Source organism: Patiria miniata, unplaced genomic scaffold (genome assembly GCF_015706575.1).
Source record: "Patiria miniata isolate m_02_andy unplaced genomic scaffold, ASM1570657v1 HiC_scaffold_1, whole genome shotgun sequence".
Classification (NCBI taxonomy): Eukaryota; Metazoa; Echinodermata; class Asteroidea; order Valvatida; family Asterinidae; genus Patiria; species Patiria miniata.
The window spans coordinates 27432196-27504284 of record NW_024037047.1 but is presented as its reverse complement, the minus strand read 5'-3'; the positions used below and the strand labels follow the sequence as shown (position 1 = coordinate 27504284).

Here is a 72089-nt window from a genome sequence, read left to right as displayed (position 1 = left end):
GCATATAAAAATAGTGGCCGCGTGAGGTCGCTGTTCGTGCTGTAATTTTACATGCATGTGCATAGCGCGTGAGGATATATGCCGACGATTGACCGCGTACGGGACGAATAACGACGAGAGCATTGACCAAGGCTATAGCCAGCACAATGCCTTCGCCATCGAATGGGGCCTTTGTGCTAGTGAAAGGGCTAATAAGGATTCAAAGTATCTCAAACTTACCCGTCATTGCTGACAGCATCAGAACCAAAGCTGCAGCTCCGTCCATTCTGCCAGAGTCAGTTAGGTTCTTCTTTGTATTTATCTCCGACTCACACACCACACCAAACCGCGCAGGCAGAAACGCACGAAGCCTGTACGCCAAAAGCCTGAACTTGGAATCAAGCTCCAAACGTTAACTGATGCAATGACTGAGAATATTTACGTGGATCACACACTACCGTGTAATCAAACATCGGCTTACCTAAGACATCACGCAGACACCATCCAAAAGGCTGACGTCATTGGCAGCCAATTAGGAATGAACCTCAACTTGAGTTGAGGGTCGAAACTTTTCAGATTGGTTCAAACTCCAGTATGGGCGGAGGCGCGGAGCTAATACAGGAAGCGGGTGAAACGATCCGACACCCTTTGAGAACTCCCGAGTAATGACGGTTTCTGGGTTAACGAATTTGAAATTGGAATCGCGTGATGATTACCACGGCAGTCGCAAACAGTCAGAAATCGATACGAAACGGCGAGGCATCGCGTGCGATAGAAATCTACATCCGGTAATAAGCATAGAATTCCTCGTGGCAATCAAGGTTTGGTCCCGATTTCGAAACGCCGATAACAACTAGAATCAAAAGGCTCTTTAGAAAACGATCCACAGCGAGTTACTATACGGAGAATTCTTGAAGATATTGCAATTACGGTACTTTGCCCTTGACATTCATAGTGTGCGTACCACACAGCCGCAGGCAATTATATACCTCTTCATGGATTCCATTTGCCGAAGATGACCAAAAAACAAGACCTTCATTCAAAATCTCCCACACCGCTGGCCCGTTTTCTTGGCTGTGTAACTTTGAATCCTCATACATAACTGGTTGCCATGCGTATATACATAATTTTTTTCAGCCGTTATACATATTTTTTGGCCATTGTATTCTTTATGGTCGTGCATGACAAGATAATACGAAAGAACGTGAATAATGAAGTTGAAAGTAATAGTGTGTATTCGGTTCATATATTAAAAACGGCCTTTTCACACGATCTTAAAATCCCCGTTTTGGACCCAGGTCGTATTTTGTATTTTTAACGCTTTTTTTTTTTTTTTATTGTATTGGGACTGAATGCCTGTGGGCAATAGTAGGTTCACTTTTTAAATTCCAGTCATCATGTTCATTGTGTTTTTCTGTTGTGATGGCAAATAAATAATAATAAAAATACTAATAACACGGAGATTTCAGAAACCCCTTTCACACTAGCAAGAATTCAACACGGTTGGGTAAAATCCAACAATGGTCGGAACCAGGGTTGAGAGCCTCTATCCAGACAGAACATCCATAATCTACAGTTGATCCGTGTACACTCTGGTGTAGGCCTAAGTGGTGTGAACAGCCAGCCCTGCCTACCTGTATTCGATGGAACCCGCATCCGATATCAGTACGGGTACGCGAGACAATAGTGTGAAAAAGGCCTGGAGCCCAATACGTTGATGACGGTTGGGCTTACTACTACAAGGGCGGATGCAGAACCAAATTTTCCGGCAAGAGGGCTCGTGTAGTTTGCTTTCAAAACGGGGAGTGGGATTAATATTCGTCAACGGCTCCAGGAATTGACACTCGTATTTTACAGGGGCGTATTTTACACACCTGCGTTATTTTCTTTTTTCAAAAACTGACACTGATCTTAATTTCAACAGTAAAACATGTCAACAGTAATTTTGTGTAAGTCCACAAGTGCACGGTTGGATTAACTTCGTGTCAAACCTTTCAAGGCATTTTTCTCCAAATTGTATCGATGCAAAATGCCTGCGTGTCAGTTCGTGAAAACCAAATTCATTCCATTTCGCGTCAGTGTCCTATGTGCGCGCGCACACCCGGGTGACACTCGTGATTACGCGCTTTTAAACAAACTGACACCCACTTACACGTGAGTGTCAGTTCGTGAAAACGGTGACGAATTATATAGTGTCATGTGCTATTTCCTCATTGTGATATTAAAATTTAAAGGTTAGTGTAGATGATGTCTTGCGACTGAGATACGCAACGATTAAATTCATTTCCTGAAAATGAAGACAAAAAAGGTGTTTTTTGCCTCCAATAAAAAATAAATAAAACGTATCCTGTTCTGTTTGGTTAGACTGCATATACATGTATTTTCAGTGACTTCCAAAGAGGGAAACGGAAACAATTATAGTGGAAAAGGTATGAGAAGCATCAAGCTTATCTGCCCGGTAACAGGAGGTGATGTCAGCAGCGTATCCAGCTTTTGATGTGGGGGGGGGGGGGGGGACCGCACATCCGCGCCGAAAGGTAGACTTGTTTTTTTCTCCAGACACTTGCCCTCCGTAAAATCAAAAAGAGGGGACCCATCTTCCAAATGGGGGCGCTCTTCAAAACTGACCATTATTATGCATACTACATATCATGTGGACATTTTCAAGGAGCATTGTAATGGTTGTTCAGCTGGTTTCAGTTGGTGGGATTGATGTCAGAAGAAGTCTATAAACATTTATTTAAATTTTTGCTGACAAAAAAATCGTCAAAAAAATCCTCCGGGGGGCAAAGTGCCCCCTGCCCCCCCCCCCCCGCATGATACGCCACTGGGTGATGAAATGAAACAGCAGACAGGCAATACTTAAAAGTATCGACAGAAGTTCACTGTTGTGTCGTTTTCAAATAACCAAAAATTCCAGCATCAAGTTTTCTCAGTCTAACAACTGCCACTAATTGCCCGTGCCTCAGTTCAAATTACACATTTTCATAACCGTAGAGGTTCATGCACGAATTGCCGCGTTACAAAAGCTGTTTCTTCAACGCTGGTGGTGTATGCATGGATATTAGAGAATGGAGCAGGCTTTTAATTTCCTTAGTGCGGTGTGTAGCACCGCTGGGCTGATAACCTATTGATTTTTTTTGCAGTTCTAAGACTGCGCTTTAAGTCATTGTTCAATTTTAATATCCGCCGTTTGAGACAAAATATTACTCGCTGGACCAAGAGGCATTGTCGTCCTTATATATTTGTCAAGTCTTTGGTATCTAGGCCAGTAGATTGCAAGTAGAGGTGCTTTGAATATTACAGAAATAGGTGGGGAGAGTTAGTTGTTACGTGCTGCACCGTACCATTATTGATTTTTGAGTTTTATTATATAGATATACGGTCAAGGATATCGTTTATATTTGATGAGGGATTCGTTCACTGGTCTCCATGTAAAAAGCAAAAATATTGTAAAATCATTTGAAGCTGCGCGCTGGTTCCCAATCTTTCCATCGATAAGCTGTACGGAAACCAGTATATAACCTTTCCAATCGTATAATAAACAAGAGATGTCTTGAAGTATAATCAAACACATTTTATTTCAAAGAAACTTAGAATAAAAATATTCTAATGATTTTTTTAATTGAAAAATGTTAATCAATAAATTCAGTCACGGAGCTAAAAAATAGCAAGTTATATTTACAGTATGCCCATAATTATTTTTTAAGAGTGCCAAAGTGTGCTGCGTGTTCTGGTTCACGCGCATAGGTCAAGTGTGTGAAGACATCAGGGCCCAATTTCTTGGCTCTGCTTACCGTTAGCGAAAAAGCTCTGCTTACTGTAGCGGAAAATTATGTGCTTACGGTAAGCGTTTTTCATGGTTTAGCGAGGAATTTTGGCTTCTGCGCACGCGTACATCCCGCAACCAAGGATTCTGTGCTTACAGGGTTAGCACGCATTTTTTTCTGCTAGCGCGGTAAGCACAAAATGCTGAGCGTAAGCGCGGAATTATGTGGTTAGCAGAGCCATGAAATTAGGCCCTGCACGCGAACCATCGCGTAAACCAGAACGAAAGCAACTGACGTCAGACTTCAGTGCTCTTTTCTTAAGAGAGTGGTGATAGGCCTATATGGCAATGTGGTGGATGATGACTTCACTTTGAACAGCCAATGAGGCGATCCAGATTATTTTTACACGGATATCAATGGATTCGTCAGTTAAAAAATGTATTAATGAGTAGTGCAAACCAGGATCACTAAATATCTATACGCAGCACATACAGCATTGAAGTGGACCACGGTTGCCGATAACGTTAGCCTATTTGGTAATCCGCGTAGCTCTGCGGAGGCGAGTTGATATTTGTTTTTGTGTAGGCCTACTCGGTGATACACGATCACTTCACCAACGGATCTTGGATCATTGCATCTGTGACAATGGACGGAGCAGCAGCTTGGATACTGGTGTTATCAGCAGTGACAGGTAGGATCAATTTTATAACAGCTTGCCAAATTGCGTTCAGTGACACAGTAAATAATGATTTCCCCCCCCTCAGCGAGTAAACGCCAACAACAAAATCCCTTGTGTCTGTGGACCGTGAGCCTAAAAAATCTTATTATTTTCAATTTCCTGATATTTGTGTCACTATTTCATTTTTGAAAGCAAAGTTTTATTTTTTAGCATATGTTCTTTTACGAAATGTGCGTGTGTGTGTTGTAAAATCTCATTTGCATTTTAATGCCGATGTTGTTTTCTGTTTACATTGGTGTATTCAAAAAAGTCACAAATATTGATTACTATTAATCAAAAAGGACAAAATCTTTTCTAAGTTAACCTGATGGTAGTGAATTGAGCCGTCCAAACAAATTGTGCCGTCGTAATGGATTATGTGTTAAATGGAAAAGTAGACACAATGAAAGTGTTGGTGCGTAAACTTAGAAGATCGGGTTTCATGATTAAATTAATCATTTTGAATGATTAATTTTATCGCAAGCTCCGTGGTTTGATAACATTTTTACATGGAATAACTTATTTGAAATGACCAAACATCCTTTGCAATTATGATTAATTTACTAATCGGAAAACATTTTGATGTTTCATCTCCTCCACTTTCGACGCAAAGTTCACAGCATCAGCATATTTCTATGTGTGTCATTCAACTTGGAAAAACGGCTTTTGGTCTTTGTTTGAAATAAATGGTTCTCAGCCAATAGTAGTCCGCAGAAAGTAGGGTCTGAAAGCTGACGAACCATCCTTTCAGATTTCACTACCTTGACAGAATTCAAGTGCACATACTAACACATTATATTTGGATTACCATTTGTGATACATTTTGTGTATTCCAAATTGTCTTTTTTTGTCTAGTAAAACAGGCTTAGTCTGAAGTTTATTTAAGGGAAATTATTCTATTGCGAAATAAATATCCTGCAAATCTGGCTTCAAATTGTTTAGCATGCTATCTTTTTTTTGTCGAAGTATATCTTTATAAAAAAACACATGAAAAAGAATAAAACTGCTACAAACTGCTCACTGACTGGATTGACCTGAAACATACAAATAAAAAACTAAAGTGGCCTGATGTATTTTGTCCTCAGCAAAGACTTCTTTGCCTCTGAAGAAGTCTTTGCTGAGGACGAAATATATCAGGCCACTCAAATTGTTTGCTTTATAAAAAAAAACCCAAATGTTCGATCTTTCCCCCCCTGAATGACAGCTTCTCTGAGTGCAAGTTTTGTTTACGAAGCCTTTCAGTCCAGTGAAGTCTGGTTTAACCAACGTGTGTTTTTAAAAAAAAAATTTGTATTCAGGTTTTTTTTTTTTTTTTCCTCCCTGCTTTTGTAAAAAAGTCACAATGTATACATATTGCAACTTCCTAACTTTAAATTTACTCCAATAACACAATTCATCAGTCTGTGCGGTTAGATAATTTCAATATTTTGTAACAGGTACTTCATATTGCAAAATTTACTCACTCACTTCTTCCAAGAAGAGATTTCTTTCCACATTGTGTAACCCGCAAATATTACTTGTTTTATGTTATCCGCCATGTAAAGCTTCAAGAGCTATATAAATATAAGGATCTTGATCAATAACGTACAGTGTATTGATTTTTGTGTTGAGTCAGTTGGGAGTGTTAGTAAGGTGTTGTGTATGCTGATCCAGCATTTTTCAAGGCGAATTACCCTAGGTGGTGGAATCGATACAGAGACAAAACGCTTCAAAGTTGGTATATACGTGCTTTTTCAAAATTTCGATTTTCTCCTCCGAACGAATTTTAAAGGAATATAATGTCATGTAACAAATAAAATTGCTGTTTTTTGCATTTGCAGGCCGTTTTACGGTTTTAATAGTGTTTTTTTAATAGCGCACAATTTTGGAATCACGCGTTTTGTATTTGCCTGGACCGGTTACGCGATAATCATGGCCGTTTCGCGTCGGGAGGTAGTAAAAGCTGACCTACACCTCGGAACCAGTATTCAAATTACTACACCATATATATAGTCATGATGAAATTGGAGCACGTCATTGGCCGATTCCGCCGCGCGTCCGGGAAGTAAAAATGATTCGCCAGGTGACGTTATCCTGGTGAGTATCCAGCTCGCTGCCGTGCGGTAGTTTTTTTCTAGTAGTAGCACCAAAAATTCCCTCTGGAACCAACCTCGTATAGAACATGTTGTATGTGGCATGAAATAATTACGGAACCAGTCTGTTGTTTTAGTCCTTGTAACTACTTCAGGAAAGACACATTAAAGAGTGTTGGCACCAGACTATTTCATTGACTGACGAAGAACTTGAATATCTTGTACTGAATAAAGATGCAACATCTACGAAGGCCGTTATCGACAAGGCAGTGAGGCCACTAAAAAGGCAGTGAGACTACTGGTGTAGTAAAACAAATACACCTTGGTGTAGGTCAGCTTGACTACCTCCCTCCGCTTCGCGTCACGAGGTAGGCAAGCTGACCTACACCTTCCCTCAAACCATGCTGTATTTTGTATATTCCGAATCCACATTATCACGGCCAAGCTGTGTTTTGTCTTTAAAAATTAATCAGGGTGTGTGGGGGGAGGGGGGGGGGGGATACCACCCTGGTATGTAGCGTGTAGCTGCTTCGCGTGATGTATTATTTACGCACGGAATGGCTGTATTATGTGCGAGCCCGCGGGAGCGTGCAGACAAAAAAATGAACGCCCTACTGCGACATTTTCTCTCAATTAAGCGATGTATTCTTCCTGTAAAATGAATTTAAGTACAAATAATGGACAATATTTCCTTAGTCAAAATGACGTCGTTACAGCGCCCACATTTTTTCAACATTTTACCTATTTATCCTTTACAAGGTGTCAAAAATGTGCATCATTTTGGACAGCGCATTCGCTGCTCGGAATTGTGGGTGGCGCAGTGCGAAAAGAGCATGCTTGTCACTCGCTGTGTCCCAGGTTGATCAATTCCGCTCGGGTCATATGTGAGTGGAGTTGTCCGTTGATTATCTCCTCTGCCACTAGGGGTTTTCTCCGCGTTCTCCGGTTTTCCTCCCTCTGCCAAAAAACCCTCATTCGATCTAGCTGTGCTCCGGCTCTTAGGCCTTAGGCTCTGCCACGTTGTAGCTGTGTTTTTCGCAATTCAGCTTCTGCTGCGAGTAAGGACGATTGCCCCCCCCCCAAATGTATTGGTAACAAAGGGGTGGCGTGGCGTTACCCCCAGAGGCAAGATGCTAAATCGAACTTACAGTGATCAAATTAAGAAGTGTAAACTGCTAATCTGTCCTTTTTGGATTATTGGCTTTGATACACCATGTACAGCCCTATCTCGTTTTTTTCTTAATGTATTTACTTGTAGTGTTAGCATCATGTCACAAGGTCTGTTTCATCGGAACGGATTACAACCCACAGTCTGGTATCCCAAATCGCTGGTCCCTACCGTACAAAGATCCGTGCGAATGCACAGCCATACGTCTCGGTGGGATGCACATCCCTGGCTCGTTACACCGCCAGGTGGCGCCCCACTACCTGGACGAGCTTTTCACGAGTGAAGACTTCAACGAAACACAGGCTTACTTCAACTGTAGTCGAGGTAGGAATGTCTGCAGTTCTACCGAATAACAGATTTTTTTTTGGAAATTTGTTAAAGAGACAGATACACTATTAATCAGTTTTGGGCAGAACCTAATTTGATTTACAGTTTCGTTTTGTTATTACATGTCTGCAGTGTCATTTCATTAATTGGGAAGGCATAATTATTTGAAAGAGGCGTATATGTCGACTATAGGCAGAATATGTCAGTCGGAAAATCTTATTTTCCGGATCGCGAAGTCTCATAATTTGAAAATCTAGGGGAGGAAGCGTTAACACCATTTGCTTATATGCTTGGTACAAAATGTTGGCTTGTGTGTGGTGCTCTTCGCTATTGACAGCTATTTTTTTGTATTCTTTCGCTGTTATGTTGTTACCCCAATATCACGATCGGAATGTTTGTCCTGCGGGGGAAAATGAAAATGACCCTACTGCAAGTCTTGTTGAAATACTGGATTTTGATTGTGTTCTCCTAATGCAGCCCAGCCACGATCCCCGACAAGCACTGTCAAGACTTTCCAAGCATACCTACGTGGTTCAATCCAGCTAATGCGTTCGCATGCGGTATGCTGGGAATAGGGACCACTAGAAATTATGCGAGAACAGCCTACGTAAGCAGCTCGGAAAAACCGGCTGGTTATATCACCGTATTGTGTGGTTATGTCACAGATGAAATAACCACGAAAAAATGGTGATTTATTATAGAATTGTATTTCCTAGCCGCATACATAGCCCGTTCGCACCTTTTCTAATGGCCCTACTTTCTCGGGTGCAAGTTTACCCGTCCCCAAGGGAATCACACCCTGGCTTTGCTAAGCCGATTTAAAGCCAGTCGGTGATTATTTTTGTATATGCGCCGATCAATTTTGATGAGATCGCGTACAAACTCTTTCTTTTGCTCTCTTGGCAGAAACAACTGAGTGTTCGAGTCCAGGCCCTCTTGGCATGGAAAATGGAACGATCCCTCATGATTACATCAGGGCGTCCAGTGCTGAGCCCTGTTGCCCTGCCTGGGAGGGACGGCTGAACTATGACGGTACATGGAAACCATCGAGGTAGGTATTAAAGGGAACTATGGTTAATCACTACAAACTACACACTAGCCCCACATCCATATGCACTCCTGACAACAACCTCCCCCTCCAAAATGCAGCAGATTTTTAAAAATAAACAATGGACAACAAAAGGCTTTGATAATATAACTGTGCTCTGTTTTGACAATCCCACACAGGTCTGTAACTCAATTGGGTGAGCCGGTTGTGTGCACGCACCCCCCCCCCCCCCAATTTTACAAATAAAAAAAAACAGATTTCTTTTGTACCTTTTGTCAGGCAAATCGATAATCTGTTCTTTCACAACTATCTGTTGAAAGATGCAGTTTTTTCCGCCAACAAAAACGAAAAGCAACATGTCAACAAATGTAGTACACAATATCTTTATTAATTAGGCAAAGAATATGATTATAAAATCCACTTCTTTTTTTTAAAGACGGGCCTTCAAAAGGACTTTGTTGAAATATTTTAACTTTTAAACTGAGGCTTTATCGCTGGTGATGTTTGAAGACAATTGTGACGACGATTCTTGAAATTACATTTTTGGACGAAACAGGTTTTAGGGTCATTGTGTTTAAATGGTGATATTCTTTGAACGGATTGAGCAATTTCAGAAATTTTTCATCTAAAAGTAGCTTATGAAATTGGCTTTCCAGTCTTTATAATGTTTGGTGCTACATATTTTCTTTTAAATATGAAATATAATTTATGGGGATTGGGCTTCGCTTTTTTGGTTTCACCCTATATTTAAACAAATGTACAAAGACCTACATGTTCAAATATGTTTAAGTGCCGCCCCGGGAGTCAATTAGCATCCAGTTCACCTCCCCCTCCTCCTCCCCTTTTGGAACGTGCAAAGCTCGTGGAACTCAATGTTTGGAAACATCATTATTTCATGAGTACACCCGAGGTTTTTAAATTCTGCGTATGGGCCTCCCCCACAGTGAGCGGGTTTCCTCTCCTCCAAGGGGGCCCGTCGAATTCAACCCCACCCCACCTTGAGCGTGGATACCGCCCCCCCCCCCCCTAGCGTAAAACTGACACAGTGCTCAAACATTACCGACGTCGGTACTATGGGTTCCTTGCACAAGTACCCCATCAACGGCCCGAAAAGGAGAGTTGGGGTGACCTAGACTGGTTTTCGATCCATCCACTGCGTATTTCGAATGTATCCAAAGTTATTGGAGGCGGGAATTAGTCTCGGAGACCATCGCAAGTTGAAGACGCGGTGGCTATATCTTTGCACATTCAGGAAGTCGTGCCAGCGCGAACCAGTACAGTACAGTACACGCTCTCAAAAGAGGTAAAAACGTGCCCTCTTTTGGTAGCGCACGGACCCCATAATGTACTGAACCCGCTTTCGGGTCTGAAGCCCTAAAGGAGGACTGTCGTCCTCCCCTACCTCCGTTGAAAATTGTCTTGATCCGCCTGTGATTGTTTGTGGGGTGCGGTTAACCCGACTTTCCCTTTCCTTCCACTCTGCGTAATATTTAGTTCCGAAAATTCCTGGATCGAGGTGGACCTCATTAACAGTACTGTGGTGTCAGGCGTCATCACAAACAGCCGGTCGCACAAGTCTTACAAGGGATACGTAAAGAAGTACAAGGTGGCCTATCAGAAGCAGCCCACATTTCAATATGAACATGTGATAGATGAAGACGGAAACGTCAAGGTGACGATTACAAGTTTCTGTTTCTCTTCCCTTCGTCCCACGACATTTGTTTCCTTTTCGTATTTGATAATGAAAGCATCTGCTTACCTTACAATCGTAACTTGTGGTATTACCCTTTCCTGCTTTTATCCAATATTAGTAATGAAAATAATTCGAAAATTGTTCGCTTTGGGGAGCTTACACATTAATAACACCTGTTAGACCGCCCAATTTCTGTCTGATTTATATTGCGGTTGCGAGGTGGGCGAAGACAATTTCCTGGTTACCTTCCACCATAAAAAGTTTTGTCCGTGATCAACACCCCCCACCCCAGACCTGGGTTCTGATAAAATCATACAGTATGTGTTCCCAAACTAATCTCGAAGAACGTGTCTCCGTTCTTCCAACATTTTCTCGCTTGGACAGATACTACCTGCATTTATATGCTTTTGTTTCAGGTGTTCATGGGCAACACTGGTTACGACACCCCTGTCACTAACATGTTTGATGAGAGTGTGGTGGCGACGGTAGTGCGCATCGAGCCGACTGAATGGCACGAACGGATTCGTCTGCAGTTCGAGTTACTTGGATGTCGCCGTAAATAATTTGGCTGAATCAGTGATACTCTCAATATGAGTTCATTCTTGCAGCATTGCATTAAAATATAGATTTGATTGATCACCAAACTATACTGAAAAACTACATTGGACCTTATGCGTTAAAGGCACGTAGGAATTTTTGCAATGACGCGGAAACGTGCCTACCGATTTAACAAAAATCCTTGCTCTAAGTGAAGACATGACTTGTACCAAATATCCTGAAAAATTATTCCGTCTGGAACTGTATAATTCAGAAGAAAACAATCATAGATGGTGGTTTATGCACCCTTCTTAATATTTCTATCAATTTGTTGCTTCGTACAAAAAATGTACCAAGAAATGGTCGCATGTTCCTTTAAGGCGGAGACATGTAGAGGGCCGTGATTTTTTGCGTGGATAGCAGTATAGGCATTAGTAAAACTTCTGTGCGTTCAGCATAGCTAAAACATAAAAGCCTTGGATAACTGCAGCGCAAAGGGCACCATAAGTGTGATGGAAGCTACACATTTCTTTTTAAAGTGTAGTCACTTTATAATAATAAGATTTATAATATAATAATAATAAGATTTAAAATAATTTTGGATTGCATGAAAGGGCGACACCTCGATAGAAACGTGCACTAAAATTTTCAAACTTTAATGTGTCCTTACCCAATTTTACCTTATTCGATCCCAACCAAGTTTGGTATGTGTTCGTTTTGGACCACGAGCATTCTATCTAGCCCATTTGCCACATTAACTTTCCTTCGCTAAAGGGTAGTTACCTCAGTAGGAAAATTGTCGTCCTATTGCGGTGTGTCGCCCTAATGTAGGGGAAGTCCGGCACAACTTGCCGCCCTATTGTGGGATTTGTGCTAATTTTAGTCATGGTTACAATTGTTATTAGACATTTTCCTGTATGAAATCGATCGTGTCGGAACAAACTACATAATAATTATCAAGGTTGTTCAGGTTATAGCACAGACACATCAAACCAACTGCAATGGCTTCAAATCATGACTTGTACTCAACAAGCCTTTTGAACAATATTGGCTGAAATATTATTTGAAATTCAATTTCTTTCTTGATGTGTTAGCTTAGTGTTTGCCGTTGTTTACTTTGATGATAATAGAATAAGCTAGAAACAGAAACAATAATACAATTCTAAAAAAAAAAAAAAAATGTGTGAGTAAACTGTCTTCAATTTTATTAATTCGAATAAGTTTAGAGTGACTTGTGTGTATTATATGGATTTTTTTCAAAACACGCATTGTGTATAGTGAATATTTGTTCACATACGTAAAAACTGCAGTTTATGTATGTATGGTATCATTCTTTATTTCAATGCACAAGAAGTCAAATTTGTGGCACTAAATTAGATATTTAACGTGTTAAGGCTTCCAGGTAAATGCACTTGAGGGTGAGAATTGTGGTTTGTTGTATGCTATTTTGATGGGTGAAAACAGTCAGTATTTACGTTAAGGTCTACAAATATTTTCAGAACGGGTATTTGTCTCAATGTTTTAGAGTAATGGTGTCTTTAAAATGTGTTGAAATATTTTACCTTGCTTGTTAGCTCATTATTCTTACAATAAATAAGAGAGCAATTATACTAAATATATTTTGTTGGTATGAATTTGAAAGATTGTTTTGCCCCCCCAAAAAGTAGATTACAAACCAAAAATGGTTCTTGTACCGCAGACTTTTAATTGATATCTTATTGGGTTTTGGTAACGAGGGCTACTCTGTAATGAGTCTATGGAATAGAAGCTTGGACCGCGTTAAGCGTCTATGATATGCGTGCAGATTATACAAAACAACACTGCGTCTTGACCGCCGTTAAAAAGGTCAATCGTGAAAAAAGAGCGCTCTCGAAAAAATGTCTCCCTAATTCCACATCCCCTACTTAGATTCTGGTTAGATCGATAGTTTTTGGTGAAATTAGTAAAAATACCGAAATTCGTGGGGGTAGCATATGAGGTAAAGGTGGGGTTAGGGATCATTAAAATTGGAAAAAAAAATGTGTGCACAAGTCTATGAGAATGTCTTCCTAATACCCAATTTTATTATTCGTATTATAAGAATTATTCCTACAAATGTACCATTAGGAAGACACGTTATCGTAATTTCTTCGATAATAGGGAGACACTGGCTTTTAGGGAGACACATACCTGTCTCCCTAATGGCGCAGCCCCCCTTTAGAGGCAAAATTTTGCCGTCGCAATTAGGTTATATTTGTTTCTCGTGGTCTAATTAGTAAAAATACCGAAATTCGTGGAAAAAGGACAAGGGAATATTGGGTTAGGGAACATTTAAATCGGAAAATGTTTTTGCACAAGTCTATGGGAAAGTCTCCCTATTACCCCATTGCCGGTAATTATTATTATTATTATTATTATAATTTTATTTTCAAGTTGTGCATGCAATTTTAACGGCTTTATAATGCCATGCATTGCGCGTGTTTTAGGTAAACATCCAAGTTTAATAACGTAAGTGTTTCACACATGAATGACCATGGTTACAGCGGCGTTTATAAATATGGTTATGAGATGGAACAGGCAGCTTCTTCCACTTTATTTCCTTTTAGCGTGATGTAGCTCATCACCAAATGCCTATTAAATTTTACAGATCAGCGAGTGCTTTGGAAGTCATCGTTCAATTTTAATTTCAGCCATTTTAGAGGAGTTGGTACTCACTGGACCATCTCCAAAGAGCATTGTTCTTATTTTCAACCCTATCTTATCTAGGCCAGTTAATTGCAAGTAGAGTTGCTTTGAATAATATAGGAAGAAAGGTTGGGGAGAGGTGGTGTTACGTGTGTAGTGCGCACCGTATCATTATTGATTCCCGAGTCTACCTATAATATACGGTCAAGGATGTCGGTTAATATTAAAGAGGGTTGCGTAAGGTAAGGCCAAAAACAAAAAAAATATTCGGTTTTTGGTCAGACCAAAGTTCCAGAATTGACGCGGCGATGCGGCTTTTTTTTCTTTATTCAAGCTTAGATTGTACAGACAAGGTGGGGTACTATTTTGCTTTTTTGGTGTCCTCATGTACATTGGTGTCCTCCATAATTTGCCTTGGTGCTTTTGATCATTTGCCTCGGTGCAATTTCCCATTCCTTGGTGCTCTTTGTTAAAAAAAATTGAGGAGGTGCGGCAATAGAGGGCGCTGTTGGAGCTACCGCGGAACATTTTAGAAAAAAAAAGATTGACGCGCATGATTAAAATCGACGCGCGCGCTGACCAGAGACCGACTTATTTTTTTTTTTGGCCCAACAATCCTGTTTAACCGCCATCACGCAATGGCTACCCAACACACGTAGCACTGAAAATAGACCACACGTAGTGACCTGGCTGCTAATAGCATTAGCCAGTTCAGTGGTCCGCGGAGCTCGGGAGGGGTAGGCTGGTTTGTGTTCTCGGAGATACACGATCATTTTACTAACAGTTTCTGGCTCTTTTCACGAGGGAGAATGGACGGAGCAGTAGCTTGGATTCTGCTGGCATCAGCAATGGCAGGTAGGTGCGACTTTTCGTATCAAATCCCTTGTCTTAAGCGCATATCTTTTGAACTAAAATTGATGCAATGTAGTTGTTACGCAGTGATTTTGAGCAGTGTTGTGGCTTCTAACGAAAAAAACCCTCAAAAAGCAAATGATCCTTTTAAATATCTGTGGCATGTGAGCATGAAATATCCAACCCCTCTCAAAAACATTCCTTAATATTGGTGTCATTTTTTTCCCATGATGCATTATTGAGAATGAAGTTTATATTCCCCAAGTCTCATTAGGCCTATAAATATATTTTTTTAGGTGGGGGGGGGGGGGGGGGGGTATCCAAACTGTGTATTTCGAATAGTCTGGTTCCCAGACCAAAAGATTCTGACTATTCCTGATGAATTTTAGGTCAGGCAGCCTCCGTGGCTAAAACTAAACATGACGACATTGATGCCCTTTTTTTCAAAGCTCGGCTTCTTTTCCGATTTTGCTTTATCGCTTGTAGCTTTAAATGTTCTGATCAAATTTTTAAATAAATCACTTGCTTCGTAATATCATACAGTTATGATAATACAGTTTGATGTTTCTGTAAGATAACATTGACCAATGTTGATCTGGAATCCTCAAAATTAGGCACCTAAACAGCACTGTTAGCAGGCGGAGCCGAATGAAGACCGAGTTTTGAAAATCTCGGTAACAGTCGTCAAATTCAAAATTGTACATGACCCAGCAAAAAGTCCGCCCATACGATCCGAGTATATTTGATGCCCCAAATCGTCGTTGAATTTCAAGTTTTCTAAATGAAAGCAATGAATATTAATTATCAACTCATTTAACTGCTAACTGCAATTAGCAGTTAATTAAACCTATATTATATACTCGGAAATACTCGGGCGCTATCCGATTGTCGACGAAACGACTTCGGCAAACTTCGGAAATTTTCGGATAAAGGAGGAATTCCTCCCGTTTCAGTCACGTGATGTAAATTGTAATACAATGTATTACCTGAGGCTACCGGACCTAAGATTCACCAGGAATAGTCAGAATCTTTTGGTCTGGGAACCAGACTATATTTCGAAATGTTATTCTATGAAGGAGATTGCTTTGCGGATCAGGTTTTCCGTAGTAAAAAAAAAGTTAATTTGAATATAACGGGGTAGTATGTAAAAGTTATGAACTTTAAGACGGTCAGGTTGTTTGTGTTCATCTCTGCATTTACAGATGACCGAGTACAATTAATTCCAAAAGAAAGGGCTCCCAAATAACTTTAGTCTAATGATAGTGAATTGAGCCGTCCAAACAAAAAGTATTGTAGGTGTTGATGTATAAAATTGGATTATTGGGATTTATGACTTAATTAACCATTTCATATCTTGTTTTAGGTATTCAAAGAAAAGGCCTACCCCATGCCAACATGCACTTTAACTATTATAACTTGGACAATACCCACCTTGGCAAGGATTGGGCTGTGCCCATGGTACACTTTGATATGATAGCAGTTTTACGTGAGATAAATACTCTACATGATAAAAAAAACTTGGGAATTATGATTAAGTTATTCATGATGATGTTCCATTTTATGCACCAGTATCTCCGACATATCTGCACTTTTAACGCACTGTCCACAGCGGCAGCACTTATATTTTTTTCCTGGTCATCTTACCTCACTGATGATTCAGCCAATTTGCTTATATTGCTAACATTAGGAAATTATTGTAAACTGCTAATCCATTATTTTTTGGCATATCCTTTCTATGGTACACGCTGCATAAGCGCATTTATTTGGTATTTTGGTTTAAGTGTCATTTGAAACGAAAGATCATGTCACTTTGATGCCAGGGGAATTAAAAAGAAATAACCCGCCTTGCAAGTTGCTCAAAAGATCGTTTGCTATTGTATGTATTTTCATGTAGTGTTGGTGTCATGCCATCAAGTCTGCTTCATCGGATCGGAGTACAACCCACAATCTGGTATCCAATCCCGCTGGTTTTTACCGTACCAAGATCCGTGCAAATGCACCGCTATACATCTCGGTGGGATGCACATCCCTGCTTCGTCAAACCTCCTGGGGGCGCCCTACTACCTGAACGAGCTTGTCCTGAGTGAGGACTCCGACGAAATACAAGCTTACTTCAACTGTAGCCGAGGTAGGAATGCCAGTAGTTCTACCAAGAAAAAAACTTTCTCTCAAAATTCGTCAAAGAGACACATATACATGTACAATTGGCCAGTTTCGTTTGGTTATTGGGCGGTGTCGTTTGATATAATCATTAGTATAGGACTATATTTTGTCCAATTCAGGCAAAATGTAAGTCGTGAAAACGCTATTTTTCTGGAATTTGATAATTCGAAAATCTAGGTTGCGGGCTTGACACCATTTGACAATCGAAAATGCTGTTCATGAACTCTCCGCTGTGAGATCGTGGTCTTAAAATCAACTCCGGTTTTCTGACATTTTTTTTTACTCCGAAATCTATTGGTCAAAAAAAAACAAATTCGACAATTTCCTTATTCAAACATAGCCAAACACCATTAAGTGGCCCTTTATTGTATGCAAGTGTACACAATGTAGGTCTATATGCGATGCTCTACGTTACTCACAGCTACTTTTACTTCTTTGCGCTGTTATATCGAAACGAACATCATGATCGAAAATGCGGGGGAAAAGGAAAATGACCCAACGGGTAGTCTTGATGCAAGACTGGATATGGATTGTGTTCTCCTAATACGCACCCGGTCACGAACCATGGCAAACACGATCAAGCCATTGCGACTGTTGACAACACTATCAATGCTATGAAGTCTTTGGAACTTTGACACCGATACCCGCCAAGACAATCCAAGCATACCTTGTGGTTCAATCCAGCTAATGCAATCGTATGAGGTATGTTAATTTCGCGGGTCCAAGTGCCAAAATTTCAAAAGCTTGATTGTATTATTCTTGCTCAGAGCACCCTCTATCGGCCGTTTGACTGTACTCATCTGTCAGGGACCGGCTGCATAATGGACCAAAATACAAATCCTATTTTGGACACGGACTTCCGTACGGTCTGTCCCTGACACAAAAGTGGAGGGTTCACATAGTTTCATGGAGGGGGGAAAAGCACCCCCCCCGAAATCCCTCTACTTTTCCATCATACTTTATCATTTCTTGAGGATGGGCAGGGACATTCCCCCCTCCAACCCATTAAATTAACAGCAATCGGACTCCCCCCCCCTCTTCCCCCCCTTTTTTATTGGTGGCTTTTCCGGGGGAGGGAAAGCCCCCCCCCCCCCCCCTCGCGACGCCCATGCATAGCTTTGTCGTTCCCCCTGGGAATCACGCCATGGCTTTGTTATTAGATTAAAAGTCAGTCTAGGAATATTGTTTTTATACGCGCCGATCAATTTTGGTGAGACTGCATACAAACTCGTTTTCTTGCTTGGCAGAGACAGCAGTGTGTTCGAGTCCACAACCTCTTGGCATGGAGGACGGGACGATCCCTGATGAGAGTATTAGGGCGTCCAGTTTTTTTGATCATCCATGTTGTACACCCCAGAAGGGACGGCTGAACAGTGGCAGTGTATGGGCACCATTGAGGTAGGTATTAAAATAAACCATTGTTAACCACCACATATTACACCCCACACCCACATCCATATAAGACGCTACAAAGATAAAAGAGATTTGGTTAAGTTCGATTTTGTTTTTGTCCCAGCCGACATAACACTTTTTTAACGAAACAAACTATGACATTGTGTCTGCAACCCGTCAATATTTTTTGTCTTCTGCGGGTAGCAGCTAAACAAACCATCATGTTTCTCCGTTAGTCCGTACGTTAGTTGATTAGTTAGTTAGTTCGTTAATTAGTAACAAACGTTGTCATTGCCTATTGATCCCTGCTTATTTTGCCGATTTCAACCAAACTTTGGCAAATGCATCAGTAGCCCAGCCCCGACATGTCACATGACCAAACTGGGGTCAAATGTCATCAAACTCATATAACGTCCAATTTCAAAGAAGCTCAAATGACCAATGTAGCGCTGTCAACATGTTGGCCTTGTCAAAATGTCCATGGTGAACTCTTCATCTGACCTACAGCTATTGGGTCAAGAATCAAATTACGGTGAGCACAAATTCGTTGGCCTGCATGCAGCTTCCGAGATCCGATCGAGTTTGTTATAGTAAAACTGCCATAGCTCCTAAACAAACCAGCCATATAAGTCTGGTTCCCGATCCCTATCGATACTGATACCAGTCTATCTTGAGAGAATTGAATTAGTTCCCAGCTGCAATTCATTTGAATCAGTAATAATTTCTTAAATTAACGAAGGCCGACTATTTTGGAGTTCAAACTCTCATTCAAAACTGAATATCTTTGGTATCGCTATAAAATGAGCACGGCCTACGCACCTCTTTAAGGCCACACAACGAAACGATTAAAAGTTTTGAAAAGGGTACAGTAATTATTTATCTCTAATCGGTATTTCCAATCCTTTTTCCTAAAAAAGAGTGGTTGTTTTCGGAGTATGATAATTGAACTGTTTCTCATCCTCTTCACCCTCTATACAGTAGCGATACTGATCCATGGATCGAGGTGGACCTGGCTACCAGTACAGTGGTGTCTGGAGTCATCACAAAAAGCCAGCATCACACGGTCTACACTGGATACGTAGAGAAGTACAACGTGGCCTATAAGAAGCAGCCCACCTCAACTAATTATGAAGATGTGATGGATGGAAACGGAAACGTCAAGGTAACTATATCACAATTAATTTGAAAATGCCAAAATCGATTTTGACATGATTTTCCACACATAGGCAACCTCAGATGTTCGCTCGTACCCCCCGCCCTGCAAACAGGACGCTTGGATACTCTGATGAGCTTCACAGATAAGACACAGAATCTTGTGAAGGAAATGGCCTATGACCTATGTATAAAGCATCTAGCTGCAGCTGTTCAAGACCGCATTTAGACAATGTGCGCAAATGCTATCCGAAACTTCCCATAGAATTGCGTGCATTCCATACCGGATGTGATTCTGTTTCATTGCGGACGATGTGGACACAATTTTGAGAGTCGCGTAATTCAATCCGACCGTTCGTGATTCGAAACGGATCCTGAGTAAGTGACGGGAATTGTAAATTTACAACACAGATGAGTTTTACAGAATTTCCTACAATATTACGCTCTTTCAACGAGAAAAAACATCTCTAAACTGGAACAAAAGAGTAATGAATCAGTCTTAACGGCCGTTTCAAACCTTGCAGAGTCATGACCGTGATTACGCGCAGGTCACTGGTCACGCACAAAATCCAACCAATCACAGCGTGAATTCATCAGAGTATCCCAGCGTCCTGTTTGCAGGGCGGGGGGTACGAGCGAACCTCAGATGCCGATAACTCAAAACAAAGTCTTTGGGGACATTCCTCATTTAGCCCCAGCAGCTCACAATTGTCTTTCCTTTGTTGACCCCTTGCACCCTCTTTCCCGAGATATTTTGCCTTTGAGTATTAGAAAATAAAAGCTTCCGCTACCAGTCTCATTACCCTTTCCTGATTTTATGCAATATCACTATTGAAAAGAAATTGCAAATAATTTGCCTTGACGGATGCCCTTATTTATAGTTAGGTTGAATCCAGTCTCTTCACTTTGTTTTATATTTCGGTTGAGACCGGTTGAGAGAAGACGAATTCCTTGCTACCTTTCACCACAAAGTGACCACCCCCCCCCGTTTTCAAACCTGGATTCTTTTATTTAAAATACTGAAACAATTAAGTACAATAAATGTTTCCAAACTAATCTGGTATAAAGATCACCAACCGGTTTATTGTTGTTTTTTTTATTGCAGGTATTCATCGGTAACACTGATGTCCACAACCAAGTCACAAACCTGTTTGTTAAGAGTTTGGTGGCCACGGTAGTGCGCATTGAGCCAACTGAATGGCATATCGATATTCGTCTGCAATTTGAATTGCTTGGATGTCGCCGTAATTAAATTAAGTGGTATTCTGAACATTATTGCCCATCCTTTCATTAAAATATAGAGTCAATTCATTACCAAACTATCCGGAATAACCGCAATAGACCGTTTGCGTTAAAGGCATGTATATACATTTTGCAAAAGAACCCGGAAACGTACCAATCAATTGAACAGGAACACCCTTGCTTAAAGGGAAGATAGGACTAAGGCCTTAACAAAATGTCCTTCTAATTTATTCCGCCAGGTATGGTGGTATTCTGAAAAAAGAAGAAGACGAAAATAATCATTGAAGGAAGTAAAAAAAAAATCGCCAGCGGGCACATTTTATTTTTACGTGCGTATTAGCAACCGAATCAAGTTTTTTTTCTGGATGTGTTTAACTACATGTTTGTCGTTGTACTTTAATTAGGTTAAAATCAGCTAGAATCAAAACCAAACAATAAAAAAAAAAATATTATTTTGGAATTTTTTACAAATAATTTTGAGGAATTCTGTGTTAGTAAACAGGTTAAAAAATAGGAATCAGTTAAGAGTGACTTGTATGTGTTACATAGATAACCCTTTCAAAACACTGATTGTATATGAAATATATTTGTTCAAATACCGTCAATAATATTAATCTTATAAAAGCTTTCATTATCTCAATGCATTACAATTCTTAATCAATTAATAGTTGTGCCACTACGTAATTTATATTTACATTACAAATGAACTTGAGAATATGATATGTGTTTTTTTATGCACAACAATAGAAAAGAAAAGAAAAAGAAAACAAATTGAAACTTTGGAACTTTGATCGGTGAAAACGTTTATCGTTTACGTGGAGGTCAATATATACGTTTTGAGTATAAGTATTTGTCTCAATCGTTTTAGGTAATGTTTACTCTAAAATAATTTGTTAGTTTAAATGATCTTGACTTGCTCTAAATGTTGTTGTCTTGCTCTTTAGTAGCATTACTACTCAGAATATTGTTCTGAATATCTTATTATTTTTTTTTTTTAGCTCTATTGAATCAGGATTCGCGGAGTCGCGGAATACAATGTACTTGATAAGGTTGGGATGTGAATGGGATGTTTTCAACGGTTAGCTGAAATATTGATAATAATAAGTGCAAATTAAATTGTGATAGGCATAGCTTAAAACGCATTGCGAGGACGCACGGTTAACACTTATGCCTCTGACTTAAAGGTACAGATCGTGAAATATAGAAAGAAAGGCCAAAATGAGGAAAATGCCTGAAGGTTAAATTAATTGATTGGTTGATTGATTGCCATTTTATTTTACAAGGGTAACCCCAACAGTTATCTAAGAACCGTTCTTCAAGGGGGCCCCTAAATGGGGCCCCCACCTGTCCCATCAACCCTCCCCATCAACCACCGACTTTCCCACTTTGAAATTACAACGGCAAATCTTGATTGTAAAACAGTTTTCTAGGCCTCCAATAATTGTATGTGGATCCGCCGGTTTAGATAGTACTACACACTGAGACACGTACTGCGGCGAGTTTTATGCGCATTGCTTGGTGTTCAATCGTTCTTTGTTTCGGCAACATTAAAAATTAATTTGTGGATGGAAATTAAATTCATTTTTTCTCCATGCTTTCGAAATTAATTTGACAATTATGTCGAAGCGACGAGGCAGATGGCAAGCAGTTAATTGTTGTATTCTTTTGTGTACATCCCCGGTGGTAATGAATGATATATCGTAATGGTAGCATATTACGCTGGGCTTATACGTCAGGGGGAAAAACACTTGGATTCGTCTCGTAAAGTCTTATATTGCCATTTTATTGCAGAAGTGCTGAGGGTTTCATTTAATCCGAAAGAAAGTCTCACTGAAATTCGAATGTCTTCACTCGTTGGTTGTAGTTCTGTTTCATTTGGTGCTACTGACTGAGTATCACCGAGGGATGTAGTTGGTACGCAACACCAACCAATTTAAACTAGGCAACGACTGATCGCTAGACTCAAACCTCGAAACACTGCTGCACATAGGATCACCGCCTCCCCTCCTCCTCACCAATGTTGCTGGGCACAAACAACGACGCCGATCATGCCGTTTTTTAGTCTACATTAAATAAGTGCTTGTATGAACAATGGAAAGCAGAAAGAAAGAATTATGACTGAATGTTTCCCATAGCACATGGCCGGTGTGACGTGGATATCCGACTCCATGAAATATGGACTGGTTGATAGTATAGCGCATGTTTATGGTAATTAGGAGAGTGACTGGTCACGTGCGAGGGATTAACCTATTATTATAAAAAAAAAATGAAGATTCCAATTTTCAAAGGAGTCGGATTTTCATATGACACCGGCACTGGACCATTGCGTACTATGGTCATTAGCACCGCCCACCCATGATTTGTATACAGTTCTCTCATTGGTTACGACCAAGATAAGAACATGGTCAACTGACCAAAAGCCGTGATATAATTGGTAAATGCGTTATATATTATGATCGACATGGAAGACAAGTTTGTTATGTAAAACTCCATGTACTGTACTTCAGAGATGCGGCGAGGGTTACGCGTACTCTGCCGGATGAACAAGTAGTAAAAACAAAACGGAGAGAAGCTCTTAAATCTTTCATTTCTCTCGGCACTGCGCTTCAGTGAATAACACAATAATGGAGTGATTATTGTAGCAAAATTCATTTATCCACTCCCCCACAAAAAAAAAACACATTAACGGACACGAGGCAGAAAACAGGCTGTTATTAGCTCAGTTCCTTTGTACGAATTCCAACAAATACCGTAATTAATGATACCTACGAGATAAAACGATGTAGATATCATCATAAACATGGTTCACCAACGACCAATTTTTGTGGGGGTCTTCGTTCTCCAGTTTAATGAACAAAATACCCCTACATGTGGGCGTCGCCAGAGGGGGAGAAAGAGGGGAAAACAGAATATAGAAAAGAGTAATAGAATCAAAAGAAAATGGTCGAAAACAATGTCATCTTATTAATTAAATTTTAGCAATTCAAACCGTTGAAAAGAGGCTTAAAACGCGGCTACATGAATATCCCTGAACAAGGACCCAAGCGACAAATGCCGATTACCCCCATAGACACCTCAACCCCCATCCCCATCCACATCCCCCCCTCCTTGGTCTTTCAACACCTGGAGGTTTATCGTGGTACCAGTACTTGAATGTGCTGTCCCCCTCCTTTCTAGAAAGCACGGTAGGCGATGGGGAGCAGGGAGCATGCCCTCCCCACATCAACGCATTATTTGTGGCGGGGGATTCCAATAGTGATGCCCCCACTTCCGACATTGCGTGTTCATACGACGGTGAAGGGCAAAGTTTATCCCGCAAGCTTGGTGGTCGAGCTGTAAGGCATGAAAGCAGCATGAAACCTGCCCTAAAAAGCAGGATGTCGTGGATTCGAGTCCCACCGAGTGATTTTTCTCAATTTCACTCGAAGGGCGAAACCTAATGTTGAATTTATATCACCCTGACGCAAATTCCATCTTATGGATAGTTTCATTGCGGTACCCGCTGCTACATCCGATTCGAACCAGCCAACCGATCCCACAAGCTTGGTGGTCGAGTCCCTTAGACGTCTGCAATAGAAGGCAGGAGTGACTTTTCTCGCTTCACTCGGGGGGTAACACACTGAGTGTGCAGTGTTCATACGTCGGTGAGGGACAGTTAGCTAAAATAGTGCAAATCAAATCGTGATAGGCGATTATAATTCATTGCCAGAACGCACGTTTAACACTTAAGCCTCTGACTTCAAAGTGCAGATCGTAAAATACAGAAAGACTCGTAAAAAGGGAAAGCGCCTGAAAGTTATATAAGGCCTAGCCTCCCCCTTTCATTCCTCTCCCCTCCCCCTTCCTTAGCAACCAACGATTTCCCATTTTGAAATTAAAACGGCAAATCTTGATTGTGCAACAGTTTTCTTGGCCTCTGATACTTATCTGTGGATCCGCCGGTTTAGATAGATAGTACTACACACAGAGACACAACGGCGAGTGTTACGCGCATTGCTTGGTGTTCAATCGTTCTTTGTATCGGCAACATGAAAAATTGATTTAGGGATGGAAATTAAATTCATTTTCCCCATGCTTTCGAAATTAATTTGACAATTATGTCGAAGCGACGAGGCAGATGGCAAGCAGTTAATTGTTGTATTCTTTTGTGTACATCCTCGGTGGTAATGAATTATATATCGTAATGGTAGCATATTACGCTGGGCTTATATGTCAGGGGAAAACCACTTGGATTCGCCTCATATAGTCTTATATTGCCATTGTATTGCAGAAGTGCTAAGGGTTAAATTTAACCCCAAAGAAAGTCTCATTGAAATTTGAATGTCTTAACTCGTTGGTTGTAGTTCTTTTTTGTTTGGTGCTACTGACTGAGTATCACCGAGGGATGTAGTTGGTACGCAACACCAACCAATTCAAACTAGGCAACGACTGATCGCTAGACTAAAAACCTCGAAACGCAGCTGCACATAGGATCACCACCTCCCTTCCTCCTGCTGGGCACAAACAATGACGCCGATCATGCCGTTCTCTAGTCTACATTAAATAAGTGCTTGAATGAACGATGAATTACAGAAAAAAAGAATTATGACTGAATGTTACCCATAACATGACCGGAATAACGTGGATATCCGACTCCATGAAATATGGACTCGTTGGTAGTAATGCGCATGCGTAAGTATGATAATTGGGAGAGTGACTGGTCGCGTGCGAGGGATTAACCAATAATAGGGAAAAGGAGTCGGATTTTCACAGGAGTCGGATTTTCATATGACACCGGCACTGGGCCATTGCGTTATATGGTCATTATCACCACCCACCCATGATTTTCATGCAGTTCTCTAATTGGTTGCAACCAAGTTTATCTCTAGTTACAATATCTCTAGTTACAAGTGTTCAACTGTCTAAAAGCCGTGAGCTAATATTATTGGTAAGTGTGTTATAATGATCGATATTGAAGTTTATTCACTTGAACATGCATTTTGTTATGTAAAACTCCATGTAATGTACTTCAGATATGCGGCGAGGGTTAGTCCTGTGCGTTCTCTGCCGGATGAACAAAATTAATAGTAAAAAAAACCGGAGAAAAGCTCTTCAATCATTTATTTCTCTAGACACTGCGCTTCAGTGAATAACACAATAATGGAGGATAAATGTGGCAAAATTCATTTCTTTACATTAAAAAGGAACCAATAACAGACACGAGGCAGAAAACAGGCTGTTAATAGCTTGGTTCCTTTGTGTGAATTTCAACAATAACGTATAATTAATGATACCTAAGAGATAAAACGACGTATATATTATCATACATTTTACCAACGATCAACTTTTGTATGGGTATTGCTCTTCTTTCTCCTGTAATGAACCAAATACTCCTATGTATGGGCGTCGCCATCAGAGGGTGAGAACAAGGGGGATAAAAACATAGCCTACAGAAAAGTGTAATAGTATCAAACGAATGTTGGTCACAAACAATTTTCATCTTATCAATTACATTGTAGCAACTCAAACTGTTGACAAGAGGCTTAAAACGGGGCTACATGAATATCTTCATTACAAAATTTGTACAAGTACTCCGTGCGACAAATGCCGATTACCCCATAGACACCTCAATCCCCATCGCCATCCCCATCATTCCCCTCTTGGTATTTCTACTGCTTGAGGTTTATCGTGGTACCGGAACTTGAATGTGCCCCCCTCCTTTCTAGAAAATATTAACACGGTATGCGATGGGGAACAGCCAGCCCTCCCCACACCAACGCATTATTTGTGGCTGGAGATTCCAATAGACGTCATGAAAATTGATATATGGATGGTAATTAAATTCATTTCTTTCCATGCTTGGGAAATTAATTTGAATATTTTGTCGAAGCGACGAGGCAGATGGCAGGCAGTTAATGGTTGTATTCTATTGTGTACAAAATGTCACCGAGAGATGTAATTGGTACGCAACACCAACCAAATTGGAACTAGGCAACAACTGATGATCGCGAGACTCAACACCTCGAAACGCCGCTGCCCATAGGATCCCCCACCTCCCACCAGTGCTGCTGGGCACAAACAACGACGCCGATCATGCCATGCCGTTCTCCATAGTCTGTATTGAATACGTGCTGGAAAGAACAATGAAATACATAAAAACAAAACATGCATGATTAGTAATCTTCAACTGCAATAACTTTGACTGATTGCTACCGGTTACATGGCCGCGACTGGACCGTAATTGTGTATTATGGCCTTTAGCTCCACCCACATGTGATTGGTATACGTTTCTCTCATTGGTTAGGACCGAGTTTAGAACTAGCTCCAGTGGTCACCTGACCACAAGCCGTGATCTGATTGGTCAATGCGTGTTATATGATAGACATGCAAGAAGAGTTTATTGGCATGAACCTGCAGATACTTTTGCAGAACTCCATGTACTGTACTTAAGAGACGCGACGAAGGTTACGCGTACTCTGTCGCGGTGAACGAATAATAAAAACAAACAAAGTGAAGCTCTTAAATCATTCATTTCTCTCGGCACTGCGCTTCAGTGAATTACACAATTACGGAAGAATAAACGTAGCAAAATTAATTTCTTCCCATTAAAAATAAACAATTAGCAGATACGAGGCAGAAAACAGGTGGTCGGTGGATCGGTTCTTTATGTGTATTCCTGTAAATACTAAATAACTAATGACATGCCACGACGCGGATTTTTTTTTTGGCGTTTTTATTTTAGCTGCGTGATAGCAGCACAACAAATCATCGTTAGTTAGTTAGTTTGGAAAAGCGTTGACAGTTGCCTAGTCTATTGCTCCTACAAATTCTAAACGATTTCAACCAAACTTTATCAAAAGTATCAGTAGCCCAGCCCCAACATGTCACATGACCAAACTGGGGTCAAGGTCACCATGGGTTTAATACCGGGCCAAAAAACTTTCTTTTTTTTCAAACATGAATTCGTTGGCCCGCAGCTTCCGAGATATTTCCTAACGTTTCATAGGGGATATTATTCCTCTTTTCTTGTGAATCCAGATACTAATGACGTAATGAGTAAGCATGGACGTCACGAGAGCCAGGATAAGAAGGAAAATCAAAACAGAATTAAAAGAGAGTGGTCAAAACAATATTATCTTAGTTAAATAGATCCATATTTAATAAAAAAAACACCGCGGCAACACGAATACCCCAAAATAAATTTTGAACCAACAAAAACAAGAGAATGTGTCTCACCCTCACAATCACCACCTCAGCCCCACCTCCACCAATCTATCCCCTCCCCTTCTCAATATTTATACTGCTGGTGATTTCTGACATTCCTTGCGATCGGGGTAGTTGAAGCATGTCCTACCCACTCCCCAGCAACCGGCGCGGTTCTAGAACCAATATTTTTGGGGGGGGGGGGGCTAGCAGGGTGGATCCAAAGAATTTTTTCAGGAAGGCGTGCTGAAATGTAGACCGGTTATTTTTCCAGACACTTAGGCCTCCGAAAATCAATAGGTGGAGGGGGGGGGGGGGCCTCATGCCATATTTTTAATGGGGAGCGCCAATAAAATCCTAAAATCATTCACACTATATTCACTAATGCACCCTTTTGTCACGACTATTTTTTTTAGGGGGAGACCGTTTGCATGTACATCATAATCCTTCTTTTTGCTAATGCAAATTTTTTTTTAACGGAATTTATTTTTGGGGGCTAGAAAAAAAAAAAGCCCCCCCCCCTAGCCCCCCTGTAGAACCGTGCCTGCCCAGCAACACTTTTGGCGGGGGACGCCAAAGCGGTGATGCCCCGACCACATCTCAATTTCTGTTTTCAAAGAGCACATAGATTTTAACAAAATAAATCAAACAACGACGCCGATCATGCCATGCCGTTCTCTATAGTCTGTAATAATTACGTGCTGGAAAGAACAATGAAATACATAACAAAACAAAACATGCATGATTAGTAATCTTCAACTGAAATAACTTTGACTGAATGCTACTGGTTACATGGCCGCGACTGGACCGTAATACGGGCGATTCCCAATAGTGCGCCTCCAAGAGTTTGCAACGCGTTGGCCAATCACAATGCGCAAAATCTGTCGACCCAACGCCCGTTTGGAAAAGGTCGACTGATTTCGCGAATGGTGATTGGCCAACGCGCTGCAATCTCTTGGAGGCGCACTATTTGGAATCGCCCGTATTGTGTATTGTGGCCTTGAGCTCCACCCACATATGATTGGTATACGTTTCTCTCATTGGTTAGGACCGAGTTTAGAACTAGCTCCAGTGGTCACCTGACCAAAAGCCGTGATCTGATTGGTCAATGCGTGTAATATGATAGAAATGCAAGAAGAGTTTATTGGCATGAACCTGCAGATACTTTTGCATAACTCCATGTACTGTACTTAAGAGACGCGACGAAGGTTACGCGTACTCTGTCGCGGTGAACGAATAATAAAAACAAACAAAGTGAAGCTCTTAAATCCTTCATTTCTCTCGGCACTGCGCTTCAGTGAATTACTCAATTACGGAAGAATAGAGGTAGCAAAATTAATTTCTTCCCATTAAAAATAAACAATTAGCAGATACGAGGCAGAAAACAGGTGGTCGGTGGATCGGTTCTTTTATGTGTATTCCTGTAAATACTAAATAACTAATGACACATTGTCACGAGAGATAGCACCATTTATTATTACATGCCACGACGCGGATTTTTTTTTTTGGCGTTTTTATTTTAGCTGCGTGTAGCAGCTCAACAAATCATCGTTAGTTAGTTAGTTTGTAAAAGCGTTGACAGTTGCCTAGTCTATTGCTCCTACAAATTCTAAACGATTTCAACCAAACTTTGTCAAAAGTATCAGTAGCCCAGCCCCAACATGTCAAATGACCAAACTGGGGTCAAAGGTCACCTTGGGGTTAATACCGGGGCCAAAAACCTGGTTTTTTTTTCAAACATGAATTCGTTGGCCCGCAGCTTCCAAAATATTGCCCAACGTTTCATTGGGATATTATTCCTCTTTTCTTGTTAATCCAGATACGAATGACTCAAGCATGGACGTCGCTAGAGCTAGGATAAGGAGGACAATCGAAACAGAATTAAAAGAAACTGGTCAAAACAATATTATCTTTTAAAATACATCCATATTTAATAAAAACACCGCGGCAACACGAATACCCCAATTCAAATTTTGAACCTACTAAAACAAGAGAAAAAATGTGTCTTACCCTCACAATCACCACCTCAGCCCCCACTTCCACCAATCTGCCCCCCCCCCCCCTTCTCAATATTTATACTACCGGTGATTTCTGACATTCCTGGCGATCATGGGAAGCATGTCCTCCCCACTCCCCAACACTTTCCCTGAAATCCCGAAACAAAAGTCGTCGGAAAATCTAGGCTATTGAATCACGCACTGTGAGTGTCACAAAGGGTGTAATGGCCACTCTAATACTATATTGCGTCGTCAACATGTCGCATTCACATCAATATCTCACACAGGTACTCCGGTGTTGAAAATTGATAAATAAAAGTGTCAACTAAGATAATTGATTGCAATATTGCCCGCTCCCACCTAAACCCCGCCCATCTTGTTAACGTGCACCAATAAGAGACAAGAATATGATTGATCTAGTTCGTGTTCTTTCCTGATTGGCTGGCTGGTTATAACGTCTTCCTGTTTAGCTGTCTGTGAAGCGCAGCTGCCGGGGCGAGCTGGGGTGTTTTTTGTGCCCGTTGATATACCATCAACCTGACGGATTCTGGATCATTGCATCTGTGACAATGGACGGAGCAGTAGCTTGGATTCTGATGGTATCAGCACTGACAGGTAGGTGGAAGTTTGATCTGTGAAGAAGTTTATTTTGATAACCAGAAATAACACGTAGCATCCAAACGCCACTTTGGCGAATCTTGTTTTTCGGATGTATATGTTTGGGGAATCTTGTTTTTCGGATGAATATGTTTGGTGAATCTTGTTTTTCGGATGTATATGTTTAGCAAGTCTTGTTTTTTGGAGGTATATGTTTCCCGAGTAGTAGCTTGGATTCTGATGGCATCAGCACTGACAGGTAGGTGGAAGTTTGCTCTGTGAAGAAGTTTACTCGATAACCAGAAATAACACGTAGTATCCAAACGCCACTTTGGTGAATGTGGACGAAGTCCATTTGCAGTGTTGAAAAACTTCCAAGTATTTCCTGGCAATTACAAATGAATTCGTTTTTTTCAATCCCTGTTTTGTACTAATCCAAAAATGACAGACTGCACTCGACCTGCCCATCTAAGGATTCAGCCTGCACCACCATGCAGTTTTAAGAAAAAACACATTGGACACAAAATTGTGTAAAACATTAAGTCGTCATTGCTTGAAAGACGAAATGCAAATTTCTTCCTCCGAAAAGATATTATTTTTTTCATAGTCGGAGAGCTAGAGAGGAAGTGGTATGTGTTTCGAGGATGCACATAGGCATTGACCGGTGTTTTTTTTGTGCCGTGTTATACTCCAACGCCAGTCCGACCAATTGCATACTGTTTTTGATTAATCAGGGCCGTATATAAAATTAGGGAACTGGGGAGGGGCTGGTGCTGAGTGAAACCTCCACCCCAATAATTATCCAGTCGGCATTTAGAGCCTCTGTCGGTCGATCAGCCACCAAAATAAAATACAGAACAGCACGGGCGTTGATGGAGGGAGGTTGAGGTAGTGTGACGGGTGTGGCAATTAAAATTTGTTGTCGGTAAAATCCTCGTACTGTCGACCACATTCGTGTGTCACTCGGTAAATTATGCCGTCATGTATAGCGCCACCTGTTGTCCTATATAGTATCAAAGTTCTTTGAACAGCCCCTCTCCCACCCTCAAACCCGAAACAAAAGTAGATGTCACTCCTCCATGTTTTAAATAATTTTGCGGCAGCCCGGTGATCGGAGAAAATTACATTCCAGCAGGAATGGCCTATTGGCAAATTGTTGTCACACTCCGACCCCCATTCAAATTGGACTGACCAACGGCTCAGGTTGATTGCAATGACATCAGCTCTAGAATGTTACAGATAATTCATAAACCTGTACAGGACTCTTTCCTTCTGAGTAATCAGAGTTAATTAATTCGAATTCACCAAACGTTGTATTGGGAGCTCTTTGATTACTCATCACGCAACTTTTTGTGTCAAAGTAACAAGTAACAAAGATATTGATATTGTGATGCTTTAGATTTATCGCAAGAGAGCGCTTAACTCATCTACTCTGCTTTGTATGGGGGAAAATATTTCCATATTTTGCTTTCCAATATGAAAGATGCTCATCTTTCAAATTTTCGGCACCTTGGTTACCACTAGAAGGGCGGTAAAATCCTTTTCACCACTTCGGAAATAACGATAATTGTGTTGCGTTGGATTTACCGCGAGAGGGCTTTGGACCCATCCACTTCGTTTTGTATGGCAAACATTGTTTCCATTTTTTTGGCATTCCAATGATAGAATTCTTTAGAATGAAGCTCATCTTTCAAACTTTCAATACTTTATTACTAGGGGGCGGTATGAATCCTTCTCATCACTTTGGACATTATTTTTATTGTTCCGTTAGATTTACTGTGAGAGGGTGCTTCAAAAATCCAACTTAGTCTGAATTCAAATATTTGTTCAGTTCGATTGTTGGTGTCATTTGACTAATCGTTTAAACTTTAGCACCTCGCTTTGTTATCACTGGGTGGCGGTATAATCCTTTTCACCACTTTGCAATAAGGCTGCGTCGCAATTACTTGGCTGCGACAAGAAATTACACATGCGCCTACGGAAGCGGCTGCAGCCACTTCCCATAGACTGTGTGTTATTGCTAGTCGTAGTCAAGTAATTTGTACATGACCGAAATTAATGATATTGGTTGCAATAGATCTATAGCGAGAGGGCGCTTTAACCATCCACCCTATTTTGTATGTGAAAAAAACTGTTTCCATGGTTTGCATTTGAATGTTTGTTACATTCATTTCTTGTGTCATTGGACTCATAGTACTGTTGGCATTTTGGTTATCACTGGGCAGGCATCAATCATTTTCACGACTTGGTGGTGGGGGCGGGGTCTTTATATTTTGCATATGAATTCGAATCATTCGCTGAGTACGCTTCAAATACAGTCAAGATGGGATTGTTCTGATATTAGATAATTCTTTTATGAGGAAAACATTCAGTAACGATAAATTGAAAAACTAAAAGTCCTGACGCATCGGCGACTTTCACTAAGTTTAAAAGCCCAAGGTGGAGTTTCGAAGGAAAACCGAAAAACGGAGTAACGGACATTATCAAATCCACAAGATGTGCCCATTGGTATTCGAACCTTGGTCACCAATGGTACATGCTATTAATGTTGCACCACAAAACTAACCTTAACATTGACATATTTTTTTTCTTCTTCTTTTTTTGCGTGCATGTTTACGAAAACTGTAGTGTTGGCCTCATGCCACAAAGTCTGCTTCATTGGATCGGAGTACAACCCCCAAGCTGGTATCCCACCCCGTTGGTTCCTGCCGTACAAAGATCCGTGCGAATGCACCGCTCTACGTCTCGGTGGCGTAAATATTCCTGCCTCGTCATACCGCCAGGGGGCGCCCCACTACCTGAAGGAGCTCTTCCTGAGTGAGGACTCCGACAAAATTCAAGCTTACTTCAAGTGCAGTCGGACGACTGCTGCTAGTGGAACGACTACTGCTAGTGGAGCGACTACTGCTGATGGAGCGACTACTGCTAGTGGACCGACCTCTGCTAGCGGAACGACTACTGCTGGTGGACCGACTTCTGCTGGTGGAGCGACTACTGCTGGTGGAACGACTACTGCTAGTGGACCGACTACTGCTAGTGGACCGACTTCTGCTGGTGGAACGACTTCTGCTGGTGGAGCGACTACTGCTAGTGGACCGACTACTGCTAGTGGACCGACTTCTGCTCGTGGAACGACTTCTGCTGGTGGAACGACTTCTGCTGGTGGAGCGACTACTGCTAACGGACCGACTACTGCTAGTGGACCGACTACTGCTAGTGGACCGACTTCTGCTGGTGAAACGACTTCTGCTGGTGGACCGACTTCTGCTGGTGGAGTGACTACTGCTAGTGGACCGACTACTGCTAGTGGACCGACTTCTGCTGGTGGAACGACTGCTGCTGGTGGACCGACTTCTGCTGGTGGAACGACTTCTGCTAGTGGACCGACTTCTGCTGGTGGAACGACTTCTGCTGGTGGAGCGACTACTGCTAGTGGACCGACCTCTGCTAGTGGAACGACTTCTGCTGGTGGAACGACTTCTGCTGGTGGAGCGACTACTGCTGGTGGAGCGACTACTGCTGGTGGAACAACTACTGCTAGTGGAACGACTAATGCTGGTCGCCCGACTACAGTTAGTCAAACGACTGCAGTTAGTACAGGTAATATTCCGGCTGTAATTACTGCTCCATTTCAAACTACACTGTAAAAGAAAATGCCCGTAAAATTTACGGTCAAAAGTCGTGCAGCGAAGTTTCACCTGTCTACCGTATTATAGTCTGCAATTACTGCTTCTTTTCACGTGCATCGTATTTTCGAAAAAACGAAAGGTGCTCAATTTGTTTTTCATTTTAAACTCTGCAACGTGTATTATAGGATTCATGAGAATTGAAATCATTAAACATTTGCTTTATTTTAAAACTGGGCTGTATAAGGCTTGTGAAGGATTTACCGTAAAGTAAAACGTCCTTCATGTACAAACTGTCTTACACTTCAGGAGTAGCCCAGTCTTCCTTGGATTGTTTCGAATACTGAATTTCCGTGATGTGAGCATTTGTGACCTGCCATATCATAATGAGGAATTACCCCCACCTTTGACTTTTCAAGTTACCTTCATCATGTTAAACCGCAAATCATTGGCTTTCCAATGATACCAAATTCATTTCTGTAGCTTTAATCTTTTTCCAAAGTTATGCTACGGGAACTTCAACAGTGTCCCGCCGAATTTCGCCAACCCCACTTCGAGAAAAACGGCTTTGAAAAAAAGAAATACGCATTGCGACGCCAACGTCCCTGGAAAACGTTCTTCAGTTCCCAACTTTTGGGGATTTGTTTTCTCAACAAAAATGCATAGTGTGAATCAAAAGAACATGGTGAAATGTAGTTCATTGATCAGCATTCATTAAACACAATTTAAGAAAGACATTGTATTTTTGGGTGATATGAAAAAGTGAAATTCCCCGGATTCGAATCCGCAACCTGTAGCATTATGAAAAGCGACCTAACCTTAGAGCTATATGGACCTAACGCATCAGTTCAAGGTGATGCCACGCTTCCCCCGTAAAATCAAATTCAAATCACGTGACTGCTTATTAAATCACGCATGTTTTTTCACGCATGTGTATTAACGTAAATGCCTTCAGTAGCCTGCAGAATAAAAGGTGCTACCTGCGGTGGGGAAACAAAAAGCAAATCCAATCTTGGGCCAAGACTATCCTACTGCCGTTGGAGAGTCTCCGTCCCCAGCCGAAAAGTGGAGGCGCACATAGATCCCCCATGATTTACGCCCGTGCTTTGCAAATTAAAATGGAATTCATTTCAATCTAGGAATGCGTTCATATACTAATACCTGAATCAGCCGACGACAATATCATTTACACACGCACGGGTCAATCTGGGTTAGCTGACCACATAACACAAAGTGTCAGTTTGCGATGCCCCCCCCCAACAAAACTATTAACAAATTGTGAAGGGGGGGGGGGGGTGCGATTTGATATTTAAACAATGATATGGGTTGTACTCTTGCTTGGCAGCAACAGCTGAGTGTTCAGAGCCTCTTGGTATGGAGGACGGGACAATCCCTGATGATCACATCACGGCGTCCAGCTTTGTTGATCTTTCATGTTGCACACCCCAGAAGGGACGGCTGAACAGTGGCGGTGCATGGGTACCATGGAGGTAGGTATCAAAGGAAACCATCGTTAGCTACCACAAATTACACCCGACACTTACATCCATATTTGACCTTACAAAGACGGAAGACATTTCATTCGATCTGATTTTATTTTGGTCCTAGCCGACAGAGAAGTTTATTTAACGAAATCAACTACTTTTTGTTTATTTAATATGTCTGCTACTCCCTCAATTACTGTTTTTTAAAGGTTGCCCTGCAAGTACGGTTTCCCGGTCCCTACACTATCGAATCTGATAGGAGGGGCGGAAACCAGTATACCCTGAAACAACTTCATTATTTTCGGGCAGCAATTAATTGGACATTTATTTCGTAATTATTCCTTCAATAGAAGAAGGCCGAAATATTTGTCTAATGACTCATTCAAAATTGAGTAAGTTCTGCATTTGTAGAAAGATTTCAATTGGAAAGAATAATTTTTGTTCGGATAAAAGTCAAAATAGTACTGATCAAGCTTAATGAACTCCACTAGTAACATTAATATAAAAAGTGTTGACACATTGAGATTAAACGTTTTGAAATGGCTTCAATAGGTTAATCGCGTTCAGTTTTTTGTCAATCCCTCTCCTGATAAAAGCGGGTGTTATTTTTGCGGAGCATGTTTATTTCATTGTTCCTCACCTCCATCCACTCTGTGTACACAGAAATGAAGGTTCCTGGATCGAGGTGGACCTGGCGAACAGTTGTGTGGTGTCTGGCGTTATCACAAAAAGCCGGAGAAACAGCGCGTATCCTGGATATGTAACGAAATACAAAGTGGCATTTAGGAATCAGTCCACATCCGATTCCACATATGTGACAGATGCAAACGGAAACGCCAAGGTAGATTGATCAGAATTTTCTTTCTTTTTAGCCCACCTTTTTGTATTATCAAATCAAAGCATCCACGTACCCGTCAACCGCTACGAGTGGAATTACCCCATCACCCTCTTTTATCCAATATTACCAATGAAACGAAATTAAAAATTGCTCGCTTTGAAGAGCACCCACGTATATAGTACCTAATTGAGAACAGCCATACGTTGTATGCAGCCCCCTTGCCTCTGTTTTGTATTGTGGCGGCTGGGTGAGCGCAGACAAATTCCTGGCTACCTTTCGCCGAGAAATGGTCTGTCAGTGATCCTCCCCAACGAAGTGCGTACGGGTACTGATAACATTATGAAGGATTTATTTCCAACTAATCTCCAAGAAAGTGTCTCCCTTCTTCCAATATTTTCACAGTTATAAAGATAAAACCTGTATTCGTATGTTTCTGTTGCAGGTGTTCATGGGTAACACTGATGGCCACACCCCGGTCACTAACATGTTGGATCAGAGTGTGGTGGCGACCGTAGTGCGCATTGAGCCTACCGAATGGCAACGCTGGGTCCGTCTGCAATTTGAGTTGCTTGGATGTCGCCGTGATTGATTGGGCTGAATCAGTGGTATTTTGAACTTTCGTTTTGGCAAGATTGCATTACGATATACATTTGACCTAACGCAGAGCCAGACGGCAATGGTTTGGTACCTCTTGGACAGGCAGGAGTATACCATTGTGTATAAGTGTTACTAGCTTAAAACAACAAAGAACACATCTGAGGTAGCTGGAATGCATAAGGTCTATGGCAACATGGGTGCGATAGAACTATGACCTTTTTTGGTGATATTCAAAGAGGATAATTCAATAAGGTCGTGACAGTCATACTAATAAACATACTGTGAAATATGTAACAACTGAATAATATGCACAATATTCGTAGTCCGGGTTGCAATTATTGGGTAACAAATGTTAACCGTTTGAAATCGATTTGATAAAACATACCGCATACAGGTAATTATGACCAAATATAAAGCCATATGATGTGCCATAGCACAGGCGGAGGACTTTTTTTCCCAAGAATACTTTCGAACAATTTTGGCTTAAAAATAGCGTGTGTTTAGAAATTCATTTTCATTTTTGATGTATTAAGCTTAATTAGTGTTAACCTCGCTGCTGTAAAAAAAGCTAGAAAGTAGATAACAGTAAAAGAAAACAAACAGAAACACAAACAAACAAACAAACAAACAAACACCCCAACAACCCAACAAACAAATGGAAACAGGAAAACAACACATAAACAAAAACAAGGACACAACCAAAACACATGAACAATAAGCCAGTGTGTACTGATGACGTCGCACTCTGTTTACATGTGTGCTTTCATATGGGAACCTGGTTTGGATGACAGTTTCGTAGAACCACAGAAAAGCGCACAGGTAAACAAGGTTTGATGCCATCAGTACGGATGCAGATTCAAGTTGACTGTAAATTCAAATCAAATTATAAGTTTCGGTTGACCTTAGTTGTGACCTAGACATACATTTCAATACAATTTGTATATTGAGAATCCTTGTTCACATAAATATATTGTAAATAATTGTACCGTATAAACACAGTGTTAGCAAATCAATTTCATCTTTTATTATCATTAATTATTTCAATGCACAAATATTGATAATGGTGGCACTAACTATAACAGATTTGACTATTTAACGCGATCAAAATTATGCCAAACAAATGCGTCTGAACATTGCATTGTTTGTGTGCTTAGTGTGTAAGAAAAGAAAAAAAAAATACTAATTTTGAAATTGTGTTCTGTGAAAAGTTCCGTAGAGGTACATAATACCTTTTTAGTATGAGTGTCTCAATCTTTTGGGGGTATTTAAAACCTTTCGGTTTAAATGTTATCGTATTACTCCTCATGTCGTTCTTTTCTTGAAGAAAGTTTAGGTACAGTTATACTAACTCTTTTAAGACATTGTTTAGCTCTGTATAATCAGAATTCGTATAGTCAAAGAATGCAATGTCGTAGTACTGATGAGCAAACTAATTATCTGAAATAATATTTCATTATTTGAATTCAACAAAAATGTCACGACACTAAAGTGACAAATGTAATATCTACCGCAGGCAAAATTACAACAATGCATCTGATTTCGTGATTGTTGCTCTGTTTTATATGCCTTTATAATTGAGAAAGAGAAGAACATGTAAAACTGTGTTCGGGGACAAAGTTCAACAATGAAGGCCGGTTCATTCTTCACGCGAATGCAAATGCAAAGTGAATTTTAATAAGTGAATTTGCAAGATTAATGTGTTAAACTTTTTTTTCATATTCGCAGCACGAATACTTGCCGTGATGTCACATTTTCACGTTCGCATTCGCTTTTGTGGCGAGTGTGAACCGGCCTTTACGCAGGGTTCGTCAACAGTTGGAGTGTGTTAGTTTCAATCATTTCGAATGATGATAACTCCAATAGATTGTCGGTTCAAATATGTTTGTTTTGCTCACTTTAATCATTATTTAAAAAAAAAAAAATATATATATAAAACAAAGACATGTAATTATTACCAAATAATATGATACGCCATAGCCCAGGTGTTTTTTTTTTAGAATTCGTTAGAAACATGTTTTAAAATAGCCTGTGTTTTGTAATTCAATTTCATTCGTGTTGTACATGTAATCAGCTGAATTATTAGCCTTTGTCGTTGGACCTCGCTGATGTAAAACAAAAGCTAGAAAGTAGCCTAAGGTAACTATCTAAATGCAAACAAAAAGAAACAGAAAACAAACACATAAAAAAACAGGAAAAAACAAACAAACAAAAACAATGGCGCAACCTAAACACCTGAACAGTAAGCCTATATGTACTGATGACGTCGCACTCTGTTTACATGTGTGCTTTCATATGGGAACCTGGTTGGGATGACGGATTCTTAGAAGCACAGAAAAGCACACACGTAAACAAAGTGTGATGCCATCAGTACAGATGCAGATTCGGGTTTACTGGAAATTTAAATCAAATTATAAGTTTCGGTTGACCTTATTTGTGACCTAGACATACATTTCAATACAATATGTATATAGAGAATCCTTGTTCATATCAATATAATGTAAATACTTGTGACGTATAAAGATAGTATTAGCAAAACCAATTTGATCTTTTAATATCATTAATTATTTCAATGCACTAATATAAATAATTGTGGCACTAAATATGACAAATGTGACTATTCAACGCGTTTAAAATTTTAAAAACAAATGCACTTGAGCATTGCATTGGCTGTATACTTAGTATATAAGAAAAGAACAATTTTAAAATTGTGTTTGGTGAAAATGTTTGTTTCCGTAAAGGTACATAACACCTTTTTAGTATGAGAGTTTGTCTCAATCTTTTGGGGTATTTTAAAACCTTTTGGTTGAAATGTTATCGTATTACACCTTATTTCGTTTTTGTTCTTGAAAACAGTTTAAGTACAGTTATACTTAAATTTTATGAAATTGTTTAGCTCTGTATTATCCGAATTCGTTAAGTCGTGGAATGCAATGTCATGGTACTGATAAGCAAACTAAATATCTGGAATAATGTTTCATTATTTGAATGCAACAAAATGTCATGACACTAAAGTGACAAATTTCATATTTAACAATATAACGACATATAAAAATAACGACATCAATGCACCTGAATTCGTGATTGTTGTTTTGTAAGATATGCCTTATTTGAGATTTTTGAGAAAGAGAAAAACATGTAAAAACTTTGTTCGGGGAAAAAGTTCAATATTGAAGGCGGGTTCACTCTTTACGCGAATGCAAATGCAAAGATAATTTATCAAGTGAATTTGCAAGTTTAAATGTGTTCACTTTTTTGAATTCGCAGCATGAATACTTACCGTGATGTCACATTTTCACGTTCGCATTCGCTTTTGTGCCGAGTATGAACCGGCCTTTATGCAGGGTTCCGTCAACAGTTCGAGTGTGTTAGTTTCAATCTATTAGAATGATGGTAACTCTAAGACATTGTCGGTTCAAATATGTTTGTTTTGCTCATTTCAAAAAATAAATAAATATACACAGCAAAGACACTGATGTTTTGTCTATTAGATTTTTATAAAAGCGTTTAGCTTTATAAATTCGGAACCCGTAAATGTGTTGAATACCTGGCATTGAGAAGCTGGACCGTGACAGGCGCGGATCCAAAGAGGGGTTTTGGAGGTCGAACCCCCCTTCCCTGCTTTGACACACACAAAAAAATTATAGTAAAAATAATCATCTATATGTCTGTCTGTCCGCAACAATCGGACATAAAGCAATCTAATGGGTCTGACCCCCCTTACCAAAAGTCCTTGATCCGCCCCCGCTGGAGCAAGGGCGGATCCAGAACACAATTTTTTTCGGGGCGGGGGGAATCTAGATGCTCTGTGGTACGATCTGAGGCAATTTCTGACCACGATAATCAATTTTATTTTTTGAAAAAAGATGATGGACGCAGAGCCTGCCTTCATTGCGACGTCACCTTACAAGAAAACAATTAGGTTCGTTTAATATATTTATTTATTTATTTTCTTCTGGGGGGGGGGGGGGGAGGTTAGCCCCCGTCTCCCCCCATCCGCCCTTTTGCTGGAGTAGTAAAGCCTGACAAATTGTTCGTTCCTTGGTACGAACAGTTCTTTAACGTAAAATCAAATTGCAATCTGCAATATTAATTTTGTGCGGATTGTAACTTGCTGCATATCGTTTTCTATAGATTCATTTCTTCTAGTGTTTATGGGATGGCCATATCTAGACAAACCTTGATTGCTTCACGGGTTGTTTATTACCGGAAGAAGCTTCAGTTCACATCCGGTGCCGCACATTTACATATCGATTTCTGGCTTTTTACAACTTGGATTCCTTGTTGCTTTTTGAGACGATATTTTGTTAAATCGAAAACGGCAAAATCAGTCAGGATTTCTCATTGGTTCATGCATTACCCGCTTTCATGCGCTGCTCACGGTTTCCTGAGATATTGCTCAAAATGGAGCAGATCAAAATCATAGTATTCAGCCCCAACTATAGCATCATTGTTTCAATGCGCAGAGTAATAAGTTAGCTGCTTCGGCAACGAGCCGAAATTGTCTAGTGTTTTTCCCCTCTTTTCTCCATAGATTTCGTACACGTTTCTAACTACAGACAACTTTTTACACTTGTACAAATCCGATTGACTTCAATTTTTTTCATACACATTTACTACCACTGGAACACGATTACCGAACACTGACGTAATGATAACATCATCATGTGCTCCCACGTTGTTTATGGTGTACATGGAGCATTTACTTTTGTTCCTCTTCCCTTTTCCTTTGTTTGTACACTAACTTTTTCGAAACAGCTTTCATTGGTTTTGTACACGTTTTCTAATCGAGGTCATCCTCGATTTGGTTCCTGTCGTCGATTCACCGATGGTGTTGCACGTGTGTGTCCTCGATTTACACCACAAGCAAACGCCAAGTAACGTAACATTAATTGCGATTTTTTAAGCCCTTTATCTTCTGAAGTACTAGTCCGATTGGCTTGAAACTTGGTATGTTTACAGAGAGGGACTTGTTATAGATGGGCATTAAAGTAACGTCAGGATGATGTGGCCGTATAAAAATATATAATTAGGGGAGAGACGGTTGAATACATCCATGTAAATGGCGAATCCCTAGACAGGCTCCCGAATCCAATTAGGACGTAAATCTCATCGTTGTTAACGTCCACCTGTGACGTCATGCGATTGTTTCAGCGCTCAATTATTTTGCAGGAATGGAGCAGTGGAGACATCACCTCTCCATTATTTTTGGAAGGTAACATCTCCACCTCTCCTTTCGTACAAAATAATGAAGCGGAAAACGAGCTTAGGAAACAGAAACACTTGAATAACTGCTAAATCTTCCAGCAACAAAATTTGCAAATTTTATTTTATAACAGCTCCATTAATTTCTCCCTCTTTTGGGGATACGGTTGTTTTTCTTGGCGTCCCTTCAAATAAGAATCATTCTTAACACATTTGAAAATACATGTACAAATACTGACACTTCAAAATGTAAGAACATTTGTTTGTAAACATGCCATTTCATTAAACATAAACAAACCTGACAAGTCGCATTTCTTTTTAATTTCCAAGCTCTTGTGGATTTTTAACAGTGATTTTGAGGCAGATTTAAAACAACACATGCGATATTTCTTAAACACTTTCATTTTATGTTTTACAATGTTGTCACAAAATATGCAGCACATAGTATACATGTAAACAGCAGGTCTTTGAGGTTTAAATTCAGAGTCAGTGTTATGTTCCTGTCGCGATCATCACGATGCATCGTAGTAGTCCCAGTCGATGAGGTGGACCTTTTCTTTCCTGTTTCCTCCTCTGTGGGTTTACCTTGCATTTGAGTGCATCACTGGTACGTTTGTATCCTCTTACTGCAAATTAATTGCTCATCACTGACCTCGTTGTCGTAGGCTTACATTGGAGTTGCTGCACTTGCTCGGAGCGAGTGATTTGTACAACGTCCCGGAATACCTGTAGCTTTGCACAAATCTGACACGACACAGGACAGTTTATGACGCCCCAGTTGCTGTGCAGTGTACCACACGTTGCCTTTAGGGTTAGCCAGAGGTCAGGCGCGGATCCGGGGCGGGGCCGTCAACTCCCCCAGCTCTGTCAAATTTTTTTTGCATAGAAATTGCTAAAAACTAATTTGAACCCCCCCCCTGCTCTGAACCCCCCCACCCGAAAATTTTTGTTATACGGGTTTAATGTCCGCCTGTTCCAAATACGGACATAGGCTGCTTAGATACGGGGTATTTGTACACAATTCTGTAATCTAGTGTATAATAATCGTCGAATTTGAACAGCGCCCCCTATTGAAATATGGTACCAGCCCTCCCATCCCCACCTTCACCTACCCACCCCCTCGATCGCCCCCAGTTTTTGATTTTACGGAGGCCAAGTGTCCGGAGAAGAAAACCTGTCTACATTTCCTATTTGTTTTGCTGATAACCCCCCCCCCCCCTGCAAAAATTGCCAGATCCGCCCCTGGAGGTCTAAGGTAGAAGGCGTCTGTTGCTCGCTGGGCTGGACAATGCTGTAGGTACATTTCATACAGTCTCACAATGCAGCGGAACGGATTGGCTTTGTTTTCGTGAGCGTCCACAACTTTGGGATTAATTTTGCGATGTTTAAGCCCGCCCTGATTTGCCTTGGAGACATCTTCAGCATAGTGTAGACACTTCCCACCATCCTTGTCTGTGGAGACAGCTGCGAATTGCGGTTTCGCAAATTCCTCGGGCATTATCCTTTACTTAACATTTAATTGTTGGACCACTGCAGGTATTCAAAGAATTCTGCCTCTGACATGAAAGCACGAATTAATAGGACTTAGACAGAAACAAAACGGGCGTCAAAGTTTAAGTAAATTCGAGCCCCCCTCCCCTCGTCCTTATCCCTTCCCCCACCAACCAACCACCTTCGCATTTTGTGAGTGCAACGGAAAATCTTGAACGTGCATCAGTTTTCTTGGCCCCCGAAATATTGCTTCTGAATTCTCCTTGGTATGTACTATACACGGAGACACAACGACGAGTATTACGCGCATTGCGTGGGCTCAACCATCCTTTGTATCGGCAACAGCGCTTCTGTGTATGGAGGACGCTATGAAAAATTGATATATGGATAAAAACTGAATTGATTTCTAGTCATGCTTGGGAAATTAATTTGGCAATTTTGTCGAAACGATGAAGCAGGTGGCAGGCAGTTAATGGTTGTGCTCTTTTATGTCTTTCCCCGCTGTCACTGAATTATAAATCATAATGGTAGCATTCTACGCTTGGCCTGCATCAGGGGAAAACGACTTTTAGTTTCTACTACATGTAAACCATACACTGTTCAAGTGTTAACAAGAAAATAAATAAAGGTGTGCGACGGTAGAACAACTCTCAATTTGAAAAGGTTGCTTTCAATATCCCGTTTATTGTCTGTCTTATATTGCAGAAGTGCGGAGGTTTCAATTAAATCCGAAAAGGGGGCTCATTCAACTTCGAATGTCTACTCTCCATGTAAGGAGTCGTTTTCATTTGGTGCTTTTAACTGTAAAAAAATCCCTCGTTCTCAAAATACAAAATGTCACTGAGGTATGTGTTTGGTACGCAAAACCAATCAAATTCAAACTATATTGATCTCGAAACTCAAAACTTCGAAACGCGGCTGCACATGGGGTCACTCCCCGACTACCAATTTTGCTTGGCACAAACAACACGACGTCGAGCGCCGTTCTCTAGGCTATATGAAAATAAGTGCTAGAATGAACAATGTAATACAGAAACAGAATAATATGCATCTTAAGTAATCTTCAATTTAATTTGACGTTGACTGAATGTTATCAGTAACATGGCCGGCACTGGACCATTTTGTATTTAGCCCCGCCCACGTATGATTTGTATATACTTCTCTCATTGGTTGCCAGCGAGTTTAGAACTAGCTCCAGTGGTCACCTGACCAAAATCTGTGATCTAATTGGTCAAAGCGTATTAAATGATCGACATGAAAGACAACTTTATTCACATGAACATGCAGATGGTTATGTTTATAACTCCGTGTTCTGTACTTAAGAGATGCGACGAGGGTTATGCGTACTCTTCCAGCGTGAACGAATAACAAAAAAGGGGGGAAACGAGAAGCACCTCAATTATGCATTTCTCTCGGCACTGCGCTTTAGTGAATTACACAATTGTGGAATGATAAACGTAGTAAAATCCATTTCCATCCATTTAAAAAAGACCATTAGCAGACACGAGGCAGAAAACGGGTAGTTAATGGTTCGGTTTCTTTGTGTGAATTCCAACAAATACCGTATAATTAATGATACACACGAGATAAAACGACGTAGATATTATCATGCATGGTTCACCACCGACCCTTTTTTTGTTGGGGGGGGGGGAGTATTTTTCTTCTTTCTCCTCCTATGAACCAAATACTCATTTGTGTGGGCGTCGACAGAGGGGGAGAAAGAGGGGATAAACAAAATACAGGAAAGAGTAATATCATCAAAGAAAATTGTCGAAAACAAGATCATCTTATCAATTAAATACATTTTTAGCAATTCAAACTGTTGAAAAGAGGCTTAAAACGCGGTCACATGAATATCCTCATGTCGATTTTGAACACGGACACCCAAGCGACAAATGCCGATTACCTCCATAGACAAAACTCAACCCCTAACGTCATCCCCCATCCCTGCACTCCTCGATATTTTTACTGTGGTACTTGAGTGGGCTCAGCCCTCCCCCCTTCAGAAAATGTTATGGAGACACCCATGCTTGTAAGCACGGGAGACGATCGGGAGCAGTCAACATGTCTGGTCTAGAAAGCAGGAGTGATTTTTTTTACATTCACTCGGGATGTAACACACTGAGTATCTAGTATACAGTGTTTTATGTAAGTCAGTGAAGGGCAAAACCTGATATTGAATTGATTTCCAAATAAGTGCTTGAATGAACAACGGAATACAGAAAAAGGAGATTATCCATCCTAAGAAATCGTCAACCTTAACTTTGACTGAATGTTACCGGTAACATGGCAGGGACTGGACCGTTACGTTTGTGGCCAGTGCCCTTATTGGTCAATGCATATTGTATTACCGACATGCAAGACGAGTTTATTGGCATGAACCTGCAGATACCTAAGTATAGCTCCATGTACAATACGTAAGAGATGCCACGAGGGCTAGGCGTTCACTGCCAGCGTGAACGAATAATAATAATCATAAAAACACAGAGAAGCTCTTAAATCATTTATTCCTCTCGGTTCTGCGCTTCAGTGAATTACACAGTTACGGAGGGATGAATATGGCGCAGAATTCATTTCTTCCCATTAAAAAAACGATTAACAGACACAAGGAACAAAACAGGTAGTAAATGGCTCAGTTCCTTTGTGTGTTTCCCTGTAAATACCGAATTATTAATGGTACAATTCATCAGAGTTAACACGACATATATATTATCGCACATGATCCACCCACCAGGCAGTTATTTTTTGCGGGGGTGGGGATTTTCTTTTTTCCCCAGTGCTTTTTTTTTGCTATTGAAGCTGTTTTTCTTCGTACTTTTCTTATTTATCCAGATACTATTTACTCGTGAGGATGGGCGTCGCGAGAGTAGCAGGCTAAATATGATGATGAAAACACAAGATGGTCGCAAACAATATTATCTAATTAAATAAATCTCACTCTTTACCAAACCATCCCCTCCCCTTCTCGATATTTATACTGCCGGTAATTCCTGAAATTCCTGGCTCACGGGATAGGGGAGGCGAGTCCTCCCCATTCCCCAGCAATATTTTGGTGAGGGACGAGAACGCGGTGACTCCCCCAATCCCTCTCAATACATGGTCCCAGAGCATATTATTATTGTAACAAAATTAAAAGTAGCTTCACAATAAATTATTCTCTCCCAGTATTACCGGTGAAAGGTGTTGCTCTTTTAACACCCATTGTCCGTTGATGCAACAATGTGAGGAATAGACGTAAAACGTGTACATACAGACATGCAAGTATGAACAGCGCCCCTTTAGTAAGGTGTCGTCTTCCCCCACCCCCTTTTCTAAGCCGTTGGTTCCCCGCACTCTGGCAAGAATTGGCCACTGTTGGCACTTGTCGTTATATAGGTAATTTTACAATTTAAACCCACTCAACTTTCTCCTCGAAACAATTGTATTTTATTCAAAAGTCAAATCAAAGAAATTTTCCGAATTTGTCTTAAAATCCAAAAAAAAAGTCGTGGAAGAAAATCTAGGCTATTGAAACACGCACTGTGAGTGTTACAAAGGTGTAATGGCCACTCTAATACTATATTGCGTCGTGAACATGTCGCATTCACATTGATATCTCACTCAGGTACTCCGGTGTTTGAAATTGATAAATAAAACTGTCGAATAAAGCAATTGATTGCAATATTACCAGCTCCCACTTAAACCCCGCCCATCTTGTTAACGTGTACCAATGAGAGAAAAGAATGTGATTGATCTAATTCGTGCTCTTTCCTGATTGGCTAGCTGGTTATGACGTCATGCTGTTGATCAGTCTGCGAAGCGAAGCTGCCGGGGCGAGCTGGGGTGGTTTGTGTGCACGGTGATATACCATCAACCTGACGGATTCTCAGTCATTGCATCTGTGACAATGGACGGAGCAGTAGCTTGGATTCTGATGGCATCAGCACTGACAGGTAGGTGGAAGTTTGATCTGTGAAGAAGTTTATTTTGATAACCAGAAATAACATGTAGCATCCAAACGCAACTTTGGTGAATTTAAACATCGACAAAGACAATTCGTAGTGTTGAAAGACTTGGCAAGTATTTCCTGGCAATTACAAATGAATTCATATTTTTTTCAATCCCTGCTTTTCTTTTTTAACTTATCCAAAATGACAGACTGCACTCGATCTGCCCATCTGAGGATTCAGCCTACACTTCATGCAGTTTAAAAAAAAAAACACGTGGAAACAAAATTATGTACAAAACATTAAGTCATCATTGTTTGTAAGACGAAATGCAGTTTCTTTCGTCCCATTTTTTTAATAGTCGGAGAGATGAAGTGATGTTTGTGTTCCGAAGATACACACAGTAGACAGTGACCGGTGTTTTTGGATTTTTTGTGCCGTGTTATATCCCAGCGCCAGCAGTCCGACCAATTGCACTACTGTTTTTGATTAATCAGGGCCGTAGGTAGGAAAATGGGGGAGGGGGAGGTGCTGAGTGAAACCTCCACCCGAATTATTATCCAGTCGGTGTTTTGAGACTCTGTCGGTCAATCACCACCAAATTAACATTCGTAACAGCACGGGCGTTGATGGAGGGCGGTTGAGGTGGTGTAACGGGTATGGCAATTAAAATTTGTTGTCGGTAAAATCCTCGTTCTGTCGACCACATCGTGTGTCACTCGGTAAATGATGCCGCCCTGAATAACGTCAACTAATGTCCTAAAGTTTTAAAGATTTGTGAACAACCCATCACCCACCCTTCAACCCGAAACAAAGGTCGGTGTCAGTCTCCCATTTTTATTATTTTTTTTGCGGCAGCCCGGTGATCGGAGAAAGTCTACCTTCCCAGCAGGATGTCCTTGTGGCAAATTGTTGTCATAGTCCCACCCCCATTCAAATTGGTCTGACCAACGGCTCTGGTTGATTGCAATGACAGCAGCTCAAGAATGTTACTGATAATTCATAAAACTGTACAGGACTCTTTCCTTCTGAGTAATCAGAGTTAATTTATTTGAATTCACCAAACGGTGTATTGGGAACTCATCACGCAATTTTTTGTGTCAAAGTAACAAGTAACAAAGATATTGATATTGTGATGCTTACGATTTATCGCAAGATGGCACTTAACCCATCCACTCTGCTTTGTATAGGGGGGTAAAGTTTCCATATTTTGCTTTCCAATATTAAAGATGCTCATCTTTCAAATTTTGAGCAAGAGGGCGCTTTACCCACCCACTTTGCTTTGTATGGGCAAACGGGTTCCATAGTTTGCTTTCCAATATTATACATGCTCATCTTTCAAACATTCAGCACCTTGGTAACCACTAGAAGGGCCGTAAAAATCATTTTCACCACTTCGGAAATAATGATAATTGTGTTGCATTGCATTTTAATACCGCGAGAGGGCGCTGGACCCCTCCACTTTGTTTCATATGGCAAACATCGTTTACATTTTTTTGCATTCCAATCATTAAATTCTGTAGAATGAAACTCATTTTTCAAACTTTTGATACTTTATCACTAGTTGGCGGTATGAATCCTTCTCACCACTTTGGACATTATTTGTTATTGTTCCGTTAGATTTACTGCGAAAGGGCGCTTCAAAAATCCAACTTAGTCTGATTTCAAATATTTGTTCAATTCGATTGTTAGTGTCATTTGACTTTAATATCGTTTAAACTTTAGCACCTTGCATTGTTATCACTGGGTGGCGGTATAATCCTTTTCACCACTTTGCAATAAGCCTGCGTCGCAATTACTTGGCTACGACTAGAAATTACACATGTGGCTACGGAAGCGGCTTCAGCCACTTCCCCGGCATAGACTGTGTGTTATTGCTAGTCGTAACCAAGTAATTTGTACATGACCGAACTGAATGATATTGGTTGCGATAGATCTATCGCGAGAGGGCGCTTTAACCATCCACCCTGTTTTGTATGTGAAAAAAATGTTTCCATGGTTTTGCATTTGAATGTTTGTTCCATTCATTTCTTGTGTCATTGGACTCATAGTACTGTTGGCATTTTGGTTATCACTGGGCAGGCATAAATCATTTTCACGACTTGGTGGTGGGGGCGGGGTCTTTATATTTTACATCTGAATTCGAATCATTCGCTGAGTACGCTTCAAATACAGTCAAGATGGGATTGTTCTGATATTAGATAATTCTTTTATGAGGAAAACTTTCAGTAACGATGATATGAAAAACTAAAAGTCCTGACGCGTCGGCGACATTCACCAAGTTTAAAAGCCAAAAGTGGATTTTGGAAGGAAAACCGAAAAACGGAGTAACGGACATTATCAAATCCACAAGATGTGCCCAATGGTATTCGAACCTTGGTCACCAATGGTACATGCTAATCAATGTTGCACCACAAAACTAATCTTAACATTTACATATTTTTTTCTTTTTCTTTTTTTGCGTGCATGTTTACGAAAAATGTAGTGTTGGCCTCATGCCACAAAGTCTGCTTCATTGGATCTGAGTACAACCCCCAAGCTGGTATCCCACCCCGTTGGTTCCTGCCGTACAAAGATCCATGCGAATGCACCGCTGTACGTCTCGGTGGCGTGAATGTTCCTGCCTCGTCATACCGCCAGGGGGCGCCCCACTACCTAAAGGAGCTCTTCCTGAGTGAGGACTCCGACGAAATTCAAGCTTACTTCAAGTGCAGTCGGGCGACTGCTGCTAGTGGAACGACTACTGCCAGTGGAACGACTACTGCTGGTGGAGCGACTTCTGCTGGTGGAGCGACTACTGCTGGTGGAGCGACTTCTGCTGGTGGAACGACTACTGCTGGTGGAGCGACTTCTGCTAGTGGAACGACTAATGCTGGTGGCCCGACTACAGTTAGTCAAACGACTGGAGTTAGTACAGGTAATACTTCCGGCTCTAATTACTGCTCCATTTCAAACTGCATTGTAAAAACAATGCCCGTAAAATTTACGGTCAAAAGTCGTGCAGCGAAGTTTCACCTGTCTACCGTATTATAGTCTGCAATTACTGCTTCTTTTCACGTGCATCGTATTTTCGAAAAAAAAAAAACCCGAATGGTGCTAATTTTTTTTCATTGAAACTCTGCAACGTGTATCATAGGATTCATTAGAATTGAAAACATTAAACATTTGCTTCATTTTAAAACTGGGCTGTATAAGGCTTGTGAAGGATTTACCGTAAAGTAAAACGTCCTTCATGTAGAAACTGTCTTATGCTTCAGGAGTAGCCCAGTCTTCCTTGGATTGTTTCGAATACTAAATTTCCGTGATGTTAGCATTTGGGACCTGCCATATCATAATGAGGAATTACCCCCACCTTTGACTTTTCAAGTTACCTTCATCATGTTAAATCGCAAATCATTGGCTTTCCAATGATACCAAATTTATTTCTGTAGCTTTAATTTTTTCTAAAGATACGCTACGGGAAATTCAACACTGTCCCGCCGAATTTCGCCAACCCCGCTTCGAGAAAAACGGCTTTGAAAAAAAGAATTACGCATTGCGCCGCCAACGGCAGTGGAAAACGTTCTTCAGTTCCCAACTTTTGGGGATTTTTTTTCTCAACAAAAATGCATAGTGTGAAGCAAAAGAACGTAGTGAAATCTAGTTCATTGATCAGCAGGACTTCATTAAACACAATTTTAGAAAGACATTTTTCTTTTGGGTGATATGAAAAAGTGAAATTCCCCGGATTCGAATCCGCAGCCTGTAGCATTATGAAAAGCGACCTAACCTAAGAGCTATAAGGACCTAACGCATCAGTTCAAGGTGATGCCACGCTTCCCCCGTAAAATCTAATTCAAATCACGTGACTGCCTATTAAATCACGCATGTTTTTCAAGCATGTGTATTTAACGTAAATGCCTTCAGTAGCCTGCAGAAAAAAAGGTGCTACCAGTGGTAAGGAAATAAAAAGCAAATCCAGTCTTTGGCCAAGACTACCCTACGGCCGTTGGCTAGTCTCCGTCCCCATCCGAAAAGTCGAAGCGCACATAGACCCCCCCAGGATTTACTCCCGTGCCCTGCCAATTGAAATTGAGTTCATTTCAATCTAGGAATACACCCATATACTAATGCCCGAATCAGCCGACGAGAATATCATTTACACACGCACCGGTCAATCTGGGTTAGCTGACCACATAGTGTCAGTTTCTGATCCTCCCCAACAAAAATGTAAAAAAATGTGAAGGGGGGGGGGTGCGATTTGATATTTAAACATTGATATGGTTTCTCTTCTCGCTTGGCAGCAAACGCTGAGTGTCCGAATCCACAGCCTCTTGGTATGGAAGACGGGTCAATACCCAATGATCACATCACGGCGTCCAGTGCTCGTGAATGTTGCCCTACCCAGAATGGACGGCTGAACAGTGGCGATGTATGGAAACCATCGAGGTAGGTATCAAAGGAAACCATCGTTAGCTACCACAAATTACACCCCACACTTACATGATAAAGACCTTATACAAAGACGGAAGACATTTCATTCAATCTGATTTTATTTTGGTCCTAGCCGGCAAAATAGTTTATTTAACGAAATCAACTACTTTTTGTTTATTTAATATGTCTGCCACTCCCTCAATTACTGTTTTTTAAAGGTTGCCCAGGCAAGTCCGGTTTCCTGGTCCCTACACTTTCGAATATGATAGGAGGGGCGGAAACCAGTCTACCCTGAGACAACTTCATTATTTTCGGGCAGCAATTAATTGGACATTTATTTCGTAATTATTCCTTAAATGGAAGAAGGCCGATATATTTGTCTAATGACTCATTCAAAAGTCAGTAAGTTCTGTATTTGTAGAAAGATTCAAAAGAAATAATTTTTTTTTCAGATGAAAGTCCAAATAGTACTGATAAAGCCTAAATGAACTCCACTAGTTACATTAATATAAAAAGTGTTGACACATTCAGATTAAAAGTTTTGAAAATGCTTTAATGGTTTAATCGCGTTCAGTTTTTGTCAATCCCTCTCCTGATAAAAGCGGGTGTTTTTTTGCGGAGCATGTTTATTTCATTGTTCTCCACCTCCATCCGATCTTTGTACACAGAAATGAAGGTTCCTGGATCGAGGTGGACCTGGCCAACAGTAGTGTGGTGTCTGGCGTTATCACAAAAAGCTGGGTGAACGGGCAGCACACTGGATATGTAAAGAAGTATAAAGTGGCATTTTGGAAGCAGTCCACATCCGATTCCACATATGTGACAGATGCAAACGGAAACGCCGAGGTACATTGATCAGAATTTTCTTTCTTTTTAGCCCACCTTTTTGTATTATCAAATCAAAGCATCCACGTACCCGTCAACCGCTACGAGTGGAATTACCCCATCACCCTCTTTTATGCAATATTACCAATAAAACGAAATTTAAAATTGCTCGCTTTGAAGAGCACCCACCTATATAGTACCTAATTGAGAACAGCCATACGTTGTATGCAGCCCCCTTGCCTCTGTTTTGTATTGTGGCGGCTGGGTGAGCGCAGACAAATTCCTGGCTACCTTCCGCCGAGAAATGGTCTGTCAGTGATCCTCGCCAACGAAGTGCGTACGGTACTGATAAGGGCCCTGTCACACTTCTGCGTATCCTAATTCCTTATGAGTTGCGCATTGACATTTTTTTCACACGCAGTCGTACGCACAATACGCACCTCATATGCATCTCTATCGTTTTGTGTAAGTTTTATATACGCAGGCATACGCATGGTACGTCCCAGTACGCTGGATAGTTTTGGGCATGCACAAAACTACGCTGCGTACGCTGTTACGCAGGTCATAAGTTATAAATACGCAGCGCATTGGTCCCGCATCGGTCGAGCGCGGTACGAGTACGCTATGTGTTCGTGGGGGATAAGCCGTTCATACGCGGTAATACGCTGACCTCCTATATTGGACGTATACATAGCGTGCTTGTAGCGCAGATACAACGCACGCTGAACGAACTCATATCGAATGCCGACGTATTGCACGAATTAGTACCGCTCGTCCTGCGAGCGGGCAGCGCATTGTACTTATTCGTAACTTATGATAAACGCACAGATGGCGAACTTGCGCACTGCATACGCAAATCATACGCATCTCATACGCAGTGGATGCGCTGAATTCGTAACTTTATCGCTAGATGTCGCACATAAGTCAAAGTAATCAAAAAAATTCGACGTTTTTAATCGTACGGCTGCTTATTGAAAATTGTTGATAAGAACTCATAAGGAATTGGGATACGCAAAAGTGTGACAGGGGCTTAACATTATGAAGCACTTGTTTCCAACTAATCTCCAAGAAAGTGTCTCCCTTCTTCCAATATTTTCACAGTTATAAGATAAAACCTGTATTCGTATGCTTCTGTTGCAGGTGTTCACGGGTAACACTGATCCCTACAACCCGGTCACTAACATGTTTGATGAGAGTGTGGTGGCGACCATAGTGCGCATTGAGCCTACCGAATGGCATGAATGGGTCCGTCTGCAATTTGAGTTGCTTGGATGTCGCCGTGATTGATTGGGCTGAATCAGTGGTATTTTGATCTTTCGTTTTGGCAAGATGGCATTACAATATACATTTGACCTAACGCATCAAGGCAGAGCCAGACGGCAATGGTTTGGTACCGCTTGGACAGGCATGAATAAACCATTGTGTATTAGTGTTACTAGATTAAAACAACAAAGAACACATCTGAGATAGCTGGAAGGCATAAGGTCTATGACAACATGGGTGCGATAGAACTATGACCTCTTTTGGTGATATTCAAAGAGGATAATTCAATAAGGTCGTGACAGTCATACTAATGAACATACTGTGAAATACGTAACCACTGAATAATATGCACAAGATTCGGAGTCCGGGGTTCCAATTATTGGGTAACAAATGTTAACCGTTTGAAATCGATTCGATTAACCATAGCGCATACAGGTAATTATGACCAAATAAGCCATATGATATGCCATAGCACAGGTGGATGCCTTTTTCCCCCAAGAATTCTTTCGAACAATTTTGGCTTGAAACTAGCGTGTGTTTTGAAATTGAATTTCATTTTTGATGTATTAAGCTTATTTAGCGTTTGTCGTTGAATCTCGCTGTTGTAAAAAAAAGCTAGAAATTAGATAACAGTAAAAGCAAACGAACAGAAACACTAACAAACAAACAAACAAACAGCCCAACACCCCAACAAACAAACAAACAAACAAATGAAAAACAGGGGAAAAACAACAAAAAACAACGGCTCAACCAAAACGCCTGAACAATAAGCCTATATGAACTGATGACGTCGCACTCTGTTTACATGTGTGCTTTCATATGGGAACCTGGTTGTGATGACGGTTTCGTAGAACCACAGAAAAGCAAACACTAAATAAAGTGTGATATGCCATCAGTACGGATGCAGATTCATGCTGACTGTCAATTGAAATCAAATTATAAGTTTCGGTTGACCTTAGTTGTGAGCTAGACATACATTTCAATACAATTTGTATATAGAGAATCCTTGTTCGCATAAATATTTTGTAAATACTTGTACCGTATAAACACAGTGTTAGCAAATCAAATTTTATCTTTAATTATCATTAATTATTTCAATGCACCAATATTAATAATCGTGGCACTAAATATGACAAATTTAACTATTAACGCGTTCAAAATTACGCAAAACAAAAATGCGTTTGAACATCGCTGAGTTGTGTGCTTAGTGTGTAAGAAAAGAAAAAAAATACTCATTTTAAAATTGTGTTAGGTGAAAATGTTCATTTCCGTAGAGGTACTTAACACCTTTTTAGTATGAGAGTTTGTCTCAATCTTTTGAGGGTATTTTAAAACCTTTCGGTCCAGATGTTATCGTATTACTCCTTATTTATTTTTTTTCTTGATAACAGTTTAAGTACAGTTATACTTAAATTTTATGAAATTGTTTAGCTCTGTATAATTGGAATTCGTAAAGTCGGGGAATGCAATGTCATGGTACTGATATGCAAACTCAATATCTGGAATAATATTTCATTATTTGAATTCAACAAAAATGTCTCGACACTAAAGTGACAAATGTAATATCTAACGCAGTCAAAATTACGACATCAATGTACCTGAATTCGTGATTGTTGTTCTGCTTTATACGCCTTAGTAATCGAGAAAGAGAAGAACATGTAAAAACTGTATTCGGGGACAAAGTTCAATATTGAAGGTCGGTTCATTCTTCACGCGAATGCAAATGGAAAGTGAATTTTAACAAGTGAATTTACAAGATTAATGTGTTCAATTTTTTTTTCATATTTCGCAGCACGAATACTTGCCGTGATGTCACATTTTTACGTTCGCATTCGCTTTTGTGGCGAGTGTTAACCGGCCTTTACGCAGGGCTCGTCAACAGTTCGAGTGTGTTAGTTTCAATCATTTCGAATGATTGTAACTCCAATAGATTGTCGGTTCAAATATGTTTGTTTTGCTCATTTAAATCATTATTTCCAAAAAAATTAAATATATAAAACAACGACATGTAATTATTACCAAATACGCCATATGATATGGCATAGCACAGGTGTGTTTTTCAAGAATTCTTTCGAAACATGTTGGCTTCAAAATAGCGTGTGTTTTGAAATTCAATTTCATTCTTGATGAATAAAGCTTAATAATTAGCACTTGTCGTTGGACCTCGCTCATGTAAAAAAAAGAAGAAGCTAGAAGGTAGCCTTAGGTAACAATAATTCAAACGCACAGATGTACAAACAAACACATAAAAACAGGAAAAAAACAAAACAAACACAACGGCACAACCAAATCACCTGAACTGTAGGCCTATATGTACTGATGACGTCGCACTTTGTTTACGTGTGTGCTTTCATATGGGAACCCGGTTGGGATGACGTTTTCGTAGAAGCACAAAAAAGTGCACACGTAAACAAAGTATGACATGCCATCAGTGCGGGATGCAAATTCGTGTTGACTGTAAATTTAAATCAATTATAAGTTTCGGTTGACCTTAGTTGTGACCTAGACATACATTTCAATACAACTTGTATATAGAGAATCCTTATTCACATAAATATAATGTAAATACTTGTGACGTATAAAGATAGTGTAAGCGAATCAGATTTAATCTTTTAATATCATTAATTATTTCAGTGCACTAATGTGAAAAATTTTGGTACTTTTAAATATGACACATTTGACAATTTAACGCGTTCAAAATTACTCATAACAAATGCGTTTGAACATCGCATTAGTTGTGTGCTTAGTGTGTAAGAACAAAAAAGTACTCATTGTGAATTTGTGTTCGGTGAACGTAGAGGTACATAACACCTTTTTAGTATAGGAGTTTCTTTCAATCTTTTGGGGGTATTTTAAACCCTTTCGGTTCAAATGTTATCGTAATACTCCTTATTTCGTTTTTTTCTTCTTGAAAACAGTTTAAGTACAGTTACACTTAAATTTTATGGGTTTGTTTAGCTCTGCATAGTCCGAATTCGTTAAGTTGGGGAATGCAATGCCATGGTACTGATAAGCAAACTAAATATCTGGAATAATATTTCATTATTTGAATGCAACAAAATGTCATGACACTGAAGTGACAAATTTCATATTTAACGCAGTCAAAATTACGACAACAATGCACCTGAATTCGTGATTGTTGTTTTGTATGATATGCCTTAGTAATTGAGAAAGAGAAAAACATGTAAACACTTTGTCCGGGGAAAAAGTTCAATATTGAAGGCGGGTTCACTCTTCACGCGAATGCAAATGCAAAGAAAATTTATCAAGTGAATTTGCAAGTTTAAAAGTGTTCACTTTTTTGAATTCGCAGCACGAATACTTGCCGTGATGTCACATTTTCAGGTTCGCATTCGCTTTTGTGCCGAGTGTGAACCGGCCTTTACGCAGGGTTCGTCAACAGTTCGAGTGTGTTAGTTTCAATCTTTTAGAATGATGGTAACTCTAAGACATTGTCGGTTCAAATATGTTTGTTTTGCTCATTTCAAAAAATAAATAAATAATTAAAGCAAAGACACTAATGTTTTTATAAAAGTGTTTAGCTTTATAAATTCGGGACCCGTAAATGTGTTGAATACATGGCATTGAGGACCTGGACCGTGACAAGCGCGGATCCAAAGAGGGGTTTTGGGGGTCGAACCCCCTTCCCTGTCTTGACACACACAAACATATACAAATTTTATTAAAAATAATCATCTATATGTCTGTCTGTCTGTCCGCAACAATCGGACATGAAAGCAATCTAATGGGTATGATCCCCCTTGTCAAAAGTCCTTGATCCGCCCCCGCTGGAGCAAGGGCGGATCCATACCAAAAATTTTTTCGGGGGCCAAAATAAATTGGTCCACCAAAAAGTGGGTAAAAAAAAATTACAGCGTGGGGTTCTGGGCCCGCTCAAGTGCCCCGATTTTTTTTTAGGGGGGAAGGGGGAGGGGGGATACTAGATGCTCTGTAGTGGGATCTGAGGCAATTTCTGACCACTATAATCAATTTTTTTTTGATAAAAGATGATGGACGCAGAGCCTGCCTTCATTGCGACGTCACTTAACAAGAAAAAAAATGGGTTCGTTTAATATTTTTATTAGTTTTTTGGGGGGTTAGCCCCCGTCTTCCCCAATCCGCCCTTTTGCTGGAGTAGTAAAGCCTGACAAATTGTTCGCTCTTGGTACGAACAGTTCTTTAACGTAAAATCTAATTGCAATCTGCAATATTAATTTTGTGCGGATTGTAACTCGCTGCATATCGTTTTCTATAGATTCATTGCTTCTAGTGTTTATGGGTTAGCCATATCTAGACAAACCTTGATTGCTTCACGGGTTGTTTATTACCGGAAGAAGCTTTAGTTCCCATCCGGTGCCGCACATTTACATATCGATTTCTGGATTTTTAAGACGATATTTTGTTAAATCGAAAACGGCACAATCAGTCAGGATTTCTCATTGGTTCATGCATTACCCGCTTTCATGCGCTGCTCACGGTTTCCTGAGATATTGCTCAAAATGGAGCAGATCAAAATCATAGTATTCAGCCCCAACTATAGCATAATTATTTCACTGCGCAGAGTAATAAGTTAGCTGTTCCGGCAACGAGCCGAAATTGTCTAGTGTTTTTCCCCTCTTTTCTCCATAGATTTCGTACACGTTTGCTAATACAGACAACTTTTTGCACTTTTACGAAGACGATTGATTTGTAAAATCGATTTGTAAAATTGAGTTGTTAAATCGTTCAATTTTTTCATACACATATACTACCACCGGAACACGATTACCGAACACTGACGTAATGATAACATCATCATGTGCTCCCACGTTGTCTATGGTGTACATCGAGCATTTTCTTGAGTTCCTTTTCCCTTTTCCTTTGTTTGTACACTAACTTTTTCGAAACAGCTCTCATTGTTTTTTTACACGTTTTCTAATCGAGGTCATCCTTGATTTGGTTCCTGTCGTCGATTCACCGATGATGTTGCACATGTGTGTCCTCGATTTACACCACAAGCAAACGCCAAGTAACGTAACATTAATTGCGATTTTTTAAGCCCTTTATCTTCTGAAGTACCAGTCCGATTGGCTTGAAACTTGGTATGTGCATAGAGAGGGACTTGTTATAGATGGGCATTAAAGTAACGTCAGGATGATGTGGCCGTATAAAACAATTAGATTTAGGGGAGAGATGGTGCAATACATACATGCAAAGGGCACATTCCTAGACAGGCTCCGAATCGAATTGGGGCGTAAATCTCATAAACAGGGGCGACCGAACTATTTTTGACCATGCGACCTGACGCATCAGACCAAAGTTACGTCACAGGTGGAGGTTAAACATTGTTAACGTCCACCTGTGACGTCATGCTATTGTTTCAGCGCTTCATTATTTTGCAGGAATGGAGCAGGGAGAAATCACCTCTCCATTATTTTTGGAAGGTAACATCTCCACCTCTCCTTTCGTACAAAATAATGAAGCGGAAAACGAGCTAAGGAAACAGAAACACTTGAATAACTGCTTAATCTTAGAGCAACAAAATTTGCAAATTTTATTTTATAACAGCTCCATTAATTTCTCCCTTTTTGGGGATACAGTTGTTTTTTTCTTGGCGTACTTTCTTCAAATAAGAATCGTTCTTAACACATTTGAAAATACATTTTCAAATACTGGCACTTCAAAATGTAAGAACATTTGTTTGTAAACATGCCATTTCATTAAACATAAACAAACCTGACAAGTCGCATTTCTTTTTGATTTCCAAGCTCTTGTGGATTATTAACAGTGATTTTGAGGCAGATATAAAACAACACATGCGATATTTCTTAAACACTTCCATTTTATGTTTTACAATGTTTGTCACAAAATATGCAGTTCATAATATACATGTAAATAGCAGGTCTTTGAGGTTTAAATTCAGAGTCAGTGTTATGTTCCTGTCGCGATCATTACGATGCATCGTTGTAGTCCCATTCGATGAGATGGACCTTTTCTTTCCTGTCTCCTCCTCTGTGTGCTTACCTCGCATTTGAGTGCGTCACTGGTACGTTTGTATCCTCTTACTGCAAATTAATTGCTCATCAACCTCGTTGTCGTAGGCTTACATTGGAGTTGCTGCACTTGCTCGGAGCGAGTGATTTGTACAATGTCCCGGAATACCTGCAGCTTTGCACACATCTGACACGACACAGGACAGTTTATGTCGCCCCAGTTGCTGTGCAGTGTACCATACGTTGCCTTTAGGGTTAGGCGGACAGGCTAAATACCCCCTGTTCACTTACCGGGAGCCGCTTTCAATTGAGCCCCTCTTTTATCGGCTCCCGCTTGAAAAGAAAGCGGGTGACCTGTTTCTACAAACCGTCCCACGGTTGGCACTCCCGGCTCCCGCTACAAATAACCATTTTTATAACAATGAATCCTGCGGTTTCATACCCATCAGTGGCGGCTTCTACTCACCGACCGCAAAGACCTGGTACATTGCCAATCCTCTGATCTTTTGTCTGCCCTAAACATACAAGCCCCACTGCAAACCGTTACCATGCACGGCTGTACCGTGTGCATTCATGCGTGGACCGTCTCCCGCTTTGGCTTGAAGGGTCCCACACTTCCTCAATAACAATACCGTCCCACGGTAAATGAACAGGGGGTATTTAGCCCGCCCGCCTTAGCCAGAGGTCAGGCGCGGATCCGGGACGGGGCCGTCAACTCCTCCAGCTCTGTCAAATTTGTTTTGCATAGAAATTCCTAAAAACTAATTTGAACCCCCGCCCCTGCTCTGACCCCCCCCCCCCCCAATATACGGGTTCAATGTCCGCCTGTTCCAAATACGGACAGAGGCAGCTTAGATAGGGGGTATTTGTACACAATTCTGTAATCTAGTGTTAATAATCGTCGAATTTGAACAGCGCCCCCTATTGAAATATGGTACCAGCCCTCCCATCCCCACCTTCACCCACCCACCCACCCACTCGATGGCCCCCAGTTTTTGATTTTACGGAGGCCAAGTGTCCGGAGAAGAAAACCTGTCTACATTTCATAATTTTTGTTGCTGATGACCCCCCCCCCCCCTGCAAAATTTACCAGATCCGCCCCTGGAGGTCTAAGGTAGAAGGCGTCTGTTGCTCGTTGAGCTGAACAATGCTGTAGGTACTTTTCATACAGTCTCACAATGCAGCGGGACGGATGGGCTTTGTTTTCGTGAGCGTCTACATCTTTGGGATTAATGTTTAATTAAACCCGCCCTGATTTGCCTTGGAGACATCTTCAGCATAGCGTAGAAACTTCCCACCATCCTTGTCTGTGGAGACAGCTGCGAATTGCGGTTTCGCAAATTCCTCGGGCATTATCCTTTACTTAACATTTAATTGTTGGACCACTGCAGGTATTCAAAGAATTCTGCCTCTGACATGAAAGCACTAATTAATAGGACTTAGACATAAACAAAACGGGCGTCAAAGTTTAAATGAATTCGAGCCCCCCCTCCCCTCGTCCTTCTCCTCTCCCCACCAGCCAACCACCTTCGCATTTTGTGAGTGCAACGGAAAATCTTGAACGTGCAACAGTTTTCTTGGCCCCCGAAATATTGCTTCTGAATTCTCCTTGGTATGTACTATACACGGAGACACAACGACGAGTATTACGCGCATTGCGTGGGCTCAACCTTTCTTTGTATCGGCAACAGCGCTTCTGTGGATGGAGGACGCTATGAAAAATTGATATATAGATAAAAACTGAATTCATTTCTAGTCATGCTTGGGAAATTAATTTGGCAATTTTGTCGAAACGACGAAGCAGGTGGCAGGCAGTTAATGGTTGTGCTCTTTTGTGTCTTTCCCCGCTGTTACTGAATTATAAATCATAATGGTAGCATTCAACGCTTGGCCTGCATCAGGGGAAAACGACTTTTAGTTTCTACTACATGTAAACCATACACTGTTCAAGTGTTAACAAGAAAAAGGTGTGCGATTGCAGAACAACTCTCAATTTGAAAAGTTTGCTTTCAATATCCCGTTTATTGTCTGTCTTATATTGCAGAAGTGCGGAGGTTTCGATTAAATCCGAAAAAGGGGGCTCACTCAACTTTGAATGTCTACTCTCCATGTTAGGAGTCTTTTTCATTTGGTGCTTTGACTGTAAAAAAAATCCCTCGTTCTTATAAAACAAAATGTCACTGAGGTATGTGTTTGGTACGCAACACCAACCAAATTCAAACTATATTGATCGCGAAACTCAAAACTTCGAAACGCGGCTGCACATGGGGTCACTCCCCGACTACCAATTTTGCTTGGCACAAACAAAACGACGTCGAGCGCCGTTCTCTAGGCTATATGAAAATAAGTGCTAGAATGAACAATGTAATACAGAAACAGAATAATATGCATCTTAAGTAATCTTCAATTTAATTTGACGTTGACTAAATATTACCAGTAACATGGCCGGCAATGGACCATTTTGTATTTAGCCCCGGCCACGTATGATTTGTATATAGTTCTCTCATTGGTTGCCAGCGAGTTTAGAACTAGCTCCAGTGGTCACCTGAGCAAAATCTGTAATCTAATTGGTCAAAGCGTATTAAATGATCGACATGGAAGACAACTTTATTCACATGAACATGCAGATGGTTATGTTTATAACTCCGTGTTCTGTACTTAAGAGATGCGACGAGGGTTATGTGTACTCTTCCAGCGTGAACGATGACAAAAAGGGGGGAAACGAGAAGCACTTCAATTATGCATTTCTCTCGGCACTGCGCTTCAGTGAATTACACAATTGTGGAATGATAAACGTAGTCAAATCCATTTCTATCCATTAAAAAGACCATTAGCAGACACGAGGCAGAAAACGGGTAGTTAATGGTTCGGTTTCTTTGTGTGAATTCCAACAAATACCGTATTATTAATGATACATACGAGATAAAACGACGTAGATATTATCATGCATGGTTCACCACCGACCCTTTTTTTTGGGGGGGGGGGGGGTTCTTCTTTCTCCTCCTATGAACCAAATACTCATTTGTGTGGGCATCGCCAGAGGGGGAGAAAGAGGGGATTAACAAAATACAGGAAAGAGTAATATCATCAAAAGAAGATTGTCGAAAACAATATCATCTTATCAATTAAATACATGTTTAGTAATTCAAACTGTTGAAAAGAGGCTTAAAACGCGGTCACATGAATATCCTGATGCAGATTTTTAACACGGATCCCAAGCAAAAAATGCCAATTACCCCATAGACACCTCAACCCCCAACGTCATCCCCCATCCCTGCCCTCCTCGATATTTTTACTGCTGGAGGTTTATCGTGGTACCTGAGTGTGCTCAGCCCTCCCCCTCCCTCCAGAAAATGTTATGGAGACACCCATGCCTGTAAGCACGGGGGACGATCGGGAGCAGAGATCATGACTTGTCTGCATTAGGAGTGATTTGTCTCACTTTCACTAGGGATGTAACACACTGAGTATACAGCGTTTTATACGTTGGTGAAGGGCAAAACCTTTTATTGAATTAATTTAAAATAATTGCTTGAATAAACAATGGAATACAACAAAAGGAGATTGTCCATCCTAAGTAATCGTCAACCTTAACTTTGACTGAAGTTATCGTTAACATGGCCGGGACTGGACCGTTACGTGAATGACCAGTAGCCACTCGGGACCGAATTGATCAATGCGTATTATATGACCGACATGCAAGACGAGTTTATTGGCATGAACCTGCTTGATATTATAACTCCATGTACTATACTAAAGAGATGCGACAAGGGCCAGGCGTTCTCTGCCAGCGTGAACGAATAATAATAATAAAAAGATAAAACAGAGAAAAGCTCTTCAAACATGTATTCCTCTCGGCACTGCGCTTCAGTGAATTACACTTAATATCGCATTCACATTAAAAAACCGATTAACAGACACAAGGCACAAAACAGGTAGTAAATGGCTCAGTTCCTTTGTGTGTTTTTCTGTAAATACCGAATTATTAATGGTACATGTCATCAGAGTTAACAAGACATATATATTATCGCACATGATCCACCAACGAGGCAGCTATTTTTTGCGGGGGTTGGGATGTTCTTTTTTCCCCAGTGTTTTTTTTTTATTAAAGCTGTTTTTCTTCGTACTTTTCTTATTTATCCAGATGATATAGTGACTCGTAAGGATGAGCGTCGCGAGAGTAGCAGGCTAAATATGATAATTAAAACACAAGATGGTCGCAAACAATATTATCTATTAAATTTATCTCACCCTTCACCAAACCATCCCCTCCCCTTCTCGATATTTATACTGCCGGTAATTTCTGAAATTCCTGGCTCACGGGATAGGGGAGGCGTGTCCTCCCCATTCCCAGCAATATTTTGGTGAGGGACGAGAACGCGGTGACTCCCCCAATCCCTCTCAATACTTGGTCCCAGAGCATATTATTGTAACAAAATTAAAAGTATCTTCACAATATTATTCCCTCCCAGTATTACCGGTGAAAGGTGTTGCTCTGTTAACACCCATTGTCCGTTGATTCAACAATGTGAGGAATAGACGTAAAACGTGAACATGCAGACATGCAAGTATGAACAGCGCCCCTTTAGTAAGGTGTCGTCTTCCCCCACCCCCTTTTCTAAGCCGTTGGTTCCCCGCATCTGGCAAGAATTGGCCACTGTTGGTACTTGTCGTTATATAGGTGATTTTACAATTTAAACCCACTCAACCTTCTCCTCTCCTTCAAATGTCTAATCAAGAAACATTTCCGATTTTTACCTAAAATCCCGAAAAAAAGTCGTGGAAGAAAATCTAGGCTATTGAAACATGCACTGTGAGTGTCACAAAGGGTGTAATGGCCACTCTAATACTATATTGCGTCGTCAACATGTCGCATTCACATTAATATCTCACACAGGTACTCCGGTGTTCGAAATTGATAATAAAACTGTCGAATAAAACAATCGATTGCAATATTACCAGCTCCCACTTCAACCCCGCCCATCTTGTTAACGTGTACCAATGAGAGAAAAGAATGTGATTGATCTAGTTCGTGCTCTTCCCTGATTGGCTAGCTGGTTATGACGTCATGCTGTTTAGCTGTCTGCGAAGCGCAGCTGCTGGGGTGTTTTTTTGTGCACGGTGATATACCATCAACCTGACGGATTCTTGATCATTGCATCGGTGACAATGGACGGAATAGTAGCTTGGATTCTGATGGTATCAGCAATGACAGGTAGGTGGAAGTTTGATCTGTGAAGAAGTTTATTTTGATAACCAGAAATAACACGTAGTATCCAAACGCCACTTTGGTGAATGTGGACAAAGTCCATTCGCAGTGTTGAAAAACTTCCAAGTATTTCCTGGCAATTACAAATGAATTCGTTTTTTTTAAATCCCTGGTTTTTTTTTACTAATTCAAAATGACAGAATGCACTTGATCTGCCCATCTATTGAGTATTCACCCCAAAAATTGTGTACCAAACATTAAGTCGTCATTGTTTGTAAGACGAAGTGCAATTTTCGTCCTCCAAAAAAAATATTTTTTTTTCATAGTCGGAGAGCTAGAGATAAAGTGGTATGTATTTGGAGGATGCACATAGTAAGCAGTGACCGGGTTTTTGTGTGTGTGCCGTGTTATATCCCAAGGCCAGTCCGACCAATTGCATACTGTTTTTGATTAATCAGGGCCGTATGTAGGGAACTGGGGTGGGGCTGGTGCTGAGTGAAACCTCCACCCCAATAATTATCCAGTCGGCATTTAGAGCCTCCGTCGGTCGATCAGCCACCAAAGTTGAATACAGAACAGCACGGGCGTTGATGGAGGGAGGTTGAGGTGGTGTGACGGGTGTGGCGATTAATATTTCGTCGGGTGCCCGGCAGGCATATGCGTTCTGACATCAAGAAAATTGCATTGAAAGGTTCATTGTTCGCGTGTATTATGAATCCAATGTTCCCACACGTAAATCGTAGGAATTTGATTTGTCACACGTATGAATCAGTTTGGAACAACTGGTTGTAATTTCTGACTGTCATTAAAATAGGCATGCATATGCCTTTTGCTGGGAACATGTTATTACGCGCTATTGCATAAGGGCATATGCACATATGCCCTTCTGCCGGGCACACGACGATTTGTTGTCGGTAAAATCCTCGTTCTGTCGACCACATCGTGTGTCACTCGGTAAATTATTCCGCATGAATAGCGCCACCTGTTGTCCTATATAGTATCAAAGATCTTTGAACAGCCCCTCCCCCACCTTCCAACCCCAAAACAAAAGTCGGTGTCACTCCTCCATGTTTTAAATATGTTTGCGGCAGCCCGGTGATCGGAGAAAATTACATTCCAGCAGGGATGGCCTATTGGCCTAATATAGAATGTTACAGATAATTCATAAACCTGTACAGGTCTCTTTCCTTCTGAGTAATCAGAGTTAATTTATTCGAATTCACCAAACGGTGTATTGAGAGCTCTTTGAACTCATCACGCAATTTGGTGTGTCAAAGTAACAAGTTACAAAGATATTGATATTGTGATGCTTTAGATTTATCGCTAGAGGGCGCTTAACCCATCTACTCTGCTTTGTATGGGGAAAAAAGTTTCCATATTTTGCTTTCCAATATTAAAGTTGCTCATCTTTCAAATTTTCGGCACCTTGGTTACCACTAGTAGGGTGGTAAGAATCCTTTTCACCACTTCGGAAATAACGATAATTGTGTTACGTAGGATTTACCGCGAGAGGGCGCTGGACCCCTCCACTTCGTTTTGTGTGGCAAACATTGTTTCCATTTTTTTTGCTTTCCACTGATAATATTCTTTAGAATGAAGCAGAAGCTCATCATTCAAACTTTTGATACTTTATCACGAGGGGGCGGTATGAATCCTTCTCACCACTTTGGACATAACTTAGTCTGAATTCAAATATTTGTTGAGTTCGATTGTTGGTGTCATTTGACTTATCGCTCAAACTTTAGCACCTCGCATTGTTATCACTTGGTGGCGGTATAATCCTTTTCACCACTTTGCAATAAGGCTGCGTCGCAATTACTTGGCTACGGCTAGAAATTACACATGCGGCTACGGAAGCGGCTGCAGCCACTTCCCCGGCATAGACTGTGTGTTATTGCTAGTCGTAACCAAGTAATTTGTACATAACCGAACTGAATGATATTGGTTGCGATAGATCTATCGCGAGAGGGCGATTTAACCATCCGACCTGTTTTGTATGTGAAAAACTGTTTCCATGGTTTGCATTTGAAGGTTTGTTACATTCATTTCTTGTGTCATTGGACTCATAGTACTGTTGGCATTTTGGTTATCACTGGGCAGGCATACATCATTTTCACGACTTGGTGGTGGGGGCGGGGTCTTTATATTTTACATCTGAATTCGAATCATTCGCTGAGTACGCTTCAAATACAGTCAAGATGGGATTGTTCTGATATTAGATAATTCTTTTATGAGGAAAACTTTCAGTAACGATAAATTGAAAAACTAAAATTCCTGACGCATCGGCGACATTCACTAAGTTTAAAAGCCCAAAGTGGAGTTTCGAAGGAAAACCGAAAAACGGAGTAACGCACATTATCAAATCCACAAGATGTGCCCATTGGTATTCGAACCTTGGTCACCAATGGTACATGCTATTAATGTTGCACCACAAAACTAACCTTAACATCGACAATATTTTTCTCTTTCTTTTTCTGTGCATGTTTACGAAAATTGTAGTATTGGCCTCATGCCACAAAGTCTGCTTCATTGGATCTGAGTACAACCCCCAAGCTGGTATCCCACCCCGTTGGTTCCTGCCGTACAAAGATCCGTGCGAATGCACCGCTCTACGTTTCGGTGGCGTAAATGTTCCTGCCTCGTCATACCGCCAGGGGGCGCCCCACTACCTGAAGGAGCTCTTCCTGAGTGAGGACTCCGGCGAAATTCAAGCTTACTTCATGTGCAGTCGGACGACTGCTGCTAGTGGAACGACTACTGCCAGTGGAACGACTACTGCTGGTGGAGCGACTACTGCTAGTGGAGCGACTACTGCTGATGAAGCGACTACTGCTAGTGGACCGACCTCTGCTAGTGGAACGACTTCTGCTGGTGGAACGACTTTTGCTGGTGGAGCGACTACTGCTGGTGGAACGACTACTGCTACTGGAACGACTAATGCTGGTCGCCCGACTACAGTTAGTCAAACGTCTGCAGTTAGTACAGGTAATACTTCAAGCTGTAATTACTCCTCCATTTCAAACTACACTGTAAAAAAAAATGCCCGTAAAATTTACGGTCAAAAGTCGTGCGGCGAAGTTTCACCTGTCTACCGTATTATAGTCTGCAATTACTGCTTCTTTTCACGTGCATCGTATTTTCGAAAAAAACGAATAGTGCTTAATTTTTTTTTATTTCAACTCTGCAACGTGTATTATAGGTTTTTATGAGAATTGAAATCATTAAACATTTGCTTCATTTTAAAACTGGGCTGTATAAGGCTTGTGAAGGATTTACCGTAAAGAAAAACGTCCTTCATGTACAAACTGTCTTATACTTCAGGAGTAGCCCAGTCTTCCTTGGATTGTTTCGAATACTAAATTTCCGTGATGTGAGCATTTGGGACCTGCCATATCATAATGAGGAATTACCCCACCTTTGTCTTTTCAAGTTACCTTCATCATGTTAAATCGCAAATCATTGGCTTTCCAATGATACCAAATTTCTGTAGCCTAAATGTTTTCCAAAGATATGCTACAGGAACTTCAACAGTGTCCCGCCGAATTTCGCCAACCCCACTCAAAAACGGCTTTGAAAAAAAAGAAATACGCATTGCGCCGCCAACGGCAGTGGAAAACGTTCTTCAGTTCCCAACTTTTGGGGATTTTTTTCTCAACAAAAATGCATAGTGTGAATCAAAGGAACATGGTGAAATGTAGTTCATTGATCAGCATTCATTAAACACAATTTAAGAAAGACATTGTATTTTTGGGTGATATGAAAGAGTGAAATTCCCCGGATTCGAATCCGCAACCTGTAGCATTATGAAAAGCGACCTAACCTAAGAGCTATATGGACCTAACGCATCAGTTCAAGGTGATGCCACGCTCCCCCGTAAAATCTAATTCAAATCACATGACTGCTTATTAAATCACGCATTTTTTTCACGCATGTGTGTCAAGGGCGGATCCAGAACACAATTTTGGGGGGGCCAAAAAAAAATTTTGTCCCCCCAAAAAGTGGGTCTAAAAAATTACGGCGTGGGGTTCGGGGCCCGTCAGGGCCCCGAAAATTTTTTGGATTCTAGATGCTCTGTGGTGCGATCTGAGGCAATTTCTGACCACTTTAACCAATTTTTTTGAGGAAAAGATGGTGGTGTACTCATTGCCTGCCTTTATTGCGATGTCACATTAAAAAAAAAAAAAAATTGGTTTCGTTTTTTGGGGGGGGGGGCATGGCCCCCTTTGGCCCCCCCTGGATCCGCCCTTGATGTGTGTTAACGTATTCATGTGAAAAATAAATGTTTCTGAAATGAAATGAAATGAAAACGTAAATGCCTTCAGTAGCCTGCAGAAACAAAAAAAGGGGTACCGGCGGTAGGGAAACAAAAAAAATCCAGAAGTGGGCCAAGACTACCCTACGGCCGTTGGAGAGTCTCCGTCCCTATCAGAAAAGTGAAGGCGCACAAAGATCCCCAGGATCCACTCCTGTGCTCTGCTAATTAAAATTGAATTCATTTCAGTCTAGGAATGTGTCCATATACTAATGCCCGAATCAGCCGACGACAATATCATTTACACACGCACGGGTCAATCTGGGTTAGCTGACCACAAAGTGTCCCTGTTTGCAACCCCCCATCAAAAATTAAAAAAAATGTGAAGGGGGTTGCGATTTGATATTTAAACATTGATATGGTTTATTTTCTCGCTTGGCAGCAAAAGTTGAGTGTCTGAGTCCACAGCCTCTTGGTGTGGGGGACGGGACAATCCCTGATGATCACATCACGGCGTCCAGCGTTTTTGTAAACAGCAACCGTCCTGACTGTTGCATTGCCCAGAAGGGACGGCTGGACAGTGGCGGTGCATGGAGACCATCGAGGTAGGTAACAAAGGAAACCATCGTTAACTACCACAATTTACACCCAACACTTACATAATAAAGACCTTATACAAAGACGGAAGGCATTTCATTCAATCTGATTTTATTTTGGACCTAGCCGACAAAGTAGTTTATTTAACGAAATCAACTACTCGTTGTTTATTTAATATGTCTGCAACCCCCACAATTACTGTTTTTTAAAGGTTGCCCTGCAAGTCCGGTTTCCCGGTCCCTACACTATCGAATCTTATAGGAGGGGCGGAAACCAGTCTACCCTGAGACAACTTCATTATTTTCGGGCAGCAATAAATTGGACATTTATTTCGTAATGATTCCTTAAATTAAAGAATGCCGATATTGTTTTTCAATGTCTCATTCAAACTTGAGTAAGTTTTGCATTGGTAGAAAGATAGCAAGTGGAAATAATTATTTTTCTTCGGACGAAAGTCAAACTTGTACTGATAAAGTTGAATGAACTCCAGTAACATCAATATAACATGTGTTTACGCATTCACATTAAAAGTCTTGAAAAGGCTTCAGTACTTTAATCGTGTCAGTTTTGCCTATCCCTCTCCTGATAAAAGAGGGTTTGTTTGCGGAGCATGTTTATTACATTGTTTCCCACCTCCCTTTACTCTGTGTGCACAGCGATGCAGGTTCCTGGATCGAGGTGGATCTGGCTACTAGTACTGTGGTGTCTGGCGTCACTACAAACAACAATAACTTCCCTGGACACGTAAAGAAGTACAAGGTTGGGTATCAGAAGCAACCCGAATCTCAACATGAATACGTGACAAATGGCAACGGTGAAGTCAAGGTACCAATCAAATGTTGTCCTCTTTATTCCCCTCCCCTTGCCTTCGCGACATTTTGCCTTTTTGATTTACAAATTCAAAGCATCTGCTTGCGTACCTCTCAACCGCCAAGAATGACATTACTCTATACCTCTTTTTATTACCAATGAAAATAAATTGACAACCGTTCGGTTTGAAGAGCGCCCACATGAATAGTTAGGTTGCATCAAGCCCCTTTACTCAGTTTTATATAGCGGGGGCCGGGTGAGCGGAGAAACATTCACGGCTACCTTCCACCGTGAAAATGGTATGTCCGTGATCCCCCAGACGAATTAAACCTACTGAAAACAAAATCATGTGGGATTTGTTTCGAACTAACCTCGAAGAACGTGTCTCCCTTCGTTCAATATATTCCCACTTATAAAGAGATAAAACCTGTATTTATATGCTTTTGTTGCAGGTGTTCATGGGTTACACTGATCACGATACCCCGGTCACTAACATGTTTGATGAGAGTGTAGTGGCGACGGTAGTGCGCATTGAGCCTACCGAATGGCATGTCCACGTTCGTCTGCAATTTGAGTTGCTTGGGTGTCGCCTTGATTAATTGGGCTGAATCAGTGGTATTCTGAACATTCGTTTTTGCAAGATTGCATTACGATACATTTGACCAAACGCATTAAGGCAGAGACAGACGGCAATGGTTTGGTACCGCTTGGACAGGCATGAATAAACCATTGTGTATAAGTGTTACTAGATTAAAACAACAAAGAACACATCTAAGATAGCTGGAAGGCATAAGATCTATGGCAACATGAGTGCGATAGAACTATGACCTTTTTTGGGGTGATATTCAAAGAGGATAATTCAATAAGGTCGTGTCAGTCATACTAATGAACATACTGTGAAATATGTAGCCACTGAATAATATGCACAAGATTCGGAGTCCGGGTTGCAATTATTGGGTAACAAATGTTAAACGTTTAAAGTCGATTCGATTAACCATAACGCATACAGGTAATTATGACCAAATAAGCCA

General features: G+C 40.8%; 5 protein-coding genes across 5 annotated transcripts in view; 3 read left to right on the top strand and 2 right to left on the bottom strand.

The window, feature by feature from the left end:
• LOC119732578 (lactadherin-like) overlaps positions 1-265 on the bottom strand; it is a 13717-nt gene extending 13452 nt beyond the window's left edge. Inside the window, exon 1 of the mRNA XM_038206150.1 lies at positions 220-265. Coding sequence (XP_038062078.1) covers positions 220-265 — 46 coding nt within the window. The remainder of the gene's footprint in view (positions 1-219) is intronic.
• A 30260-nt stretch (positions 266-30525) lies between these two features.
• Positions 30526-33453, top strand: LOC119732571 (the record flags this gene model as incomplete). The annotated part of the gene is made up of 2 exons (XM_038206139.1): positions 30526-30571; positions 33182-33453. Coding segments are annotated over exons 1-2 (318 nt in total), but the record flags the coding sequence as incomplete, so codon positions are not given.
• Positions 33454-33474: 21 nt separating this feature from the next.
• On the bottom strand, positions 33475-34608 carry LOC119732559 (uncharacterized serine-rich protein C215.13-like; the record flags this gene model as incomplete). Its single annotated transcript, XM_038206130.1, has 2 exons — positions 34603-34608; positions 33475-34194 (listed from the first exon to the last, which is right to left on the bottom strand). Coding segments are annotated over exons 1-2 (726 nt in total), but the record flags the coding sequence as incomplete, so codon positions are not given.
• Positions 34609-35008: 400 nt separating this feature from the next.
• Positions 35009-37090, top strand: LOC119732551 (lactadherin-like). The gene is made up of 4 exons (XM_038206119.1): positions 35009-35051; positions 35525-35669; positions 36327-36504; positions 36944-37090. The coding sequence occupies exons 1-4, from the start codon at positions 35009-35011 to the stop codon at positions 37088-37090; spliced, it is 513 nt and encodes a 170-aa protein (XP_038062047.1).
• Positions 37091-47677: 10587 nt separating this feature from the next.
• Positions 47678-54266, top strand: LOC119722058 (lactadherin-like). Its single transcript, XM_038192087.1, has 5 exons — positions 47678-47723; positions 50203-50466; positions 52001-52145; positions 52799-52976; positions 54096-54266. Exons 1-5 carry the CDS (start codon positions 47678-47680, stop codon positions 54240-54242), a joined length of 780 nt encoding a protein of 259 aa, XP_038048015.1. The 3' UTR covers positions 54243-54266.
• Positions 54267-72089: the final 17823 nt, after the last annotated feature.

What these genes read in the sequence shown, in the direction of transcription:
- LOC119722058 (XM_038192087.1), top strand. Translation starts at nt 47,678, where the DNA reads ATGGACGGAGCAGTAGCTTGGATTCTGATGGCATCAGCACTGACAG. An exon ending in TAGTGGAACGACTACTGCCA is followed by an intron (nt 50,467 to 52,000) that starts GTGGAACGACTA and finishes CTCGCTTGGCAG; the next exon opens with CAAACGCTGAGTGTCCGAAT. An exon ending in ATGCAAACGGAAACGCCGAG is followed by an intron (nt 52,977 to 54,095) that starts GTACATTGATCA and finishes CTTCTGTTGCAG; the next exon opens with GTGTTCACGGGTAACACTGA.
- LOC119732551 (XM_038206119.1), top strand. Translation starts at nt 35,009, where the DNA reads ATGGACCTAACGCATCAGTTCAAGGTGATGCCACGCTTCCCCC. An exon ending in GGTGATGCCACGCTTCCCCC is followed by an intron (nt 35,052 to 35,524) that starts GTAAAATCAAAT and finishes CTTGCTTGGCAG; the next exon opens with CAACAGCTGAGTGTTCAGAG. An exon ending in GGTGCATGGGTACCATGGAG is followed by an intron (nt 35,670 to 36,326) that starts GTAGGTATCAAA and finishes CTGTGTACACAG; the next exon opens with AAATGAAGGTTCCTGGATCG.